Genomic DNA, 72089 nt, shown 5'->3' with positions numbered 1-72089 from the left:
ACTTTGCTTTATAAAACCACACCACACACACACACACACACACACACACACACACACACACACACACACACGCAGCAAATCATTGAGAACTTTCAGACACTGTTCTAGAGTCCTCACATACATTTCGTCATCTTATTTTCATAACCCCATGAGTAAATACTGTTAGTATTTTCATTTTACAGACACAGAAAGTGTAAGGAGATGTACTTTTTAGTACACAGAGAACAGTGAGATAAAATTAAAATTTTAAGTCAAAAATATTAAGTGGTATGAACCATATACGTTTGAACTTAATCCTTAAATCTTGGATCTACCCTCAGGAGCTCTTGGTTTAGTAGATCTGAGCTTAGAGGATGATGCTTCCTTTTCTAACTGGTTCTGAGAGAAGCTGGTGCAGCTCCTCTGGGGACCATGCTTGAAACGCTGCTGGACTGATGCAGGTAACGGCTCAGTGATTTTGAGACTTCGCGTATTAGGATCACTTCAGAACACTTGCTACAGAGTAGACCTGAAGTGGGGATGTAGTTTAGCCTCTTCCAGATGGTTCTAAGATGTTTCCAAGAGTAGCACTACAGCCCTTTTCCTATTTACTGTGAACACCACTGGTAAGATTGCTCCCCAGTGGGGATCCAAAACTGAAACCAGAAAACGGGTTTAAGTTCCTGCTCTATGATGGTGAATGTTAAGGACCTGAAGCCTTGTAGTTTCACTGGATCTTGAATACTTTATTTGTAAACCTGTGAAGCTATTTACAGCATTGGATTTTTATAAAGAGTGTATAATATAGATGAAAGCACTTTGCAACCCAAATGGTACATTGCTACCATCCCATGGGAACCGGACTTTAGCCTCAGGTCCAGACTGAAGAATTATAAGGAAGGACAACAACAGAGGCTGTAGGGAAGAAATTATGTAAGACTCACTGCTGGCTTCTTGCCACACAGGATTGGAATATATGATGGAAGCGGCCATTCTTCCTGTGACACGGGTGCTATTCCCTCTGCCCTTCCCTGCTTTTCTATTAACAGGGCTCTATTTTTAACAGGTGTTGCTCATCTGAATTAACTGCTCTAGGTGAAATTCTTGGCATGCAGCACATAGACTGCCTGCAAAGAAGCATGTGTCAGAGAACATCTGTCCCAGCTGTTAGGATCATCATACTATCATCAATAACCATAGCCCAAAATCTCATGACACTGAAATGATTCCCAGGTGACTGTCTTATGTCCAGGTGTTTGGCTGTGGATGTCAGGGGCTGGGTACTGGCGTGTGCTTGGAGGTCAGAGGAAAACTCACAGGGTTCAGTCCTCTCTTTCTACTCTGTGGGTTTTGGGAATAGAGTTCAGATCATCAGGCCTGGAGACAGACACCTTTACTGGCTGAAGCATCTCTTTGCCCCCTCAACTTAAAAAAAAAAAAAACAGAAAGAGAGAGAGGGAGGGAAGGAGGAAGGGAAAAATGTAGGGAGGGAGGGAGGGAGGGAGGAAGGAAGGAAGGAAGGAAGGAAGGAAAAAAGAAAGGAAGAAAGAAAGGAATTTCATTTAGTCTTTCACAATTTTTAGATCCTTTTGGTAACTTTCAATAAGATTAATATAGGCGAGCTTCAAGGGGAGAAGATTAGGAAGACAATTAATAAGTACAAAGACAGAGCCATATGCTAACTTAAAAAAGAAAAGATAAAAATATCAATGGACACTGTCACATCCTTCACTACTATGTGGTACCCTATAATGAAAGCAAGCCTCAGGCAGAATGCTATTACTCAATTTTCATCAGCAAGGAGACATGTAGCAGCGCTCAAACAGAATCTGTGGAAGTACGAAACATCTATTTAGATGTATGGAATCGTCCTGGAAGGTGTCACGCTGCTAGCAGAATATCTTTAAAAAAGTAAATCAATTCACTTTATATGTAAGTATTTAGTTCTGGGTTTTTTAATTAATTTTTTCATTCAATATATTTTGATCATGCTTTTCCCCTCCCCCAAATCATCCCAGATTCTCCCCACCCACCCAACTCCATGTTGGTTCTTTCTTTCCTCTCTCAACAAAATAACAAAATATCCAAGAAACCCCACCCTCCAAAAAATAAAAAGAGACCCACAAAATGAAAATCAAAACAAACAGGCCCAAACCCAGTAAGACAAAAAATGCCAAAACAAAAGGAAAGGAAGTACCCCTGAGTTTTTTGTGTTGTACAACTTCTGAGCACGGGGCCTACCCTGGAGTGTGGTTGTTACATCCAGTGACACTCCGCTGGAGAACACTGATCTTCCTTTTGCCAGCAGGTATCCAACGCAAATAGTGTTTTCATTAGGGGTAGGACTTGGTGTCCACTTCCCCATCTCAGTGCTGGGACCCCGTCTGGCTTGTACCTGTGCAGGTCTTCTGTGTGCCGCCAGTCTCTGTGAGTGCATCAGTAATGCTGGGTCTGGAAGACACTGTTTCTTTGGTGTCATCCATCATCACCTCTGGCTCAGTCTTTCTACCTTCTCTTCCTCGTAGGTCCCCAACCCTTAAAGGAAGGGGTTTCATTCTCGGGAAGGAAGAGTTGCCTATGTGATATTAAAGTCAGGCACTTACCTTGAATACTTCCCATTTCCACAGTGAAAAATCCCTTCTAACACTTCATCATAATTAATGTAGTGTAGTCAGTTTTTACATAGTGACATGGAAAGAGTACCTGTGCATCCAACTATGCGCTTTAATCACTCTGGACTGTACAGATAAAAGATTTATGGTTCTTCTTCTTCTTCTTCTTCTTCTTCTTCTTCTTCTTCTTCTTCTTCTTCCTCTTCTTCTTTTTTTTTTTTTTTCCGAGACAGGGGTTTCTCTGTGTAGTTTTGGTGCCTTTTCTGGATCTCACTCTGTAGACCAGGCTGGCCTTGAACTCACAGAGATCTACCTGGCTCTGCCTCCTGAGTGCTGGGATTAAAGGCATGTGCCACCGCTGCCTGGCTAGATTTATGTACTTTCAAACACAAAATATTCTGAAGTATACAGAAATGATAATGACATCAAGAATGGGTTCAAGGTCACAAGGCAGAGGGTCATTTTTTGAGGAAGAAGAGAGTTTTAAAAAGAGTCTTAATACTGAGCATCACAAAGTAGCTAGTGCTATTTAAGTAGAAATAGCTGATTTAAGTAGAAAATAAATTTGCTAGAGGATATTTGGTAGCTCAAAGGACTCCTGAGGATTTAGGTCTGGAAATCCATGGACAGAAACCACAAATGGATAATTAGTTCCCAAGGTCTATAATTGGCCATGAAGCTATTCACAGATGATTTAATAGCCCATAAAACTGATTAAAAGTGGGTACCAGGGTTATACTTATCAAACATGGGCATCTTGCATCGTAACCTAACTAATAATGAGTGCCAGATGCCATAACACCCATACTCCTCACTACTGTCCTAAGAACTTACCTCGGTCCACTCCATTCCTGAAGTTGAAGCTTTTCTAAGTCATCATCCTCCCCCTGTGATTAGATGAACAAATTTGTGGGGAGCAAATAAAGTTCCGAGTGAATGTGTTTTTGTTAAAATGGGCACGACCATGTCAGGGATCCCAGTGCTTCAGACCCATGGAAATGGCTAGGCAGGCATTCAACAAGTCAGGCTCACACGAATGACAAAGCCTTCCTCTGCTTCAAGTATAGATGGTTAAGAACTATTGACCTTTAAGTAAAACTAGTGTGTACAGAAATTATCAACCACAGCTTCCTCTTCTTGGATGACTATAACCTGAAACTGATCACCTGTAGAGACCACCTACCTAGATAAGCTAACTGAACTCCTCCAGCATACAGTAAGTCTACCCACTTGTTCAAAGGTGTATAATAAATCCCCTGAGTTTCCAGGCTGCTGTGTGTTTCCACCAGAGTGCATGCCCTACCTGATCCTAGCTTTTCTATAACTGTATCTGTCTTTTCTCCATTCCCATATCACCCCTATTGGGTCAAGTCTGAAAGCCAGGCAGGTTGAAGCACAAGGTTTTGTCATTTCAGCTTCAGCCACTGGACACCTTTGGTGGGAGTTTCTCTAAAGTGATTTCAGATGGTGTGCATAAAGCAAATAACTGAAAAACATTTAAAGTATCCACAAAAGGCATGCTGACTCAGAAGTAAAGACAGTGTCTTTGAGGTGGAAGGCCAAAAATTACAGATTTGGTAGTCTGGTTAGGAGGTAGAATGAGAGTCTCAAGGGAATCTCAGCCAATCTTTTTATTTCCATATGTGAAATCTGAATTAGAATGCGGTTCAACCCTACAGATGTAGTGGCTGTCATGGCCTCCTAGATTTATTAAATGAGAATGATGAAATTTACATTTTAGTAGTGTTACTAGAAATTTTGGAGAATTCCATGTAGAGTGTCATTTGTTACCAGGGAAATTGGCGTTCCATCTTTGGATTTTTAGTCTTGTCAATAAAAGGATTTAAAAGTGGATTCAGGAGCTCAAGGGCAATTTTATTAGAGTTTGAGAGAAAAACAGGTAGGCAGGCTGTATACCTTGGTAGCCACGAGGAGGAAGAATATGGAGAAGATGAAGAGAGAAAGCCATGACATTTAAGTTAGGGGGCATGTTCAGGAATGGAGGTCAGCAAGCAGTTCCATGACAAGAGGAAGACAGCTTTAGAGAAAGAGTAAAAATCCCCATATATCAGAGAAAATATGCTCAGGCTTTTGACAGTATCCAAAGAAAAAAGACAGAAGAGAGAGAAAAACTCCTAACTCAGAAGTGTTGTAGAATATTATTTTAAGGTGTGTTTCTTTTGTTTTTGTTGCATTTGTTTAACTCTGTGAAGCTGTGTTACTGTGCCTGTCTAAAACACCTGATGCTCTAATGAAGAGATGAAGGGCCAATAGTGATGCAGGAGAGAGAAATCAGAGGGGGTGACAGGCAGAGAGGATAAATAGAAGGGATCTAGGAGTGAGAGAAAAAGTAGCCAGAGAAGGAGAAAGACTCCAGGGGCCAGCCACCCAGCTACACAGCAAGCCATGGAGTAAGAATAAGATTTACAAAAGTAAGAGAACAGGAAAAGCCCAGAGGCAAAAGATGGACTGGATAATTTAAGGTAAGGAAAGCTGGCAAGAAATAAGCCAAGCTAAGGTCGGGCATTTATTAAGAATAAGCCTCTGTGTGTGATTTATTTGGGAGCTGGGTGGTGGACTCCCAAAAGAGTGAAAAACAAACAGCAACATTTTGGCATTCCATTGTGGGCCTGTATTTTCTATGTAGGACCTGAGAAAGCTTTTTATAAAAAGGAATCATGGCTCCTTTAAGAGTTTCAGCTGGACAGTTTCTGCCAGTCAATGAGCCCTTGAGCAGCATTACATTAAGTAGGAACAAAAAAAAAAAGCTATGTAAAAGTGCCTGCCACAGTGCAAGCATCAGCATTCTAGAGCTCTAGGAAGGCTGAATGAAGTTCTTGGTCAGACAAACCTCCAACTGGCCTCGAGTTTCACACTTGGTTTTCACAACCTGAGAAGCAGGCAGAGCCAGCTGAGAGCCGAGTGCACAGGATCCACGTGTAGGTTAGCAGTTTAAAGGTTTGCTCATATGGTCAAAAAAGGCTGAAGATCGGCAACAAAAGAGATCCAGATTGAAAAACCTCTAAACAGGTTACAGTGTTTAACAATGTGGGTAAGCTTAAGAAAGAAGGTATAGTCATAGGAAAAAATAGTTTATAAAATAAAGCCTTTAAAGAGAGAGTAAAAGAAAAAAGTCACATAAAATGGGAAATATATAGGGAGTCTGGATCCTGTATAGTATTGTGTTGACTTGAATTTTTTTAATGTTGTTGAGCAAACAAAAGCTGCTGACAGACATGGAATTGTGAACAGGACTGCAAAACTGACCCAACCTAGATACTTTAGGAGTGCCTTAACTTTAAAAAAGAAGTAAAAAAACATGTTTGTCAAATGGAAATCAAAAATGCTTTGAAGTTTTGTTCCCACAGGAGATGAGAGGCTGTGGATTCCTTCAGAGTTAATATGGATCAGGTTTGATCAGGTGAGACCTACTGAAACTTCACAGGTGATATCTATCAAAAAAGATTATTACTGGTCTTCCCAGGACTTGTTCATTATCTCAAAATATTCTCTATGGAACCCTAAAGATACTTCATCCACAGACAGCAGGGAGCAGTTTGGAGAACATGATGTTCACATTCCCAAGAGTGGCGGGTGGGTGGGTAGTCTTTGATTATTTGGTGGGCTTTGGATGTTTGTTATATTTAGGGGAATATAGGAATATAGGATAAAAAGACAACTGTTAGTCTCAGATATTTTGCATTGGCATGAATTTTGGTATATTGATACAAATTTGAGGTAATTTTTTTTTTACAATGTACTATGTACATTGTTGTGTTACTCTTGTTTAAAGGGTTTTGGTATACTGATACAAATTTAAAATTAATTTTGTTACACTGTATATATGTTTCTACTCTTGTTTAAGGTATTGTACCTATGCACTTCATTTAAAAATGTAAGATAAATTTATAGTTTTCAAAAGCTATTATTATAAACTATATAGGATAATCAAGAAACATAGTTTAGTAATTAGTCATTTATAATAATCAAATTTGTAGATACATTAGGTGTGTTTTCAAGGTCATATAGAGATATATTTTAGATACCTAAATGATTTTCAAACTCTTCTAAGACCTATATAATATGGCATTTAAAATGTTTTGTTAACTTAAGGTTTTTCATGGCAATGAGACCAATTTACTTCAGAGATGATGGACATTGAAGAAACTCCTTATGGAGTTTGCTTTCATTTTGGCAAGATTAACCACTGGGCAAAGAAACTGTTCTTGCCTTTGACTGCTGACAATGTGCTGTGCAGACTGGACATGGAGGACACACAGGAAAGTGACTACTGAACTTTGCCAAAACAAGGCAGGGCAGTCTTTCAAAATTCTGGCTTAAGATTCTGCCAGATATTCTGCAGGACACAGAGGAAAGTGACTGATGAACTTTGCCAATACAAGGAAGGACAGTCCTTCAAATTTCCTGCTTCACTGAAAAGTCTGTGAGATACTCTAGGCCTGTAGGCTGAAGATGGATGCCCCAATGTTGCAAAGGAACTTTGGGTGACTGTCCAGGCAGCCAAATGTTTCTGTTGTTAGATAATATTAATTCCTTCTGGGTCTTTGATGGAGTTGAAGACTAGATAGTTATAGTTTTAGTTTTCCTTAGTTATGATAGAAAGTAAATTATGTGTAAAACTTTGGAGTCACTAAGATGGATGGATGATGGAGTGCTTTCTCTGAATTTACTAAATGTAAATGGACTGAATATTGTAAATTAATTCTTGATAATTGTTTTTTTGTATGTAGTTATACTTTAAAGTTAAAATCTTTATTTTCATTTAGAAAAAACAGGGAAATGTTGTAGAATATTATTTTAAGGTGTGTTATTTTTGTTTATGTTGCATTTGTTTAACTATGTGAAGCTGTGTTACTTTGCCTGTCTAAAACACCTGACAGTCTAATAAAGAACTGAATGGCCAATAGTAAGGCAGGAGAGAGAAATAGGTAGGGCTGACAGGCAGAGAGGATAAATAAAAGAAGAGATCTAGGAGTGAGAGAAGAAATAGCCAGAGAAGGAAAAGGACTCCAGGGCCCAGCCACCCAGCTACACAGAAAGCCATGGAGTAAGAGTAAGATTTACAAAAGTAAGAGAACAGGGAAAAGCCCAGAGGCAAAAGGTAGATGGGATAATTTAAGTTAAGGAAAGCTGGCAAGCGACCAAGCCAAGCTAAGGTTGGGCATTTATAATTAAGGATAAGCCTCTGTGTGTGATTTATTTGGGACCTGGGTGGCAGGCTCCCCCAAAAGAGCAAAAACAAACAATAACACAGAAGAGCAGGTGTTGTGTGATATTTTATTTGTGTTCTGACAAATAAAGCTTGCCCAGAGATCAGAGGGCAGAGCTAACCACTAGTTAACAAGAGAAGTCGGGCAATGGGAGGTTCACTAGCACTTGGGAGGCTCATGCCTTTAATCCTAGCACTTGTGGTGTGGAGACAGGATCTTGCCCCCTTTCAGTCGGAGGATCCAAAGAAGTAAGAAGTCATTAGTGGCTGCTCCTTTGCTTCTCTGATCTTTCAAGTTATTACCCCAATATTTGACTCCTGGTTCTTATTGATAAGATTATTATGATCATGCTTCAAGCAGGCAAGTATCACTGCCTGGGGGACCAGCCTCCAGCCGCACAGGGCTCAAAGAGAAATTCACAGAGTCAGTATGTACTAGATTTTTCTATCTGAGGGGGTTAAGGGAAAAAGACACTCACACAATCTCTTGATGGTTTCCTTCAGACCTTTTCTTTTTTCTTTTGCATTCTCTATTCTTTATTTTCCTCTGGTGATTTCCTTCTCTCATACCTGATGTTTTCCTTCTAACCCATTTTAATTCTCTCTAATTCTATCTCTATTCTTTCCCTTACAGGTTATATACCCCAGCAAAATCTTTCAGGCAATATAAAAATGACAATGTGGTTACATTATATTTTTCAAGTGAATGAATACAAGTAAAAAACATCATGTTTTCTATATCCCTTACAAGATTAAACATTTTATGTATTACAAGTGAAAACCAAATTATCCCCAAAACTCACATACATTCACACCCAAGCAACTTGTTATAGATTAACCATGTAGGCCAGCAAGATATTATTCTCAGCCAGGTCTTTTACTGGCAGGCTGTGTTTTGCAGTTACAAAGAAAGGGCCAATTATTTTATTATCTTGAAAGGTAATCTTATAAGGAACCTTAAAGGAATCACAAATCTAAACTTTTGTATATAAAAAAGAATCAGTCAGCTCTACTTTAAATCTTTAGGGTACTCATCAATAGTTTCTTATATCTGGAGATGGAGGGCAGAAATGGGTATAAGGAATTAATCATCACTTTTGGTCATCAACCAATCCTAGCAAGAAAGGCAGGTCAGCTAATGATAATTGGGTTGCTTTGTTCTTGCTCCCTAACCTTAAAGAGTTCCCCATTCAACTATGTGCCTTTCTAAAACTTTAGATTGTCTTCTTGGGTTTTTCACCTCAAAGCTTTTTGACAAAAACATCTTAGTCTAACTTTAAGTTATTTTCAAAGCTTTGTTTCAGCTATGTTGCCCCCTCCAAAACCTGTGACCACATTGCCCAACAAGTTAAAAGAAGTTAAGCCAGCTGGGCTATTGGGACTCAATTGTTTTGTTTTTTGATCATTAACCTAAGCCACAGTCTATATGGGTTCTCAATAGAAACGCCTGTGTTCTAGGTGTGTGACACTTCCTTGTTTTTATTTTTTTATCATCAAAACTCTATTTAAACTAGCATTATTATTATCAGTTAGATAGTGCAGCTTAAGAAGAAATTGTCTTCATAATAATCCACTGTAGCTCAAATTGTAATTGGTCTTAGTAAAAACCTGGAGTCAGATATTGGGGTAAATACTGAAAGATCAGAGAAACAAAGGAGCCTGAACTAGAGAGAATTTTTATCTCTGCCCAATCCTCAAACCGAAAGGGGCAGAGCTCTTGTCTCTACCCTGCCTTATCACTTCCTCTCTCTGCCTAGACATATAATTTCCTGTTTCCTCCTCTCAAGTACTGGGATCAAAGGCATGAGATCCCATGTGCTGGTATAAGAGGTGTGTGCCACTACTGCCTGGCCCCTAGTGGCTAGCTCCACACTCTGATCTCCAGGCAAGCTTTATTTGTCAGAGCACAAACAAAATATCACCACAATCCACAGGTAAAAGTGCTCAGTAGGACAGGATGTTTCCATGAGATAAAGATACTACATTACAGGCAGTGGGGATCTCCCACACCCATTCACACCATGCCAGATACCAGAGAAAGATAGCAGCAGCAAACACGTAAATGCACAGCAGAAGGAAAAGACATTCTGAGGCCTGTGGTCTAGGGGCCTTGCCTATCTGAGATTCATCCTTCAGGGAGTTTCCTCCTGGTGGGCTGACACCTTGAACTTCAATTGCCATCTGCTGCTCCTCTGACATGGCCATCAGCAGGCAAGTCACACAACAGAGGCTCTGCAAGCAGCTGAGAATTCTGGGATGGAAAAGGTACATTATCTCATTAAGAGGAAAATTATTCTGCCCATCTCCTTATCATGACAGCTTTCCTGAGGGATGGTCTTTTGGCAAGATAATAGTCAGGCCTAGCTCTGCTGACTCCTAAGGGAGGAGAAAATGGTATGGAATGTTTCAACCTTTGAAGCAGATCAGAATGGCAGGTCTTCAACCAGGGCCAGATGTAGATTCCATTCTTTTAACCAGGAGGAAATAGCTTTCCCTTAATGTGTCTCAGCAAAGCCCTGATGTCCTCAATGGTCTCCAGGCGACTGTAACATTAAGAGACACAGAAAAAATACACAGAAAAAATACACAGATAACACTAATGTAAATTAAGTGGTGAGAGCTAGCAAGGGCCAATAATATTTGATCCTTTTATTTAAAAAAAAAACATTAACATGCTAACTCTCTATCAGGAACTAAGCTGATGGAATAGTGAGCAACACTGGACATGGCCCTACATTTGAGGAAATGAAAGCAGGCTGGAGTGCAGAGCAGGGGAGTGTGTGGGAGTTTAAACTGAAGGTGAAAAGTACACAATTTGTCTGTATTTATTTAAAGATTTTTTTCCCCCTGGCAGTGCTTCCTCCAAGGCAAGCACTCTACCACTCAGATAACACCCACATGCCCTATTTAAGGATTTTGAGCTTTATCTGAAAGGATAAGCCATCTAAAGGTTGTAAGGTATTTTTAAAACATACATTCTCTCTAAATCCATAGAAGAACCATGTAGGATAGATGTTATCAGTATTTGTTTACATATGAGAAGACCAGGGCTTTGAAATGGTTTGACCTCACAGCGAGCTGCAATGGGCAGGAAATGGAAACAGAAGGCAGGCAGGATGAGGGGCTTTTGGAAAGGAAAGGGGACTTCATGCTTTTTTGTCTAGCCAAACTTTATTCGGGCTTCATTCAGAAACTGTTTTTCAGGCCCAACTGTGCATTCCCTTGTAAAATCTAGGGTTTTTTAAAATATATATATATATATATATATATATATATATATATATATATATATATATATATATATTACCAAGAATGCTATGAAGTCAGTTTAGTTAGAATGTTTTCCTTATTTCCCCATTTTCTAGGTAACAAGTACTCACCCTTGCTCTTTTCTTAAGAATGCTGTTATACTTCTTAGTCATTGAATCATTGCCCCCTTAACGCTTGTTTTCTCTTTGTGATTCTCCATCCACTCATGCATCACTGCATCCTGCTTCTTATCTTTAAATTCCCACGTCTACAATCTTGATTTTGATTAGAAACCTCCACCTCCACTTCAAGGTGGAATTACATTGGTCCCTGTACTTAATGACGACTGACTGTCTTAAATAAAGCCCTCCTTAACAACGTGTTCTTACAGGTATTGAATATTTTAAAAAACTCATTGTGGGCATGGAGAACACATTGTTTCCTTGTCTCTTCACAATCTTGTGAGGAAGGTTTTGTTACCATTTTATACATGGAGAAACCAAAACTGCAACCAGATTTCAACCCCTAAGTTTACCCTGGCATCACAGCAGCTCTGAAATATGGCTCCCAACAGTATGGCCATGTGAATTCAGGGACAGCAGAGTGCAAATTAATATTGTCAGTTGAGTTTGAAAGTAGCTCAGAGCCAGGGAGAGATAGGGCTGTAGAATAAAGATATTCAGGATGTGGATTAATGGCGGACTTAATTAAAAAAGCAAGTTGAGGTAAAGACAGAAGGGCTTTGAAGGCTTGGTTATCATATGCAAAGCCATATATTATATCATCTATATGAAAGAGCAGCAACGCCTTTTGTATATATTTGCAGTCTACTTGCAACTATCCCACCCAAGGTGGCCCAGTCTCGGTTCTCTCCTAAGCGATGACCTAGAGGCTTTAGGGGCCTGGTCTTCCTCGGCAGTCTTCCGGTCCCCTGCTCTTGCTGCTAATCTCAGGTGGAAGTTAAAGCAGGACCCAGGGTGGGGCCGCCGGCCTTCGTGCAGCGCGCCGGGCGCACCTGCCTCGCTGCGGCTCGCAGCTGGGCGTGGAGAGCCACGGGGAGGCCGGGCCAGGGAAGGAAGCGCGCGGCGCGGCTTGACCCTGGCGGCGATCCGTACCGCCCGGAGTCGTCGGCGGAAACATGGCGGCCGTGTTGGTACTCGAGAAAGTTTCCACCGAGGCCGTGCAGTGCTAGCGAGGGCGGTCTCCGGCTCCCGTCCCCACGGCTCACCACCAGCTGGTTCCGAGTCGCAGGACGGAGCGAGGGTCGGTGGCGATCGGAGCCAGGTAAGTGGCTCGGGGAGAGCCGCGGGGCGGCGGAGGGCGTGGGCGCCGCCCAGGGCCGCGCTGACCCGGCCAGGCCCCGCCCCGCCGACCTCCGGGCGGGAGCCGAGCGAGCCAGGGACCGGCGACCGCGAAGGGAGGGTGTCCCTAGTCACCCCGACCCCGGCGTCTCGTTGTGTCGTCTTCTCTAAGGGCTGGCGAAGAGCCAGGGCCCCGGCCCCATCTCTCCACCCCTCGCTAGGATAAGGCCTAATGGGAGACGAGTTACCATTGCGGCTCCAAAGGGAGGAATTTATAGAGTTTTGAGTTGCCATTCTTCTGGTTCAGAGGTGGGTCTGAAGAGTTATTGGCGGGGCACTCAGAAAAGCAAGATTGTAATTCTCCAACCCTGACTTCTCGGTGTGGTCCTTTCAGGGTTTGATACTTCCTCTAAATGGGACAGAAATAGATTTACACTGAAAGGTCATGAAAGCGATACATTGTGTCTTGCAGCCCATTGCCTTAGGACATGGGGAGGGTACTTTCTGTTTCGAAAGAAATTTGGTGAATTAAGAGAAGGCTGGAGTTAAGCCGAAAGCAAAGAAGCCAGACATTCCTGGAATCTCCCCTAACTACTAGTATTAGTTGTGGCATATTAGAAAAGCTGTTTATTTTATCCACATTAGTTCTGTGTTAGTCTTTTTTTTTTTTTTTTTTTTTTTAAAAAAAAAAAACCAGATTGAATGCTAACTTGATTACAGACTTGGCTAGATACTGAGCATGCATTGTGGAAGTCAAATCTCACCAGAGACCTTGTGACTTAGTGAGGAATGCAGACATTAAACGTGTGGTAAAGAGAAGAGTATTTTTATTTTTATTTTTTTTTATTTCAGAGGACGTGCAGGGATATCTGACTAGTGAGAGGCGATTCTTCCAAGAAATGATTTTTAAGCCCAGACCTGAAGAGATTGACAGACAAAGGATAGTTAGGACTAGGAGGAGGAAAAAGAGTGTATCCAGAGAGGGCATGGTAATTATGTAGTTCATAATCGAAATGTCATTTGTTTGGAATCCAAAGTGAGAGGAAGAAGAGTAACAGATGGGTAGGAAAATTATTCCTATCTAATGTAGATTACTTTATCAGGCACTGAAAGAGCGTAGACTTATAGTACTATGAGGGATGGAAAGCCATTCGAGAATTTTGCATGGCGGAGTAACATGGTAAAATTTGGTCTTAAAAGCCAACTTTGTGGCTAGGTTGTGGTGGTGGTGCATGCCTTTAATCCCAGCCCACGGGAGGCAGAGGCAGGCGAGGCAGCTCTGTGAAGAGTTCGAGGCCAGCCTGGTATAGAAATTGAGTTCCAGGACAGCCTAGGCTGTTACACAGAGAAACCCTTTCTCGAAACACCAAACCAACCAAACAAAAAAACACAATTTGTATAAGAAGTACAGGAGTAGATTGAAAAAAAAAGAGGAAAACATTCAAGCATGAGATCATGGTGGTCAAAATGGAGATGGTGACTTTGGGGATAAGAAGTAGAAATGTGAAAGAGATGCTAAGAAGAAAGAAAAATCAAGAGCTGGTGAAGATTAAATTGTGGTTGAAGAAGTGAGAAAGAAGGTTAATGTAGTATATAGGATTGAAGGTTGGAGGTGTACTACTGGGTTCAAACCCAGGGCCTCCCAAATACCAAGCATGCTTTCTGAGTTGTATATACAGCTTGGGATTTTTTTTTTTAAAATGGACTTTAGCAGTGACTTGCTGATTGATTCCATTGTGTTCTGCTTTTATTTGCCTCTGGAATTTTCCATGAAATCATTAGGAAAGGCAGCTCAAGTGAAAAGAATTAAAATGCTTTTTTGATTTGTTTTAATTTCTAGTTCAGGCTATCTTTTAAAGATAAAATGGGCAAAGACTTTTAAAACTAAGTCCTATAAGAATGTGGTAGCATAATATTACATGTTACAGCTGTATTGCCTTTTATTAAATTGTGTAATTAAGATATGGAAATAATTGAGATTGCTTAAAGCCTAGGTTGGGGTTGAGTGACCAAAAGATGGTTTGAAAATGAAGAACTTTGAAGACAAGCAAGGAGAAACCACTGAGTTAGGAAGAAAATATGGATCCTTGGACTTTAGAAGCCAAGGGAAGGGAAGATTTCAGAAGGTGATAGTACTCAACACTGTGAAGGATTTTAAACGCAATGTGCAGGGATCCTGCAAAGGTTCCATCATATTTAGGAACTTGCTGATCATTCTAGAAGTTGGTAGAGCAGTTACACTAAGGGAATGGTACTGCTCTGTGTTTTGGAATGAGTGTATGAGAACTTAAACAACCAAACATTAGCTGTCAAGAAAGAAGAAAATTGAATATGGTAGAAGAGATGGGGAGAACAAAGATTGTTTTTTTGTTTCTCTTTACCCTTTTGTTTAGTAGTTTTTTTAAAAGCTGACCTACAAATGCTTAAGACTAATGAATAAAACATAAGTGAAAGTTTGGAGAGAATGACATTCTGTAACAGCAAAAATTCACAAAGGAATGGGTACTCTTTCTGACTGGCATTCAGAGATACAGATAGAGGTGGATTTATTTATTGGAAACTTACAGGTTCCCTTTTGATGACACTGTTAGGAAGCAGTCATGTGGTAAAAATTCAGTGAGATGTAGGTGTCAAGAGATTTGAAAAGAAAGAGGTTTGAATAGTCACAGAGTGGGAAAGAATATTGACCAGGAAACAAAGGAGTCTCGTGAATGTAGAGTGTGGTATCTTTCAGCATAGTGTGTGAATTTTTCTCTGTCTAGTAGTGCTCATTATGAGCCTATATTATACCATCAATACTTTGAGTCTCTCTTCTCTTTCTCCTCTCCCCCTGTGTGTATTATAGTATATAGGAGTAATATTTTATAAAACGTTTTTACAGTCTAGATTTTATCAGTTTCTTATACTAATATAGAAATTGACAATATACAAAAAGCAGACATTTTCATTAATCTCACATGGTAAGAAGTGCTTATATGAAACATAATAGAGGAAAATTGGCTTGAATACCTAATGAATAGATTTTGAAATAAAAATATGCTTTACCTAAAAAAAGTAGAACTAGTAATGGCACTTGAAATGTGCTAGGGATCCTAAGATTGTTCCAGAAACAGTCTTCTCCAGCCAAATGCTACTTAGGGGTTAATTCTAAGTTATCTCATGATTCTGTTTGAGTATGTCTTTTAGTATACTCTATTAGGAAAGTTTAAATAAGCTAATCACATCCTCCTCTTCACTCTTGTGCATTTGTTGCTTGGGTTCAAGCTTAATAATGCCTTGTAAGTATATTTTAGAGAAACACTCTAGCACTGATACCCACCTCAGACCATGAACTATTTGTTTTTTGAGTATTTTGGGTTTTTAAGTATTTATAACCATGAGCTATTACAATATATCAGTTCTTACAGTATACTGGAAAACACCTAGTGAATAGTTCAGTAATTCTTTTTATATATTTGTGTTACATTATACTGGAAAACATTGAAGAGCTACCTAGTAGATAGTTCAGTAATCCTTTTTATATATTTGTGTGTGTGTGTGTGTGTGTGTGTGTGTGTGTGTGTGTGTTGTGTGGTTAGTATGTATGCATATGTCAGGACTACTTGTAGGAGTTGGTTCTCTCTTTCCACCATTATAAGTCTCAGAGATTGGACTCATGTAGTAGTAAGACTTCACAGTTGAGCTTATCTCATTGACTCCACTGTACGTATATATTATATAAAATTTTTTTTAACCATTATTGTGTTTTGGGTGAAACCTATGAAAGCATGTAAAGTTGAAATAGTTATTTGAGTCCTAGCAAATAATTTCTGTAGTGTAGTGACCTTTTGAAAAGGTAGACTTGAAGAAGTTCTTCATTTACTTTACCATGACCTGGTAAGCATTTCAGTATATGAGTTTTGAGTAAGAAGTTCAGCGATTGATTTACTACATAGATAGTATTTAGATTTGAAAAGTAAGTGATAATCCAAGTAATCTATTTTGGTAGGAGTGAAAGTACAAGAATTATGCCTCAGCTTTAGGGACTGAGTAACCTTAATAGAGTAAAATTCTATTTCTAGCTAAGTTTATTAGCTAAACCATATAAAGACTGAAATTTTATAGAGTTTTTAGGACTGTCTTGTAATAAGATTTAGGGGATTAAGACAGCAATAATAGTTAACATCTCTGTATACTAGTGTTTTCAAATTAGAAGTACTAATGAAGTCCTTCATTCCATTTAAAAGTTGAGTGGCATTTTGTTGTATCAAATCCAAGTGCTTATGATATAAGTGAAACTGAGTATTCAAGTAGGAATAGATTAGGCAGGCTCAGCATCGACATTGACAAGAAGACTCCACTGATAATTAGTGGTGCAGTCTAATCAATATGAATAGAAATCATGGGCATTTTCCTTTGTGTAACTTGCAGAATTTATAAGCCATAAAACATTGCTATTAAGATATATGTAATTAGTCAGGCAGTGGTGGTGGTGGTGGTGGTGCACGCCTTTAATCCCAGCACTCGGGAGGCAGAGCCAGGTGGATCTCTGTGAGATTGAGGCCAGCCTGGGCTACAGAGTGAGTTCCAGGAAAGGCACAAAGCTATACAGAGAAACCCTGTCTTGAAAAAACCAAGAAAAAAAAAAAAAAGATATGTGCAATTAGACTTTGAACTGGATTTCAGAAGAACCTCTATTTTTCTCTTATTCATTTATGTAATGTAGACGGGCAGTGGTGGCACATGCCTTTAATGCCCTCCAGCACTTGGGAGGCAGAGGCAGGCAGATCTCTGTGAGTTCTAGGCCAACTTGGTCTACAGAGCAATTTCCAGGACAGCCAGGGCTACACACAGAGAAACCCTGTCTCACAAAAACAAAAGGGGTGGTGGTGGTGGTGGTCATTTATCTAGTATAAAGAAAATGGCACAAATCAAAATAGTATATAAAATGAACTGTGCAATAATGTTTCTTCTCTTTAGGTCACTATAAAGAAAACTTCAGAGAACATGTTGGAATAGAAGTTAGCACCACCTTGGATTTGTTGAATGAAATACAGGAAGTTTATTTTCGCACGTGTGGGAAGCACCTCCATTGCCAGATTACATGTGTAAATCACTGCGGTACTGCTTCAGTCACTGTCTCTATCTAGCAATGACACGGCTGGAAGAAGTCAATAGAGAAGTGAACATGCACTCCTCCGTGCGGTATCTCGGCTACTTAGCCAGAATCAACTTACTAGTGGCTATATGCTTAGGTCTTTATGTACGATGGGAAAAAACAGCAAATTCTTTAATTTTGGTGATTTTTATTCTCGGCCTCTTTGTTCTGGGGATTGCCAGCATACTCTATTATTACTTTTCAATGGAAGCAGCAAGTTTAAGTCTCTCCAATCTCTGGTTTGGATTTTTGCTTGGCCTTCTATGTTTTCTTGATAATTCATCCTTTAAAAATGACGTGAAAGAAGAGTCAACCAAATACCTTCTTCTGACATCTATAGTATTAAGGATATTGTGTGCTTTGGTGGAGAGAATTTCTGGTTACATCCGCCATCGGCCCACTTTACTAACCACAGTAGAGTTTCTGGAACTTGTTGGGTTTGCCATCGCCAGCACAACTATGCTGGTGGAGAAATCTCTGAGTGTTATTTTGCTTGTCATGGCTTTGGCCATGCTCATTATAGACCTGAGAATGAAGTCCTTTCTAGCTATACCAAACTTAATAATTTTTTCAGTATTGTTATTTTTCTCTTCATTGGAAACTCCCCAGAATCCAATTGCTTTTGCATGCTTTTTTATTTGTTTGATAACTGATCCTTTCCTTGACATTTATTTTAGTGGACTTTCAGTAACCGAAAGGTGGAAACCTTTTCTGTACCGTGGAAGAATTTGCAGGAGACTTTCAGTGGTTTTCATTGGAATGATTGAACTTACATTCTTTATTCTTTCAGCATTTAAACTCAGAGACACTCACCTCTGGTATTTTGTAATACCAGGCTTTTCCATTTTTGGAATTTTTTGGATGATTTGCCATATTATTTTTCTTTTAACTCTTTGGGGATTTCATACCAAATTAAACGACTGCCATAAAGTATATATCAACCACAGAGCAGATAACAATAGCCTTGATAGAATCATGGCATCCAAAGGGATGCGTCATTTTTGCTTAATTTCAGAGCAGTTAGTTTTTTTTAGTCTTCTTGCAACAGCAATTTTGGGAGCAGTCTCCTGGCAGGTAAGCTCCTGTGTTTCGTTGTGTAAGCTCATGTGTTTCATTGTTGGTCTTAGGTTATTTTCTTATGTCAATGCCAATTGGAGATTATACTTAAAGACATTCTTAGATTATACTTAAAGACATACTTAAGATTATGCTTTAAAGACATAACTAGAGTTACTGGTATGCCTAAACCCATACCTGTCTTCTGTGGCTTATGTATAGCATATTTACGGTATAGCCTTTTTCTTAAGATTTTATTTGAAAAGAAATTATATGTGTAGTACCATATCAGCTTCTGAAATAAAGATTAGAGAATCTGAATTTTAGATAAGAGAAAAATAGATTTTATGATATAGTTCCTGCCCAAAAATGTTTTTTTAAATATGCTTATGGACATTCAAACTATGCAGTTAAGAGTTTGTGTTTATAGTATTTTTTAAGTTATATGTGTGTGATTTATGTATGTGTATGTATTGTGTCTATGTACATGCATGTATGTGTTTGTCTGCATGCATATGGAGGTCAGATGTTTGCATCTAGTACCTATCTTGCTCAATCTTTCACCTTTTTTTCTTTTTCTCTTTCTTTCTTTCTTTTTCTTTTTCTTTTTTTTTGAGAAAGGGTCTCTCACTGACATGACTATACTAGCTGGCCATCAAACTCTAGGGATTCTCCTGTCAATATCTCTCCAGCACTAGGGTTATAGACATGTGCCGCCACACCTGGCTTTTTCCATGGGTTCTGGAGATCCAGACCCAGATCCTCCTGTTTCTTGTCAGGCACTTGACTGACTAAGCCATCTCTTCAGCCCTTGTGTCTATATTATTCATGAATTTGTCTTTTTTTCTGAGTAGTTATTGACATTTAGCTAGAGATGGTGCTGAATGCTGAGGAGCTCAGGACATCTTTGCCCTTAGAAATGGATAACTCTGTAATGAGAAGAAGAGGCTAACATGAAAAGAGTTTGATTATAAATTGTTCATAATGTGACAAACAGTATAATTTGAGTACCTCAGGCTGGAATGTGGACATACAAGAGCAACTCCTCTTAGTTCAGTTGCTTTGTACCAATTTGGTGCTGCTGTTTGATTTCTAGATGTGAGTGTTAAAGGGCGTTAGATATAAACACTTGCCTGGGCATGATGCTTCTGTTTAGTGTGGGCTGACTCAAGGAGCCGGTATGGGAGTCGAGCAAGTGGTGAAAACATCTTGGGTATTGTCTCAGGGTAGCTTCCTCATTTTGCTTACTTGCCAGAGCTAGGGACTTTCAGAATTATGATGATGTCAGAACTCTAGCAAGAATTTTCCTTCCTCATCCACTTTTCTCTGTGTTGGCTACTTTCCCAGTCTTAACTACTTTTTCTTTGCCAAGTCAGCCTCATTCATGTATGACTTCTTTCCAGGTCATAAAATTCTGTTAACCAGATACTATCTTGGTCACTAGATTTTTCTGTTTTGCGTATACCAGTGCATATATGTTTTATATATACTTCAAGTAAAGTATACACACTTGTAGATGGAAGTTTTCCTGTTCCACAGCCACTCTTAAACACACAAAGGCTTATATTAATTATAAATGCTCAGCCGAAAGCTCAGGCTTGTTACTAGCTAACTCTTATACTTAAATTAACCTATATTTCTATATATACTTTGCCATGTAGCTCATATCTTGTTACCTCATTTTTTACATGTACTGCTTGCTTGCTCGGCGGCTGGCTGGCTGGCTGGTGTTTCTCTAGACTCTCCTGACTCTGACCTTCCTCCTCCCATCATTCTCTTTGTGTCAGACTGTCTCACCCAATCTCTTCTTGCCCTGCTATCGGCCAAATAGTTTTTTATTAACAATGAACATAATCCACAGCACACACCAATGGGACTACACAAAAGCTTTCCAAGGAATCTTTCAGCAAAGATAATGTTAGGAGAATCAATCTCCATGGTATTAACTTTTGATGGTAGTGTAGATGGAGTTTTCCTGCCTGGCCCACAGTCAGGACAAATCTCTATCACCTGCTAGTCCCACAGCCTCAGACCCGACCAAGTAAACACAGAGACTTAAATTGGTTACAAACTGTATGGCCATGGCAGGCTTCTTGCTAACTGTTCTTACAGCTTAAATTAATCCATTTCTATAAATCTATACCTTGCCACGTGGCTTGTGGCTTACCAGCATCTTCACATGCTGTCTGTCATCGTGGTGGCTGGCAGTGTCTCTCTCTGACTCAGCCTTCCACTTCCCAGCTTTATTCTCCTCCTTGTCCCGCCTACACTTCCTGCCTAGCCAATGGCCAATCAGTGTTTTATTGATTGACTAATCAGCAACACATTTGCCATACAGAATATCCCACAGCATGGTAGTATTTTTCTAAAGTTGACCTACTTGAAAAAGTCACTTAAGTTAGCTCTCAAGTGGTATCTCATTTACGTGAGTGAAAGTATTTCATTTAATGAGTATATTTAAATAACTCATATTTTTCACCTATTTTTCAGTTAGGCTATTTGTCTTGAGTTTTAAGAGATCATTGTATATTTGGGTACAAGTCTCTTAACAGATTAAGGATGTAGAAATGTTCTTTTCACTCTGGCTTATATTTTAACTTTCTTATTGATACTTTTGAAGAATAAACACTTAACTTTATAAAATTCAGTTTATCAGTTCTTTCTCTTATGAACTGTGTATTTAGTATTTTATACAAGAATCTACTCAACTGTAGGTTCTCTTGTATTTTATTCCAGAAGCTTTATCATTTTAGCCTTCACATTTTGGGCTATGCTCTATTTTAGTTTCTTGTTTATAGTATAGGGACCTTAATTTTATTTAGTTTGTGAATATCTAGTTGCTTCAGCACCTTTACTGAAAAGACTAGAGACTGACATTTACCTAACTGAATGGCCTTTGCATATATGTCTACCATAATTAAATGTAAATGTGAGATCTTAAACTCGAGCTATTTTTTTATTTTGGTCTATGTCTATCTTTCAGATAGTGTTATACTGCTTTTCAAGGTATTTTCTAATTTCCCTTGTAATTTCTTCTTTGACCCATGGGTTATGTATATTTTTATTGTTTAAAAGCCTAATATTTGTGGATTTCCCAACATTAGTCTATTTTTTTTTAAATTTCTGATTTATCATTGTGGTTGGAGGACACAATTTGTATTTTAGTATTTTGATGAAGACCTGTTTATGGCCTGGCATATGTTTTAGTTCATCTTCACTTGAAAATAATCTGAAAAAGAATACACTGCTGTTGGGCAGAGTATACTATAAATAAGAGCTAAGATGAGCTGGGTAGTGATGTTGTTCATGTATCAATATCCTTGATAATTTTCTGTCTAATTCTATCAATATTCAGAGATATTAGAATGTGTATTTCCTCATTTAAGAAAGTGTGTGTGTGTGTGTCTGTGTGTGTGTGTGTGTCTGTGTGTGTGTGTGTCTGTGTGTGTGTGTGTGTGTGTCTGTGTGTGTGTGTGTGTCTGTGTGTGTGTGTGTGTGTCTGTGTGTGTGTGTGTGTGTGTGTGTGTGTGTGTGTGTGTGTGTAGGTGCTGTTGCAGGGGTGTCAAATTCCTTGGAGCTGGGTTTGCAGGCTGTCCTGAACTACCTGATATGGGTGCTAGGAACTGAACTTTGATTTTCTGCAAAAGCAGTAAGCACTCTTCACTGCATTGCTGAAACATCTCTAGCCCCTCAGTGTTTTTTGTTATTGTTTGTTTGTTTGTTTTGTCTTTATGTATTTAAGGCCTGTTCCTAAATGTAGGAATAGATTTTAGAACTCCTTGGCCCTTGATTTTTATCATCATAGATGGTATTGTTTAGTAGTTTCAATAAAAACCCTATTACTTGCTTCCAAAGCTTAAAATATTAATTATAGAAAAAGCTTGCTGAGCTTTGTTCTTAACATCTGTGCCTTGAGTCATGTGGAATTTGTTGAAGTTCTGAAGAATGGAATTCAGTAATTTGAGGAAGAGCCTAGCATTATGCTTTGCTATAGTCTTGAGTTAATCCTGGTCAGCAATACACATGTTGAGTGGTTTATTGGTTTAGTGGTTCAAAACTAATGTAAATCCACCTGAATGTATTTATATTCCCCAATTGGCTGCTACTTGATAACTGTTGTGTATGATGTTGGGATTGTTCCTTGTAGGAAATTAGACTTTTCACCTTAATTTTCATTTAATTGATTATAGAAAGCTTTCAAAATCTTTCTTCTACCCAGTGTTCTGTGAAATGTAAATGAGTATACTCAGAGGGAAAAACAAACAAACAAACAAAAACACTAAAAGAAAATACTGAAAGAGCAGCATTTCTATACTCCTCTGTCTATGGAATCTTTGTCTCTAACCCTCACTAACCCCATTACCTTCCGCCCCAGCTCACATACCCTTTAACTTCTATGTGTGATCTCTCCTTGGACGTTAGATGAAAAGCAAATGTAACACTCATATGAAACATAATTTGGGAAGCATCTACCAGGTCTACACAAGTTCCAGTGACTTCAAATGATTTAGAGTCAGAAAATTATATAGTGAAAGGGAAACAGTTGAAGCCTGTTGGGTAAGACTATTTTGGAGAGAATGACATTGCCAATCCAAGTCCATTCTCAGCTATCTCAAATTCTTTAACTTGAATTTTTTTTTTTAATTTTTATTTTGCAATACAATTCAGTTCTACATATCAGCCACAGATTCCCTTGTTCTCCCCCCTCCCGCCTCCCTCACCTTCCCCCCAACCCGCCCCCCATTCCATTCTCCTCCAGGGCAAAGCCTTCCCCACAGACTGAGATCAACCTGGTGGACTCAGTCCAGGTAGGTCCAGTCCCCTCCTCCCAGGCCGAGCCAAGGGACCCTGCATAGGCCCCAGGTTTCAAACAGCCGACTCATGCAATGAGCACAGGACCCGGTGCCACTGCCTGGATGCCTCCCAAACAGATCAGGCCAATCAACTGTCTCACCCACTCAGAGGGCCTGATCCAGTTGGTGACCCCTCAGCCATTGGTTCATATTTCATGTGTTTCCGTTCGTTTGGCTATTTGTCCCTGTGCTTTATCCAACCTTGGTCTCAACAATTCTCGCTCATATAAACCCTCCTCATTCTCGCTAATTGGACTCCCAGAGATCCACCTGGGGCCTAGTCATGGATCTCTGCATCCAGATCCCTCAGTAGTTGGATGAGGTTTCTACCACGACAGTTAGGGTGTTTGGCCATCCCATCACCAGAGTAGGTCAGTTCGGACTGTCTCTCGACCACTGCCAGCAGTCTGTTGTGGGGGTATCTTTGTGGATTTCTGTGGGCCTCTCTAGCACTTTGTTTCTTCCTATTCTCATGTGGTCTTCATTTACCATGGTCTCCTATTCCTTGTTCTCCCTCTCTGTTGTTGATCTAGCTGGGATCTCCCACTCCCCCAAGCTCTCTTTCCCTCGACCCTCACCCTTCACTACCCCCACTCATGTCCAGGCTGTTCATGTAGATCTCATTCCATTTCTCTGTCATTGGGCGATCCCTGTGTCTTTCTTGGAGTCCTGTTTTCCAGGTAGCCTCCCTGGTTATGTGAGTAGCAGTCCAGTCATCCTTGTTCCACATCTAGTATCCTGTTATGAGTGAGTACATACCATGTTTGTCTTTCTGAGTCTGGGATACCTCACTCAGGATGATTTTTTCTAGATCTATCCATTTGCGTGCAAACCTCATGATGTCATTGTTTTTCTCTGCTGAGTAGTAGTCCATTGTGTATATGTACCACATTTTGTTTATCCATTCTTCAGTTGAAGGGCATCTAGGTTGTTTCCATGTTCTGGCTATTACAAACAATGCTGATATGAACATAGCTGAACAAGTGCTCTTGTGGTGTGGTTGAGCATTCCTTGGGTATATGCCCAAGAGTGGTGTAGCTGGATCTTGGGGGAGATGGATTCCCAATTTTCTAAGAAAGCGCCATATTGATTTCCAAAGTGGTTGTACAAGCTTGCATTCCCACCAGCAGTGGAGGAGAGTTCCCCTAGCTCCACATCCTCTCCAGCATAAGGTGTCTTCAATGTTTTTGATCTTAGCCATTCTGACAGGCGTAAGGTGGTATCTCAGAGTTGTTTTGATTTGCATTTCCCTGATGATTAGGGATGTTGAGCAATTCCTTAAATGTCTTTCAGCCATTTGAGTTTCCTCTGTTGAGAATTCTCTGTTTAGCTCTATAGCCCATTTCTTAATTGGACTGTTGGGCATTTTGATGTCTAATTTCTTGAGTTCCTTATATATTCTGGATATCAGTCCTCTGTCAGATGTGGGGTTAGTGAAGATCTTTTCCCATTCTGTAGGCTGTCGCTTTGCTTTGTTGACCGTATCCTTTGCCCTACAAAAGCTTCTCAGTTTCAAGAGGTCCCATTGATTGGTTGTTTCTCTCAGTGTCTGTGCTACTGGTGTTCTATTTAGAAAGTGGTCTCCTATGCCAATGCATTCAAGACTACTTCCTACTTTCTCTTCTACCAGGTTCAGAGTAGCTGGATTTATGTTGAGGTCTTTGATCCACTTGGACTTAAGTTTTGTGCATGGTGATAGATATGGATCTATTTGCAGCCTTCTACATGTTGATATCCAGTTTTGCCAGCACCATTTGTTGAAGATGCTTTCTTTTTTCCATTGTGCACTTTTGGCTTCTTTGTCAAAAATTATTTGTTCATAGGTGTGCAGATTAATGTCAGGGTCTTCAATTCGATTCCATTGGTCCACATGTCGGTTTTTATGCCAGTACCAAGCTGTTTTTATTACTGTAGCTCTATAGTACAGCTTGAAGTCAGGGATCGTGATGCCTCCAGAGGTTGTGTTATTGTACAGGATTCTTTTGGCTATCCTGGGTTTTTTGTTTTTCCATATGAAGTTGAGTATTATTCTTTCCAGGTCTGTGAAGAATTGTGTTGGTATTTTGATGGGGATTGCATTGAATCTGTAGATTGCTTTTGGTAAGATTGCCATTTTTACTATGTTAGTTCTGCCTATCCATGAGCATGGGAGATCTTTCCATTTTCTGACATCTTCTTCAATTTCTTTTTTCAGGGACTTAAAGTTCTTGTCATATAGGTCCTTCACTTGCTTGGTTAGTGTTACCCCAAGGTATTTTATGTCATTTGTGGCTATAGTAAAGGGTGATGTATCTCTGATTTCCTTCTCCGCTTTTTTGTCCATTGTATATAGGAGGGCTACTGATTTTTTTTGAGTTGATCTTGTATCCTGCTATGTTGCTGAAGGTGTTTATAAGTTGTATCAGTTCCTTGGTGGAATCTTTGGGGTTGCTCAAGTATACTATCGTGTCATCTGCAAATAGGGAAAGCTTGACTTCTTCCTTTCCAATTTGTATCCCCTTAATCTCCTTATGTTGTCTTATTGCTCTGGCTAGAACTTCAAGTACTATATTGAATAAGTATGGGGAGAGCGGACAGCCTTGCCTCGTTCCTGATTTTAGTGGAATTGCTTTGAGTTTCTCTCCATTTAATTTGATGTTGGCTGTTGGCTTGCTGTAAATTGCCTTTATTATGTTTAGGTATGTTCCCTGTATTCCTGATCGCTCCAAGACCTTTATCATGAAGGGGTGTTGGATTTTGTCAAATGCCTTTTCAGCATCTAGTGAGATGATCATGTGGTTTTTTTCTTTGAGTTTGTTTATATGGTGTATCACATTGACAGACTTTCGTATGTTGAACCATCCTTGCATCCTGGAATGAATCCTACTTGATCATGGTGGATAATTGTTTTGATGTGTTCTTGGAGTCTGTTTGCCAGTATTTTATTGAGTATTTTTGCATCAATGTTCATGAGGGAGATCGGTCTGTAGTTCTCTTTCTTTGTTGTATCCTTATTTGGTTTGGGAATCAGGGTAATTGTAGCCTCATAGAAGGAGTTTGGTAATGTTCCTTCTGTTTCTATTGTGTGGAACAATTTAGAGAGTATTGGTATTAACTCTTCTTTGAAGATCTGGTAGAATTCTGCACTGAAACCATCTGGTCCTGGGCTTTTTTTGGTTGGGAGACTTTTAATGACTGTTTCTATTTCGTTAGGGGTTATTGGACTATTTAAATAGTTTATCTGGTCTTGATTTAATTTAGGTATGTGGTACCTATCCAGAAAATTATCCATTTCTTTTAGGTTTTCCAGTTTTGTGGAATAGAGGTTTTTGAAGTATGACCTGATGATTCTCTGGATTTCCTCAATGTCTGTTGTTATGTCCCCCTTTTCATTTCTGATTTTGTTGATTTGGCTGCTCTCTCTCTGTCTTTTGGTTAGTTTGGATAAGGGCTTGTCTATCTTGTTGATTTTCTCAAAGAACCAACTCTTTGTTTCATTAATTTTTTGTATTGTTCTCTTTGTTTCTATTTTATTGATTTCAGCTCTCACTTTGATAATTTCCTGGCATCTATTTTTCCTGGGAGACTTTGCTTCTTCCTGTTCTAGAACTTTCAGGTGTGCTGTTAAGTCACTAGTGTGAGATTTCTCCAGCTTATTTATGTGGGCGTTTAGTGCTATGAATTTCCCTCTTAGTACTGCTTTCATAGTGTCCCATAGGTTTGGATATGTGGTGTCTTCATTTTTGTTGATCTCTAGGAAGTCTTTAATTTCTTTCTTTATTTCTTCCTTAACCCATTGGTGATTCAGGTGGGTATTGTTCAGTTTCCATGAGATTGTAGGTTTTCTGTAGTTTTTGTTGTTGTTGAAATCCAACTTTAGACCATGGTGGTCTGATAGAACACAGGAGGTTATTCCAATTGTTTTGTATCTGTTTAGATTTGTTTTGTGACCAAGTATGTGGTCGATTTTAGAGAAGGTTCCATGGGGTGCTGAGAAGAAGGTATATTCTTTTTTGTTAGGATGGAATGTTCTGTAGATGTCGATTAAGTCCATTTGAGTCATGACATCAGTTAAGTCCTTTATTTCTCTGTTAAGTTTCGATTTGGGAGATCTGTCCAGTGGTGAAAGTGGGGTGTTGAGGTCTCCCACTATTAATGTGTGGGGTTTTATATGTGATTTAAGCTTTAATAATGTTTCTTTTACATATGTGGGTGCCCTTGTGTTTGGGGCATAAATGTTCAGAATTGAGACTTCATCTTGGTGGATCTTTCCTGTGGTAAGTATGTAATGCCCTTCTTGATCTCTTTTGATTGATTTTAGTTTGAAGTCTATTTTGCTGGATATCAGGATGGCTACACCCGCTTGTTTCTTAAGACCGTTTGATTGGAAAGTCTTTTCCCAGCCTTTTATTTTTAGGTAGTGTCTATCTTTGAATTTGAGATGTGTTTCTTGTATGCAGCAGAAAGATGGGTCCTGCTTTCGTATCCATTCTGTAAGCCTATGTCTTTTTATAGGTGAATTAACTCCATTGATATTGAGGGATATTAATGTCCAGTGATTGTTCATTCCTGTTATTTTTTGGTGGTGATGTGTGTGTACTTTTCTTCATTGGGGTTTACTGCTGTGGCTTTATCTATTGCCTGTGTTTTCGAGGGTGTATCTGACTTCCTTAGGTTGGAATTTTCCTTCTAGTGCTTTCTGTAGGGCTGGGTTTGTGGATAAATATTGTTTAAATCTGGCTTTGTCATGGAATGTCTTGTTCACGCCATCTATGATGATTGAAAGTTTTGCTGGGTATATTAGTTTAGGCTGACATCCATGGTCTCTTAGTGTCTGCATTACATCTGTCCAGGTCCTTCTGGCTTTCAAAGTCTCCATTGAGAAATCGGGTGTTATTCTAATAGGTTTACCTTTATATGTCACTTGGCCTTTTTCCTTTGCTGCTCTTAATATTCTTTCTTTATTCTGTACATTTAATTGTTTAATTATTATGTGGCGAGGGGACTTTTTTTGGGCGTCTAGTCTGTTTGGTGTTCTATAGGCTTCCTGTATCTTCATAGGCATTTCCTTCTTTAAGTTGGGAAAGTTTTCTTCTATGATCTTGTTGAATATATTTTCTGTGCCCTTGAGTTGGTATTCTTCTCCTTCTTCTACCCCTATTATTCGTAGGTTTGGTCTTTTCATGGTGTCCCAAATTTCTTGGACATTTTGGTTCATGACTTTGTTGGCTTTAGTGTTTTCTTTGACTGATGAATCTATTTCTTCTATTGTATCTTCAACACTAGAGATTCTCTCTTCCATCTCTTGCATTCTGTTGATTATACTTGCATCTGAAGTTCCCAATCGTTTTCTCAGATTTTCTATTTCCAGCATTCCCTCTGTTTGTGTCTTCTTCATTTTTTCTATTTCCCTTTTCAGGTCTTGGACTGTTTCCTTCATTTGTTTCATTGATTTTTCTTGATTTTCTTTCAGTATTTTATTGTTCTCTTCCAGGACTTTATTGATTTCTTCTAATTTGTTTGCCCTTTCCTCTAGTTGTTTACAGTGTTCTTCACATTTTTTTGTCTTTTCCTCTACATGAGCCTCTAGCTTCTTCATGATGACATTCATAAGGCTATTTTCTTCTGCTTCTTCCAATTTCTGATGTTCAGGTCTAGGTGTTGGAGGAGGGCTAGGGCCTGGTGATGGTGTATTGCTATTCATTTTGTTGTATGTGTTTCTGCCTTGACGTCTGCCCATCTCCTTGTGGTTCGTTCTTGGCCTTATCCGCACACTTGGTTCAGACAGAGCTGACAGATTCAGGAAGTCTCTCTCTCTTGTCCAGATGGGAGCTCTCTTGTCCAAATTGGAAGTCCGGGGCAGGATGGGAGCTCTTGCTCAGAAGGGCAGTCCGGGGGAGGATGGGAGCTCTCCTCTCTCTCTCTCTCTCTCTCTCTCTCTCTCTCTCTCTCTCTCTCTCTCTCTCTCCTCCAGACGGGAAGTCTGTGCTGTGCTTCAGAAGGGAAGTCCGGGGCAAGATGGGAGCTGGGGGCCGGCCTCTTTAACTTGAATTTTAATAGATTTCTAAATTGAACTATGTTTACCTTACATTTCTAAATAGTGTTCCTAATTCTCTCTCTCTCTCTCTCTCTCTCTCTCTCTCTCTCTCTCTCTCTCTCCATGTTTCTATAAAAATAATACTGAAGTGTTAAATGTTTTGCTTGTGTCTCTTTAACTGATCCTTCGGTTGATGGTTGATTTCTACTGGAAAGCTCTCCCACTAACGGTTGGGTGAGTGCAAACCTAATACGACAAGGAAAATCAAGAAATTAAAGAAACTTAAGTAGACCAGTTTGTCAGCCAAGGTCAGGATAGATGAAAATAGATATGGCTTAACTCATCACTTATTTTTCTTTTGTGAATTTTTTTATGTCATGGCTAAGAAATTTCACACAAGTGAAGCTTTTAAGTAGCTTTGTTTTTTGTTAGTTCTTCCACTCTAATATTGTCAGAGTGGATCAATAGTTTCATTCCCAGTTACTTTCATTGAAGAGTTGGGATTTCACATTAACCTCCATGGGGTTTGCTTATATGCTCATTCTGACTTTAAGATGCACTGTTTTAGCCGTTGTTTCCCACAGTGTGTGTTATGTTCCCTGCTTGCCATTTGCTTCCATCTCTTAAACTTTTCCCTTCAATAAGTCAATTAGAAAGGCACAGTGTCGTAGCACAGCTAGTGTGGCCTTGATGGGAATTGGAAATTCAACAGAAGGCTGAAGGGAGACTGCATCCCACTTAGAAGCATCCCCCATGACATTTTCTTATGTTTAGACATCCCCTCTGAAATCTTGAGCTTTACATGTCTTTATTTGCTAACCATTGTAATTTGAAGATTTCATAGAAACTTGGGGCAGAATTTTTTCTTTTTTCTTTTGGTTTTTCGAGAAAGGGTTTCTCTGTGTAGTTTTGGTGCTTGCCCTAGATCTCGCTCTGTAGACCAGGCTGGCCTCAAACTTGCAGAGATCTGCCTGGCTCTGCTTCTCTAGTGCTGGGATTAAAGGCGTGCACCACCACCGCCGCCGCCCAGCCATTGGTGCAACTTTATGTAGAAGTCCTTTTTTTTTTTTTTTGGTTTTTCAAGACAGGGTTTCTCTGTGTAGCTTTGCGCCTTTCCTGGAAATCGCTTTGGAGACCAGGCTGGCCTCGAACTCACAGAGTTTCGCCTGCCTCTGCCTCCCGAGTGCTGGGATTAAAGGCGTGCGCCACCACCGCCCGGCAGAAGCCCTTTTCATTCAACCCAGAGAAGCCATTATACCGTTAATTTCACTGTAGGTGAAAGAGGGCCAGTCCCTGGGTATGGTAGGAGTTTAGTATCAGCCTCGCATCCAAAGAAGGGATGAAATCTATTAATGTAGCATGATTTCACTTCCAGCAAGATGGAAGGAACAGTCTTTCCTTCATTTGGCATGGAGAACAGGGAGCTTTCCAGTCTGCTGCTGAATTAGAAGTGCACGGCATTCACATTTTTGTTTTGTTTTATTTCATTTGTTTGCTCCAGTTTAGAGCCATTTAGTCTAGGTTGCAAAGGGGGACATTATTTTAGCTTGAAGCTAAAATTTTATCACTTTTCCCAGAACACTATGAAATAGGATGTCCTAGTACATTGTGTTGCTGTGACAGTATCACAGAGTAGGTAATTTATAAAGAAATGACTTTTTTCCCCACAGTATGAAGATTAGAAAGCTCAATTTCAGTAGTGAAAGTTGAGCTAGATGGATCGATGGATCAATGGATAGATAGATGGATGGATGGATAGATGGAGGGAGGTAGATAAAGGGCTAAGAAGTATGTTTCACAGTTTGGAACTCCTATATAATAATCAGTATTTCATTTGTGAAGGTCATTTAAAAGTTCCCTATCCTTATGACCAATGAATGTCCCATTAAACTCCATTTCCTAAGATTGCTGTATCGAGAGTTAAGTTTCCAGAGCATGCTTTGGTGGAAAATATTGAAACCCTTCAGAGGAGTAGATGCTTCTTTCCCACTAAAACACCAAAAACAGTGGTCTGAAGAATATTTTCTTCATGAAGGATGGGTGGTATAGTTTCTAACAGATAAGTTCTGAGCAGTGCATCCTGAACATTATAGCGTATACTTTGAAAATTTAGATTATTTTCTAATAATGGATGCAGTCAGCAGGCACACAGTGTGGGGCTGTTGCTGGGTAAACATGGCAGACCACTTTGCAGTAAGCATTTAATATGGAGGAAGTACAGTTAGGAAATATGTGAACCACTAACAGTCATTTATTGTTGGCTGTGTGCTGTACATAATTATATGACTGGCAATGCAGGCTTGTTCCCATGTAGCACAACCGTGCATCAGTGCATCACACTGTGTTACTAGACAGTTGGACATTTTCCGTTCCTTTGTGATTTTATGTGACCCTGAATGGATAACTTGTTCACAGGTACACAAATGGTGCATATGGTCCACAGTTGATTGAAATATTGTTAAATTGTGCATAGCTATCTTTTCTTCTTTACCTGGTTTTCCAGCCTTTAAATGAGGGCCATGTGGTGGTGCATGCTGTTAATCCTCAAACTCGGGAGGCAGAGCCTGGTGGATCTCTGTGAGTTCAAGGCCAGCCTACCTAAATGGCAAGTTATAGTCAAGCTAAAACTACATCCTGAGACCCTGTTTCAAAAAACAAAAACAAAAATTAAAAAAAAAAAAAGCAAAAGAAAACAACTCACCAGCCAACAAGAAATAACTACTAGATTATCCTCTACATTGATAAGATGTGCCAGTTATAAACTGTTCTCTGTGTGCTAACCTCCATTCTCTGTGCTGTGTATGTATAAATATATGGAGTCTTCACGATTATTTGAAATAGCTATCATTGCTGTTCTCCTTTGCAGGTCAGAATGCTCTTGAGAGTTCAGGAAGCTTGGCCTCTAGGAAGCCTCCACTCATAGTCTTTATTCTGTAACTGGCCATTGTACAGTTTCATATGTTTTTAGACTTGGCAAGACCACAGAATTTCATTACTCAAGGCTCTTTTGTTGGTTATAGGGAAGCGTAAGTAGATTTGCCTGAGTTCACTTTTGCAGCTGTGTTTTCCCTTGTATAAGGGTATGGCTTTAATTTTTTTGTGGTTTTGTCTCTTTTGAGAGTACTCAGTGACAGGATAGATTTCTAATACTTCTATTAGAACTTTGATGACTTTACATCAAGATCTCCTAAGTAATATTTAGACATTTAGATTTTAAAAAAATGTTCTCTAGATTTCTATTCTTTTGCTTCTGATGACTTCATGAGTTTTGTTGGGGGCTGGAGAGATATGACTTAGCTATTAAAAATGGTTACTATGGTTATGAAAACCAGAGTTGTGATCTCAACATCCACATAATAAATACAGTGTCTCACAAACTATAACTCTCCTATAACTCTAGCTTCAAAGGATCTAATTCACTCTTCTGGTCTTTGAACACATCAGTACATGTAATTGCACACACATGTGCATATACACTCACACAGACACAGGTACACATAAACTAAAAAATTAAAAAGATAAATCTCCCATTTAGTTATTTTTAATTCAACAAGCATAAGCATTTTAATCCAATAAACACAAAGTCTTTTGAAATTATGTGACATACATTACATAAAAAACATGTATAAGTTATATAGCAGTTATGTAACGTGTAGCATATTTACACTTGATAGGGTTTTGGATACCATAAGCTGGCATATGGGACTGTAAATATATACAAATTAATGGCCTTACAGAAATGGTATTCGATCAGACCAGGAAGCAGGCATCAGGGAGAAGGAGCTCATGACCCTTCTCCCTTACCTTTTAAGAGGTCACATACAACAACGGCAGGACGTACTGCCTCCTTCAGGCCTATAGCCCAAAGTCATGGGTGGAGCAAATACCACTACATTTATGTGTGTGTGTATGTATATTGTATATATAGTATGAAATGTGGAAATACTAAAAAAGACTCTACTTGAAGTAGTTTTGATCATTTATAAATTTTCATATTTTTCAATGTTCATAAATTAATTCTTTATACAAAATAATCATAACTTACTATAATTTATATTATATAATTGATAAACTAGAGTGTACCAAATTGGACAGTGTATCTGCTTTTTTATTATGGGTAAGTTTTCTACTTTTGATCAGATGAACCACTCCTTAGTGCTGACATTTGTTCCTGCATATAGGCCTATTATTTCTGCAGCAGCAAAGCAAGAATCTGGAATAGTACCAATATTAAAAAGCTACAGTACAGCTGGGTGGCAGTGGTGCACACCTTTAATCCCAGCACTCAAGAGGCAGAGCCAGGCGGATCTCTGTGAGTTCGAGGCCATTCTGGTCTACAGAGTAAGATCCAGGACAGGCACCAAAACTGCACAAAGAAACCCTGTTTCAAAAAACCAAAAAAAAAAAAGCTTCAGTACGGGATTAATGATCATCTTTCTGTTTTATTTCAACCTAAATGGGCACTTTTTTTTCCTGCTTTTTAGTTTCAGTTAATATTTAAACTTGGCTTTTAAAACTGTTTTTCTGTCTTCCTTGTTTTATATGCTGCTTTAGAGGTATTTAAATGTCCTTAATATTTTTTTGTTAGAATCTGCAATTTAGACAAATTGAGTTTGTAGTTTTTAAAAGGTAAACTATTATATAAAAATGAAATTAACTTTTTAGCTTTAAGGTCTTGATTTTCCTTTATGTTTTATTCTCATAGTTTCTGGACTCGCTGGGCTCCACATGGGATGGGGACAGCCGAGTCTTTCCTCAAGCATCCTCTTTGATAAAGCAGTAGTCATGGTATTTGGAAAAATGATGCGTATGTGGGTTGAACACGGAGAGATGGTTTTTGTTTCTCTTTCACATCAGAGTTGTTATATTTTTGGTTTTGGTTTGGATGGAAGGTTAACAAATTTTTAAAAATATGTGCTGTGTTTTGCTACAACTTCCAAAAGACTTAGGGATTCATTTTTGGTTCATTGCTCCTATAATTTATGCCTGTCTACAAATGTGTGCTTTTCCTTATTATTGTTTTTAGATTATGAGTTGTTATTTGTATCCTTGAACGTAGTGGTAAAAACTGTGAGTCAAAACACATGCGTGTAAATATCCACAAAGTATATAAATGTTGTTTTTTTACTTTTTTAGCCCACAAATGGAATCTTCTTGAGCATGTTTCTCATTGTTCTGCCACTGGAGTCCCTGGCTCATGGGCTCTTTCATGAACTAGGGAACTGTTTGGGAGGAACCTCTGTTGGCTACGCTATTGTGATCCCTACCAACTTCTGCAGGTACTGTGGTCTGTTGGGCTTGAGAGTAACCACTGAACTGTTGAAGTTCTCTTAATGATTATGATAGATTCTTTTTTCACGACTTTACTTCCAAAATGTAGTGCTCTTGCTCTTCATCCTGTGTGTAAAACCTGACTTTAAGTGATAGTGTCATTCTCAGGATTAACTGTACATATTTCGACAGATACGTTTAGCTTATATTTTAGATAGGGCTCAGGGAATCTGCATGAACTTGTGAAGGAAAGGCCCTTCCTTAAGGAGGTGTCATGAAGTTCCTGGGAAAGGATGTGAGAATGGGATGTCTGCCCGGCCGAGAACCTGCAGTTCCGGTTCTCGGTTCCTTGAACAAATTGTGAAAGCGCTGAACCTCAGTGTCTTACTTACAGTAGTAACGATACTGTCGCCCCTCTTGGAGGGACATTCTGGAGAGCTGGTAAGGTTTAGGATGTGGAAATACTCTGTACCATGAAAAATTCTGCACACGCATGAAACGTTAGCAATGAAGCTTATTAAAAACTTACTTTATTATAGTTTCATTCCATATAATTTTTGTCCCCCAAATGGAGGGGGAATTTGAAACTACGAACACCAGTATTTTAAATCTTTTAAAAGCTAATTTTATGTACAATAGAGAAAATAGTTTCTGTCATAAATTATTTCTGAAGACTAAATGTTGTTTATAGTTTCTTTGGTCAGGGTGATATTTTGAGATACAATTTTTAAAATCTGGTTTCAGTATTTGATAGGAACCCCTAAATAAATTTGTAACAGTGCTTCTGTGTTGAAGGCTCGCTGGAAGTAGAAGGGTCCCATAAGATGTGAATGTGCTTCAGAAAGGTCTCATAAAGTAAGACATGGCAGTTTTGCAGAAAGAATTTGTGGAAATACTAATATATACAGTTAATTTTTGCCCTGGTTACCATTAAATGTCAGAAATATGTAAAAGATTTTATTTTAGTAAATACTGAAGCATTTTGGACTAGGATTGATAGGATTGAAGTAAACTTGAGAGTTTTTAAATTTCTAATAGAAATTTCTTTTTGGAGAGGAGACCAGTGATGATTTTTGTTCCTTAACACTAAAAGCTTTTTATTCCTGTCAGTTATAAAACATAGTTTAGTGTGTTTCCCAGGGTACCATTTGTTCCAGGATCAGGTCAAAGTCTTCAGTTAGTGAAAAGTCTTAATAACTAAGTCTTTGTTAATAGATAATTTCTTTTATTTTTAGACCACACCTTAAGTTAGTACATTTTGAACACATTACAAAGATTGTGTTTTTCACTACAGAATTAAATATATAATTCCATTCTTGCTGCCCATGTTTTCTGTGGGAATTTAGTTTTCTCAACAATAAAATGTTCTTTCCTTTCAGTTCCTACTCAGGTTTGTTCTTGAAACAGTTAGTACAATCCGGCTTTTAAAAGTTCTTATTCAGTATCTGTCCTTCAGTAAGAGCATAAGAATAGGGACAAAGAATTGTGCTGTGTATTTCACGAGATACTGTTCCAGCCTTTACTGTTTTACTGATAAGAAATACAAGTTTTAGAAACCAGGTTTTGAGTTTTCTAAACTTAATTTTCAGCATGAAAGGAGAAGAGAAACTTGCCATTTCGTTAGCATGACTGATTATGGTTCTTTGATAATCAATTCTAGATGATAGATAAGAATGTAACATAGAATAATTACTACTCTCCAGAAACCAGAATAATTGTTTTCACTTTTTTTCTCCTTTTGCAGTCCTGATGGTCAGCCAACACTGCTTCCACCAGAACATGTACAGGAGTTAAATCTGAGGTCTACTGGCATGCTTAATGCTATCCAAAGATTTTTTGCATATCATATGATTGAGACCTATGGATGTGACTATTCCACAAGTGGACTGTCTTTTGATACTCTGCATTCCAAACTGAAAGCTTTCCTTGAACTTCGGACAGTGGATGGACCTAGACATGACACATATGTTTTGTATTACAGTGGGCACACCCATGGCTCGGGAGAGTGGGCTCTAGCAGGTAAGTTCTCCTTTGTCAGTTTCATGTTGTGAAATCACAGACAGTAAAGTTCTCAGCTCACTGCTTCGCAGGTGACCAAGGTTATCTGATGACTCTTAATTTCTTTGAGATTGCCTATTTTAGAAAGCTGTAACAAGGATTTGAGAATTACGTCTTATAGCATTTAGAGAGGAAAGTATGTGTTTGATTTGAGACTTAGTCAGTCTCCCTTTAATATGTTTTCAGAATCATTCCACACAGTAATATCATCTAGAAGCTGGTGAACTGTTGACTAGCACTTCTTAGTCTTTAAGGGCTGCAAACACACATTTCAGAGTGTGTCACATGTGCTGTATTAAAATCTCACCCAGACTCTAAGTGGCAGGCCGTGCGGTAGGAGCGGTGCTGGGTCAGAAGCCCTGGCTCTGTCCCTCTGCCACAGCAGTGCTGGGTCAGTAGGCGCCCACCGCACTGCCTTCGTTTTCACATCCATAAAACAAGGTTCCGTTGTAAGCTATGACATTCTTTAGTGCTTTTGAAGATTTTTGATGCATTTATACCTTTTAGAGACCTGAGGGGGAAGAAACCTTAAGTTTACCTGCATATAGAAAAAGAAAACTTTTTCCAAGAGAAGTTCCAGAGAAGTGAGATCTTACAGTATTAAGTGAATTTGTAAGTCTTCCTAACTATAATAAAGATTTCATTAGTTTTAGGCTTTGTTTTGTGGATTAGTATGTGCCCAGGACATAAGAGAACTTGGAACATGGTAGGGTCAGCCTTAAGTAATGCCTAGGTAAGAAAAATCATGGAATATACCATGAAAAAGTAAGGTGATTTTCTTATTTTAGATTGAAAATAGTTCACTTAGATTTAATTATATCTGGCCTAGTTTGAAATTTAGCTCAGAACAGTAATATAATAGTCATAAGATGTAAGCATAAATATGTGATGTTTGGCATTCATTGCCAGTTGTTATGATTTAGTGGAGTAACCAGGAGACTAGTAAAGCCTACTTCTGGGTGTGCTTGATGGCATTTCCAGAGAGGATTATCCCTGGGACTGGGGAGAGCTTCCCTGAATATGTGTGCAGTCCGATGGTCTGCTGCAGGGCTGAATAAAGTAAAAAGAGAGAGAAAGCCAGCTAGCCCAGGTGCCCTCCTCTGCTTCTCTGCTGCCGTATATGAGCCGCTCTGCACTGCAGCACCTGTGTGTGATCACTGACCCCTCTGAACCCTGCAGCCCAGTAAACCCTGACGTCTTCGGGTTGTTTCTGTCAGAAGCCTTGTTACATACATGAGAAGTCAGTCATACCTACACTCCGGTCACTCCAGAAGGGAACAAGCTCAAACAGCAGATGCTTTGAAGTCGCCTTAGCCCACCAATGTCATGCCTGACTTGTGACTAAGGCTTTATCAGAAATAAAAGCAGCTTTTTAAAAACTTAATTTTTTTGCAGTTTAATATTAAATAATGCAATGACTATTTTGGGAATAAAGGCAAACCTTGGGCACTTTTTAAGTATTAGCTACTATGCTTAGTATTTAGTAAACAATATCAAATTTGATATTCATAAAGTCCTCTGTTACCTGCCGGTTTTCAGAGGATACAGTGGAAGCTGGAGTATGTAACTTCCTGTGATCCACCCCAGGTCTGCCTTTGTCCCTTACTTTGACACATACTACTTAGAATATGTAGTCTTTTTTAGATTTATGCAGTTTTAATATTGAACCTCATAATTTTTCCTCCTTGCTTTAGGGAAATAGTTCTCAACCTTCCTAATGTTGTCACCCTTTAATATAGTTCCTCATGTTGTGGTGACCATAAAATTATTTTTGTTGCTACTTCATAACTATAATTTTGCTACTGTTATGAGTTGTAATATAAATATCTGTGTTTTCGGAGGGTTTTAGGTGATCTCTGTGAAAGGGTCATTCAAGCCCCAAAGGGGTTGCAACCCTCAGGTCAAGAACTGCTGCTTTAGGGTAAAAACAATTAAAGATAATTATCAGTGAGACAGAAAGAAATAAAAGAAAATGTAGATACTTTATAAAGCAGTTTATCACAGATACACAGAACCTTTAAAAAGCAGTCTTGGTTACTTGAAACTTATCAAATGGCTGTTATTGGAGATAAATGTTAAGTGCTTTGTATTTGGGCCAAAAGCCAAGAGTAGCACAGAACCTACAGGAAAGCAGAACAAAATAAAGCAGGAGAGAAATAACTCACAAGGCTTTATTGCTGCTGTAAGTGCCTTGTTGATGTTAAAAGAGGATTAGGGTAGAATATGCTGAAGAATATTGAAATAGTTGTGAGTGCAACGTTAAGCAGTGATATTCTGTGGAGGGTGGAATTTGTGTCATTGCTTGTAGTCTGTGTAGTCTGATCTCTGGAGACATTTAATATATCTGGAAATCATGAAAAATTAACTTCTGAACATTATTTGAAAAAGTGGAAGAAAATTAGTTGTACATGGAGACTATGTATTGAAGTAGTTCCTCTAAAATAGTGTGTATGAGTGTTAGAGAAATGCATAAAATAGTTTTCATTCTTAGTCTTTCTCATAACAAGCTGATGAATAAGTTAGTTATACAGAGATAATGTGACATAGCCTGGCTTTGAGGTCCTATTACAAGCAGAGTTGCAAATTACAAAACATACTCTTATTAGTTTGATAGTTTAGCAAAGAGGATGTTTTCTCTTAGTAGAAATACATATTGTGAAATTAGTTGGTTAGATTTTTGCTAGTAAATTCCAACATATTAAAGCTCTTTCTAATTGTGAAAGTAACAGTTGCTCTGCGAAGGGTTTCTTTAGGCTCTACAGCCAGCAGGGAAATGATCCTCGAAAAGACAAGAATGAAACTGGGTCTAGCCAGTTTCTGACATTGAATCTGACATTAGCTCATGTATTTTTGCCATATTTGCAAAATTTTGGAAAAAGTTTTCAGGTAACAATAAACTCAGCCCTATGAGTATAACAAAACTCAAGACATGTTTACATTGAAGCTTCTTACAAAGTAAATATGGCTTTATCAATAACATGGGTTCTTGATCAAGATAAGGTGTAGTGGGAGTTTTCTGTTCTGCCTGCCAGCTCCCAAATAACTACACGGAGACTTCTTATTAATTAAGAAACCTCAGCTGATAGCTTAGGCTTGTTTTCAGCTACCTCTTATAGCTTAAATAAACCCATTTCTATTCATTTATGTGCTGTCCTGAGGCTTGTTTACCTCATCTACATACTTCCCATCCTGCTCGAGTCTCCCCATAACTCTGCCCTTCTTCTTCCCAGAGTTCTCTCTGCCCCAAAAATCCTGCCCAGCCATCAGCAGTCAGCTCTTTATTAACCGATGAGAATAATACATATTTACAGTGTACAAAAAGATTATTCCACGGCTAGAAAAGTCTAGGGAGAATGACCAAAGTAAATATAATCCCTGAGGGAGTCAGGATTTGTTTGGCCTGGCCCTAACATAACTTGGAAGTCAATTAGGCTGTTGGAAAGTACAAATGACATCACTCATAGGGATGAATTTTACGGCCTAGAAATAATGCTCAAAATTTTAGGGGGAAAGGGTCTTAAGTAAGTAAAACATAAATACTAGAAGATCTGGGCAGAGCCTAGGTCGTTAGACAGCAAAGGATCACCACATTGTAAACTGCATCCATTCCCAGCATTCCAGGAGGACATGTTAAACATCTCTTTTCTTTGAAGGATGCCCGTAGGTTAAACTTTCCTGGCCTATCCAGTGCTTATCTGTATGCACAACCACTTTTTGCCCTCTCCTGTTGCTCCATTTAAGAAATTTAGAAAATAGGAAAAAATATTTTTCTGTTAGGAAAGGCAACAGATTTCCAAATACCCAGTAATTTCTACTGCTGTTGTTTCTGTAGGGAAGCTTTTGTGTTGTGTTTGTCCTCGTGATATAAACATCCCTCATAAAATTCTTTTAAGTTTTACTTTATTATAGAATAATCTGATTATTCTATAGTTTATTTCTGTCCCCCTTGTTTCAGATTTGGTAGTACCCTAGACATCAGTGGTAAGAAGTATTTGTAAGTTTGCCTCTACTTCCGTTCTTTTCTTGGGATAGATCCTAGAATTGACATGATTGTGTCCTTTGGTCATTGAGACAGAGCCGGGGCAGATCGAGGTTAGGAGAGTTGCCTCGGGCACACAACTGCAGGCAAAGTGTCCAGTGTCCAGTGCCTTCATTCTCTGTACTAGAAAGACTGAAGACACTGGCAAGACTCATAGACCCGACGGAAATCTAGCCTGATGGCAGGATACAAACATACGAAAAGTTTCCTTTTGTATATCAGTAGTGAACTCAATCAGGAGAGCATTCCCACCCACAATAGATTCAGAGAAAAAGGGGAAAAAAAGAACAAAACAAAAATCTAGGAATAATCCTACCCAAGGACGACAAAGACCACTATGGTGAAAATTATAAAACAACTAAGAGAACAATTGAAAAAAGCGAAAATTCTCCCATGTTCGTAGATTGGGAGAATTAATATTATTAAACTGCCATATTGTAAAACAATCTACTGATTTAATGCAATCCCCATTAAAATACTAATGAAGTTCATTACAAATAAGAAAAAAAAATCCTGAAGTTTGTGAGTGAGGGCTCCGTGGGTGAAACCACTGAACTAGATGATTTTGTGGGTAGAAATAAAGGGTGATTGAGGAACTCAGACTGCCAGGCTGTTGTGGGGTGGCCAGAGAGAACAGCAAGTGGCAGAAAGAACCCTGTGGATTTGTGGGGGGCAGGTAGCAATGGGGTGGTGCTTGTGAGTCAGCACATCTGGGAGGTGAGTAGATGAAGTGGGGTGGGAGCCAGGACAGCCTGGGGGCTAACTGGGGACTTTGATCTGTTATAGTCTGTTTGAGTTCATCAGGAACTAGGGGTGTGTGTGTGTGTAAGGGATAAGGGAAGTAATGACTTTTCCTGACAAACAGAAACCCACTTTACAAGGTTTCTGATGAATGCTGAGTTTAGGTTTTGTTTGTCTGCTAGCCATTTTTCTATTTACCTGGTCAAAGTCCAGCCTGAGATGAGCCCAGACTATCATTTATTTTGGGCCTGCTTTAGACCTGACAAAATTCATATGAAAAAAAAAAAGACTGAATAACCAAGCACGCTAAAAAAAAAGTGCAGTGCCTCTAGTACATAGTATAGGTGCTGGGATGTAAACTAGCTTTGTATATATAGTAGTGTGGAGCCGGAAGGTTTCTCCAGTTTTGCCTGGCCCCAAGGTCGCACAGCCGCTTATAAAATAATCATTCAGAGGCTTAATATTATTTACCAATTGTATAGCCTATGGCAGGCTTCTTGCTAGCTAGCTCTTGTAACTTGACTCATTTCTATTAATCTATAAGTTTACCGTGGCCGTGGCTTACCAATATTTTCACATCTGGCTTCTCCTGGTGGTGCTGGCGTCTCCCTCCTCTGCCTCCCTCTCTTCTTCTGTTTGTCTCTGTTGTCTCTATTCAATTTCCTGCCTAGCTATAACCTGACTTGCCATAGGCCAAACGGCTTTATTTATCAACCAATCACAGCAACATATATTCACAGCGTACAGGAAGACCTCCCACAGCAGTAGTGACTCTACTCTATCCATGTTTTCTGGAGTGTTACCTTTCCATGGCACTTTCCTTCTAGTGATTGAGAAGCCTGGTGCACAGCAGTTAACAGAACTTACTGTTTTTTGTCTTTAACAGCCTCCATGTGTCTCTCCCTCTTACCTGTCTCTCTTTTTCCCTCCCCATCCCTCCTTCCTTTTTTTTTTTCTTTCATTTCTACACACCTTTCTCTTCATGGAATATTCTGGATGGCTCTCTACTTTTTGTTCAGAATCTGGGAGAGCTATTATGTTACTATTTGAGTTGTAGGACCACTGTAACTACAGTAGCTGTGAAAGCAACCAGAGAGAAAACAGAAAAAGGGTGCTTTTGTTCTAATAAAGTGCTATTTGTGTAAGTGATTATTGAGTAATATTAATTAATAATTCAATAAAATTAATTTTTCTGTAAATTTAAAGTTTCACAAAGTCTTCTTTTGATTTTCTACTATGGAAGAATATAATATCAACCGTCAGGTCATAAAAACCAGTTGGCACCTTTCATTAGGGATTATGAACTGTCATTTGCTACCCAACTTTAGAATGTTTGCTTTTCTGTCTAATTTTACTTTTCTTTTACTAAATTTCTCTACAGTCTCTAACTTACAGTAGTTTAGTTTAATTATTTTACATGGTGCAAAAGCTAGATGCAGTCAATGCAAAGCATATTTTATGTTTAGATATTTTACCACATGAACACTGTGGTAATCTTGGGATGCTGGGCAGTGTCAGCCAGTTGCAGATCCTAGCCAGACACAGTCACAATGGTAGACAGCTAATGCTTGAATGTACTGTGTTGGGAGGCTTTGGTGTTTGTGTTTAGTAGGTGTGGTATATTGAATACAATTTGAACTTACATCGTTTTTATTTTAGAATGATCTTTATCTGTATGCAACTTTATTGTAAATCAAGGAACATATATATAGAAATCAGTTTTCTTCAGTTATCATAGCATATTTTATGTAAGTTATAGGTCTAAAAATATATTTTTAAAAGTATCTTGTGAAAAGACACTTTGAAAGTATCTTTCATTTTTCTGATTATTGTTACTTAATATTCTAAAAGTATTAACAGAAACAAGAGACTTCAGAAATCACCACTGAACTGAATTTTTTCTTGTTCACAGGTGGAGACATACTTCGCCTTGATACGCTTTTAGAATGGTGGAGAGAAAAAAATGGTTCCTTCTGCTCCAGGCTTATTATCATATTAGACAGCGAGAATTCAACCCCATGGGTGAAAGAAGTGAGAAAGATTAATGACCAGTATATTGCAGTTCAGGGAGCTGAGCTGGCGAAGACAGTGGATATTGAAGAAGCTGACCCCCCACAGCTGGGCGACTTTACAAAAGACTGGGTGGAGTACAACTGTAACTCCAGTAATAACATCTGCTGGACTGAGAAGGGCCGCACAGTGAAAGCCGTGTACGGTGTGTCCAAGCGCTGGAGTGACTACACGCTGCACTTGCCCACAGGAAGTGATGTGGCCAAGCACTGGATGTTACACTTCCCTCGGATTACATATCCATTAGTGCATTTGGCAAACTGGTTATGTGGTCTAAACCTTTTTTGGATCTGCAAAACTTGTTTTAGGTGCTTGAAAAGATTAAAAATGAGTTGGTTTCTTCCTACGGTGCTGGACACAGGACAAGGATTTAAACTGGTCAAATCTTAATTTGGACACCAAGGAAAGATATTGAGAGTTCATGTTACCATGTATCACTAACTTGCCATTTTTTTGTATACTGTATTTTTATTTGTGGGAAGTATCTTGCTACTTCTGTAGCTGCTCTCACTTTGTCTCTTCTTAAGTAATTATGGGATATGTAAGATACTGGGAGGAAGCATGACTTTATACTAAAAGTATGCAGAGGGTCATAAAATGCTGAATGTAAATGTGTAAGAGATGTTAAAAATAGCAGTGCACTTTCAAGCATGTTTTCATTTCTCTCCAATGAAAAGAAAAACAGTTGTCTATGCTCTGCAGTGGCCAATGAAGAATTCTTAATGCCTTATTTTCTAGGCATACATTAGAGAATATAGACCAGACAAATGTGTTTACTATTTTAAGAAAACTACCAATTTACTTAGTAGAAGATTCCTTCGTGTGTGTGACTCATAGGTTTGACTCCAAGACTATTTGCAGAAGAATAAGCTCTTGGAGCAGAAACAGACCTGCTCAGGACGACAGCGACATGCCCTTCCTCCATCACACCCAAATGTCTTGGCTATGACCTTTACCAGTACAGCAGAGAAGCCCAAAATGCCTTTGAGATGAAAACATTGTTGACGTAGTTAACAATAAGAGTTTAGAGCCTACAAACTCTTTCTTCCTGCGTTAGTAAGGGACTCTGAAAATACTGGTAATTATAAGAGTCTTTCTCAGGGTAACTGTTTTCTTAATGAGTAGTATTTCCAGCTATAACTCCTTTCAAATAAATTGCCATTCTTTTCACAAAGTACTCGTATAAAGTAAATGTAGCAATTTCTCATTGACCAGTTCATTCTATTTTAAGTATCTCTGTGGAGTAAGTGCTCTGCCATGAAAATTATTTTTCAGACCCTCTTGTGAACTTTTTTCTGCTGAGGTCAAAAGATGGGAACAGATCATTTTTGTTGTTGTTGCATACTTGTATTGTATTATGTAAAAAAGTATTCATGTTGGCAGTTTTAGGTAAGCATAATGGTGTGGTTGTAATTTTTAAACTTTAATTCAGTGTTTTGTTGGAGTAAAGTAGGCACTGATCAGGATATCACCTTAAGAGGTAATTCACTTCTTGTTCCCTTCCAATAATACCTACATTCTAAATTTTCATCTTGAAAGAGGGAAATATAATTAAATTGGGAGATTATTTTTTGTTAGTGATGTGACTTCTCACCATTGAAGCCATTTTTCCATCTCCAGAGAGAGGAGGTAATGCACCTACCATTTCCTACCGACTTCGAAACTGAAGTTTTATTGAGGAAGAAGTCACAGCATCAGGGAACGCGTATACCACTATCTATGCAGCATTGCTACAGCCTGACTATTTCTATGTTTGGAATATTGTATTCCTAATACTTTGAATAAAATTTTGTTAAAAATGAAATTTTTATTTAATGTGAAATTAAGAGTTCCTGAATATTTTACTATATTAAAAATGGAAGTTATGCAAAATGCCTGTTTCATGTTTGGTAGCAGGTTGATTTGAGAGCATACAGTACTGTATTGTTTATATTTGTGTAATCTAAATGCACTAGTGCGATGTGTCATGATTATTCTGTTGAATAATGATGTAGAAAAGCTATGAGCTGAAATTATTTAGTCCATGGCTTCTTCAAACAATTATTGCTAAGTAAAATCTCCTTCTCACATTTCTCAACCAATAGCAAGCAAATTAGTTTTCAGTAAAGCATATTTTTTTCCTCTAGAAAGCCAAATGTAAAAAGAATATTCTTCATTTTTTATAAAGTAGAAGTATTTAAATGGTACTAGAGTTACATTCAAAAGATGGCAGCCATTTAAAACTACAAGCTGTGTGTGTGTGTGTGTGTGTGTGTGTGTGTGTGTGTAGTAGTAGTAGTAGTAGTAGTAGTAGTAGTAGTAGTAGTAGTAGCAGTAGTATAAGAACAACCAAAAGAAGTCTTTGGAATGTAAGTGTAACTTGAGCTAACTTAATAAAAAATTATAGTCTGTCCACTTGGGTTAATATTCCTGCCCCCCAAATAAAAAGCTTAATAACTTTGGGATGGAATCCTAAGTGAAAGCTGCTGAATCTAAATCAGTAATCCATAATGTAAAGAAGGAACTTTGTAAGAAGGATAAAATATTTGCTTACTATGACCTAAAATTTCGAAAGACTAGATCAGCAATGTGATAGATATTCACAAGACTGCCATTTTATACGTCGTGATGTGAAGTTGTTACTTGGAGTGAAAGGAATCAGTTTAGGCCTAAACCTTACAATTACACAAAGCAGAGATAACATGGAGATAGTTTTCAACAGAATTTGTGTCCCTGCTAAAATCACAAAAGTGCTTGCCCTTGAAAACATTTTGAAGCTGGACCAGTCATGGTTGGTCACTCCCACACTTTCTGCGCCACCTTTGCCCCAGCACATCTTGTAGGCAGGACAAATAGTAGATGGAAGGTTTTGTGGCTGGGTTGATGTCCTAATCCCTCTACTGGAAGTCTTGCCTGGTTACAGGAGATGACCGGTTCAGGCTACATATCCCCCATTGCTAGGGGTCTTAGCTAGGGTCATCTTCGTAGATTCCTGGGAGTTTGCATTGCACTAGGTTTCTAGCTCTTCCCAAAAATGCCTCCCCACCCCAGATTCCAGTTGTCTCTTCCAGTACTCTCTCCTTCCATCCTCACCCCCCCACCTGATCCCTCTTGTTCCCATTCTTGTCTATTCCCCAGATTCATGTGTCCCCCTCCTTGAGCCCTCCTTGTTACTTAGCTTGTCTACAACATAGGTTGTACCATGGTTATCCTTTACTTTATGGCTAATGTCCACTTAGAAGTGAGTACATACCATGTTTGTCTATACCATGAGAGGGTGCTCACCCCTGACACTGCCTGGAGGGCCAGGACGCAGAGGCAGGATAAACTAGAGACCTAGGATAGAACTCTTGAAAAAAAAAATCAATGAAATAATTCCTAATGATATTCTGCTATACTCGTAGATTGGTGCCCAGCTGACAAAGAGATATCATCCAGCAACTGATGGAAACATGCAGAGACCCATACATAGCCAAACATTAGGCAGAACTCTGGGAAACCTGTGAAAGGGGGAGGAAGGATTGTAGGAGCCAGAGGGATCGAGGACACAAGAAAACCCACAAAACCAACTAACCTGGCCTCAGAGGGGCTCTCAGAGACTGAATCAACCAGGGAGCCTGTGTGGGACTGACCTAGACCGACTGCGTATATGTTACAGTTGTGTAGCTTGGTCTTCTTGTGGGACTCCCAACAGTGGGAGCAGGGCTGTTCCTGCCACTGTTGCCTGCTTTGGGGACCCTTTCCTCCTGCTGGGTTGCCTTGTCCAGACTTAATAGGAGAGGAGGTGCTTATTCTCACTGCAACTTGTTATACCATGGCTGGTTGATATCCATCAGAGGCCTGCCCTTTTCTGAAGGGAAGTGGAGGAGGAGGAGTGGGTGTAGGGAGGGGGAGAAGCTTTGGGGAAGCGACTGGGAGGATAGGAGGGAGGGAAAATTGTGGTTAAAATGTAAAAACAAGTTTAAAAAAATCAGTTTTTAAAAAGATATGCACAATAATGTAGGCATTCTCCCCATGACTTTTCAATTGTGTTGTTACCCTAAATATTTTGTCTTAGCCAAGTAGGTAACCATAGCACTCCTGAGGTAGAGGCAGGAGAATCATGAATTCAGGATCAGCCTGGGCTATCTAATGAGAGCCTTCCCCCAAAATTAAGTAAGCAAGTAAGTAAATAAATAATGTATTTCTGACTTTAGTTTTCTCTGGTCGACATGCTCTCTTTCTAGGCTAGGAAGGTTGGATTTTCTCCATTTCTACATCTAGTCAGATTGAAGATTTCTCAAAAGTGGAACTTACAGAGTATGACTGATGGACAAAAGAGTTTGGCTACATCATCAGTGACAATTCAGTTGTAGAACCAGAACTAGACCTAGTAACAAAATTTAATGAAAATTCAGGGGAAAGTCTCATTTTTAGTGTGTCTTCCTTACTACCTACAATGCATAGAAATGAAACATGAAATGATTAAATCTAATAATTTTGAGCACTATCGTATATAAAGTGCATGTCTCTTTTCTTTTTCTTTTTTCCTTTAATAACATTTTTATACATTTTACATATCAACCACAGATCCCCCTCTCATCCCTCCTCCTATTCCCAACCCTTTGTCTGCCCCCCCATTCCCTCCTCCAAAAGGGTAAGTCGTCCCATGGTGGTGGGGGGAACAACAAAGCCTGGTACATTCAGTTGAGACATGACCAAGTTTCCCCCCACCCCATCCCTGTGCGTGTGTGTTTATTCATTACTTGGACCAAGCTGACTCAAAACTTAAAATTTTGGTAACCTAAACAGCCAAAATTTTGTTTTTTTTTTTTTTTGCATTTTTACATATCTTAATACATAAATGCTGGCTTGGTTGATTAAGAAAAGCAAATTTAGCAGTCAATTTGAACTAAAAATAATTAGAAGAGGTAGACAATTTTAGTAAACTTTTGTTGTTTATTTGGTCTAGACCTAAAAATGCCAGTTTGTCACCACCCATAAAATTATAGAAGTGTCCTGGGAATAAGGGAGGAGCCCAGCATATCTTCTAAAGCAGGAATGCTTATGTCTATGTAAATAAGAGGATTTTCATATTAAAATGCATACTGACATTTCACTTAGAAAATAATGCATTAAATTTAAATATAATCCATATTACTTCAAAAATTCCTATTAAGTAGGTTATTTATTTTATCTTCCTTATCCCAGAATACTGAAGAAATGTTTGATACAATACTGGAATTTAGTGACATCCTGTATAGAAGGCTTTTAAAAAAAAGAGGTCCAAAGACTTGGAATACAAATAGTAAATTTCACTGAACAAAGCGTTCATTTGTATACATCTGTGGAATTTTAGATGGGCACCATTTCAAATCAGTTTTGTACAATTTCTAGGCTCCTCAGGGTAGTGATTTTCCAATCTATACAACTAAATATTAGTAATGAAAATAGTGTTGAGATATTAATTTGCAGTGCACATTTATGGACGTCGATATCTGTTCTTCCCTACCTAAGTGTTCTTTCCAACTCTACTCCCTGAATTCTTTTCTTCTTTTCCATAGGAAACAACTTTATAAGTGACCATGGGTATAGTTTATGATGTTCTCAGTGTTTTCCTACAATTAATTTCATTATGTCTTCCCAAACACTTAATAACTTAATATAAACATTTTTTTTGTTCCATAAATGACGAAACTAGGATAGTGGAGTTGTATAAAATGACAGAAATTGGGTCTAATAAACTTCTTTGAAGCCAATTTGAGACGCAAATTGGGTCCAAGACTCAGCTCTGGTTCAAAACACTTAGCTACTACTTTCTAATCAAATGTACATCTTTAGTGTCTCTACTGTCCTTTTATATTCAGACTGTGGTACAAGCATTCTTGAGACTTTGATAGTGAACTCCTTCAGTCCTACATTATATGCATTACATATGTAACTGCAATGTATATATACACACATATTGCTTGTATATAGAATGTCACATTTTTCTTCAAGTTTCCAACTTTCACTATATATTATACCCATGGCAGCCTGAGTCCCACAGTACTCTGCTGACAATCCTCCTAGTAACTCACCAATTATCTCCCTATTGTCAGGTGAGTAGACATCATTTCTGTTGATCTCCATAACGTTTATTAACTACTTTTCCCCCTTATGTTTGGTTTCTATAATACTATTGTTTTCTGTAATAAGTCTTTTTCTGCCCTGTCAGCCAACTCCCTAATCATGACACAGTGTCTTATTATTAATCATGAAAGCTTCGCCTTAGCTCAGGCTTGTTTATAACTAGCTCTTATAACTTAAATTAACCCATTTCTACTAAACTACTTCTGTCATGTACCATCCATCCTGTGTCTCCTGACATCTCTAGCACACCTGGATTCATTTCCTACTTCCTCTCTCATAGATAGAGAGAAAGTAGGAACTAGCTATTGACTGTTCATCTGTTTATTAAACGAATCACAGCAATATATCTTCACACAGAGTACAAATACCCCACAACAATTTTCTTACTACCTCTCAGGATACCCCTGGGCATATTGGTATATTTTCTAAGCCTTCTCTTTGTAGTTAGTATGTTAAATTGAAGATTTCACTGCCTGTTCTATCAACTGTGTTCTGTAACCTTATCCACATGTAAGAGTTCAGTTGCAACCCATTGATTATTCTCAAGTGTCTTCATTAGCCAATTGTCTCCGCAAAGCTATCTGCACATGTATTTAACATTTGTATACTGAGCACTGCCTTTCACAGACTACTCAAATTCAGTAAGTGCCAGTCAGAATCCACCTTAGCCTCCACATTGCTTTATCCTCTTGACTCATACATATGGATGGTACTACTCCACTTATCTCTCAAAGTTTTACCCTTGATTTTTCCACTTCCTTATTCTCATAACATATTAGACTCTTAAAACTTATCAATTCTTTCTAGTATTTGTAAAGCCATGTCCATGCCTTCATTCCTACAGCCTTTGCCTTATAAAGATCCTTCATTTTCTTAATTCAAGACCTGATTTTGGTTTTGGTTTTGTTTGTTTCTCATTTAATCTTCATATATTTGTCAAAACTACTCTATCCCTTTCACTCTAAGACACTGGTTCTCAACATGTGAGTAGTGACCTCTTTGTGGGGCCGGGGGGATGTCAAATGACCCTTTCACAGGGATTGTCTAAGGCTATCAGAAAACACAGATATTTATAGTACAATTCATAACAGTAGCAAAATTACAGTTATGCAGTAGCAACAAAAATTTTATGTTTGATGATCACCACAACTAAGGAACCATAGTAAAGGGTTGCAACATTAGGAAGATTGAGAACCTCAAGATAATTAGGCCTGGTTTATCAGTTGGCAGTTTCCAGCCTCTAGCCATTCCTTATTTTAATCAAGAACTATTTGCAAATCTTCAGGAAAGCCATACAATTAAAAACATTTCCATGCTATGACATTAGTCACAGTTCCCACATTAGCCACCTTGGCAGAGTAGACAGATATTTCTTATGGCTTAAATCTGGTACAAGATGGATTTTCCCATACTCTGTATGAATCACAGTTACGAATCCACCAGAAGTTGTCAGAGTAGATGACAGGCATAAACAGAAGTTGGTATAACAGCCTGAATGATGAATGTAGTGGCATTAGTACTCATAACATGTTGGAGATGGAAGGATGATTGGAGAGGGGAAGGCCTTAGATCTGGTGAAAAGCTAGCTCTAGAGGATTAAACTTGGTCTACAGAGCTATTGCACATCATGGGTCCCATTTTACTACAGAGGCAGGAACCCATTCTACCTGAACTTTATTGAGACGTGGTAATATCTATTATCCAGATTGTGGAAAACAGGATAGGAACCACCGAGACCACGGATAAAATAGCTCACTTGCAAAACCATGCTTGGAGATTTTTCTTCAGCATCTGTACACAGCTACATGTCAGCAAAGTATGAAGTGGAAAGTACTAAGTACTTCTCACATGGCCTCATACACTCAAGGTGAGACTTGTCCACTCATAAAATCAGAGATTCAGGGTATGTGCAAGTGGGATTCTTCCCACTCTGTGTTTCTAGTAACTAGATTTCAAATTCCAGAGTGGAAGAGCTAGTCCTTACTCTCACTCTAATTCCTTTAAGAAATGTATCTCAGGCCCGAGTCATCCAATGTAGTCAGAGAATAACCCAACTCCACAAAGAGAATCCTGTCCTACCATGTCCTTCAAATGGTACTAGAAGTTCCTTTCTAGAAACAGTAGCAGATTTGAAGTTCAGGCTGGGAGCCTCAAGAATTCAGAGATGCTTCCATGTCTCTCTAGAAGATTCCAGATTGGAACCATAATTATGTTCTTCTGCCTTGTGGATTTGATGCCTAATGTATCTACAGCTTTGAATTCCCATTGTCTTCTTAAATTTATTTGATAGGCCTAATTCATCCTTCGGGGCAGAATGAAAATTTAAGTAATCACATGTTTTCTTGTTCTTTTTTTTTCTAGGCATAATTTGAAAATACAGTTTCAGTATATAGTCATGAAATAACTATCAAAGATCCCAGCTTCACCAAAATTCTAGTTATGCCTACCTTCTTTAGTTAGGTAAGTGAACAAGATGGATGCTTTCTGTAATCTTCATTCTTCAGCTTAAATGTTGGACCCTTTGAAAGATGTGGGAGGGGCTGGGGTGAGGTAGAAGTAAGGAAGTCGGAAAAGATTTGGGACTCTTTAACATGATGACCTGGCTCCAGCTCTAGCTCTCTGCATCTGTGTGTTTATAACACACCTTGTGTTGATCCTCCTTTGCTGGGGGAATCTCCCACCTGTGTTCACTTGCCTGTTCTTTCACTCTTCCCTTGGAAACTCATCAGACACCATAGCATCTATCTGTTCCGGTCTGTCTGCTCTCGTGGTATATACACTTATAGGAATGACCTATATGACCACATCTTAATTCTGTGTTCAGGGCCTTCCTTTAGTCACAGGAAAACCCTTTGTACCTTGCCCTGACAAGTCTAAGCATGCATACAAATCAGAAGCTACCTGTCAGCACATTCTCCAGTACCTACCCACTTCTACTCGGTTTTAGATTTCTCAGATATGAATCAACACAAGTCAATGTGCTACAACTAGCCATGAACCTAGTCCTTGGAGAAGGCCAGTTCAAGCCACTTTTGTTCTGTCACTTTCCATCACTGCAACAAAATAGCCAACAAACAATTTAAAAGGAGGAGTGAATTCTTTTGTCTCCTGGTTCCAAAGCTGTCAGTCCCCGCTTGGCTGATTTTATTGTCTTTTTTGGACCTTTATTAAGACAGTCGTCTTAGTGTAAAGATAGTCTAGTCATTCTTTCTGTGGGTATTTATTTATTTATTTATTTATTTATTTATTTATTTATTTAGACAGGGTCTCACTATGTAACTCTAACCAAAACTTTTGCAACTTGCTATGCTGAACATTCAAATTCCTAGAGATCCACAGATCCACTGACCTCTGCCTCCTGGGTGCTAGGAATTAAAAGCTGGAGCCACCACACCCAACCTAATTTGGACGTTTTTATGAGCATTCCATTGCGAGCCTTTTTCACTTGAAGACTTGTATCTTCATAGAGCTGAAAATTGTAATGTTTTCTCTCCTATATTTTCTGCCTACTCACTTTGTTAATGCCCTGCTACTGGGGCATTATGTATTCACTTTTTTTTGATCTTGTTCTTTGGCTTGGAAGACTTCTTGGGCTTTATCTCCCAGTACTTCTCATGATCCTTTCTCCTCAGCAATCACATTTTTAACTTCCAAGAACTCTGTTTACAATTTCTCTTTTACAATATAAATGAAGTGTCTTAGACTTTTCTAAACAGTAATTAAGACTTTAAAAACATGTTTGGATTTCTATAATGCTTCTTCTGGGATTTGATGTCATTCTTTTAGTTTCTATTAGTCTCCCTTTGCAACCCAGGCTTCCTAAAACATCTGAACTCCATTGGCTGCCTGTTGGTATTTAAGAAGGATATAATACAATGTAATATATAATATAAAGTGGCTGCCTTCCATTTCTTGGTCCATGGTAAGATCTGATGATAGCCACAGAGATTCATATTGAAGTGAAATGATTGAAATTCACCATTTATATATTTTGGTGACTACTCACATGGTAGAAAAAAGGATGATTTAGCTCATAGGTGAATTTAGATACTCTTCATAGAACTGTTGGGGTTATTTTCCCTAAAAACCTGTCTGTGAGCACAGAGGAGATGGGTGGTTGGTCAATATGAATAAAGACCTTTAACTACTAACTGCAGAATGAGTTAATGAGCCACACTTCTTAATCCCTCCTCAGTTTATCAATAGTCTATGATGCTAGGCAGTGGTTCTCAACCTGTGGGGTACAACCCTCTTTGGGATTTGAACAACCCTTTCATAGGGGTCACCTAAGACCATTGGAAAATACAGATATTTACATTATGACTCATAACAGTAGCAAAATTACAGCTATGAAGTAGCAACAAAAATAATTTTGTGGTTGGGGGTCACCACAACATGAGGAACTGTATTAAAAGGTCATAGCATTAGGAAGATTGAGAACCACTGTTTAAAGCCCTTCTAGAGTTATACTGAATGTTGGTGATTCAAAGAATCTTCTCTGAGGCTGCTCAGCTACAGCTTGCTCCTCTCTGAAATATCCTTTTATGCTCTTCTGTTTTTATTGTCCAGACATTTAGTGAAATCTCAGGTCTGATGATAGATCCTCCCACTCTTTACAGCTACTCCCTACAGTCATTTTTTAGTTCCCTGTTAATCTAATGTGAACTTGAGGCGAAAACTTAGTCATTGGGTGCACTATCTTGAAATATAAGTTGATGTCGTTTTCATTTTTCACCAACCGTGGTAAAATAGACTTCTTCTCCTAGTCAGAACACAAACTGCGGAAGTGCTTTACTCCAGCAGAAATGTCAGAGAGATTCCAGATGAAATGAATGTGCTCTTTAGTGGAGCGATTACAGGGTAGTTTGTACTAGCAAGTCTGGGTGAGGTGAATGAAGGAGGGCTGACGTCCTCATCAGTAAGCGGGGGCTTTAGCAACAAACAGGACCAAAAGCCTGGCTGAACGCTCAGGGTGACGAGTGGAGCTGCCAATTCTTCCGGGAACTGAAGCGGTGAAATGGGTTTCTAAATGTCTGCCTGAAGCACCAGCTCTGCTTTTTCTCTGGAACACTGGCAAGATCACCGTAGTGGAGGAGGGCCTAGCAGGCAGGCATTCCAGGCAGCTTTTATGCACTCACATGTTGCTTAGATTCTCATGTTTGCATTGCTGGGGGAAGCCAAATATGAATCAAAAGGACCTAAAGTTGGGCCCTCACTCTTCCAGTTCAAACACTGAAAAGAAGAAACTGCTCGGTATCTTGGCAGTGAAAGCATGGAGGGTTAGAGTCGGAGCTTGCTGAAGGACTCAATCTGTTCCAAGCTGCAGTCTGCCTCTGGCTCATTGCAACTTGCAGGGCATTCTAAAGAGTAAATCTCTCATTCTAAACCCCCAGAATGAAAAACATGTGGTTCTGCACAGACACATGCACACACATGAACATACTGTATGCTCCTCTGCAATCTTCTTGTACAGCCTTTTTAGATCCAAAGTGAGGGGGGCAAAAGATCTCCCCCTCTCAGGGACACCATGGTTCAAGGAACAAACAAGCATAAAAACCTTCTTCATACTCAAGACATCTGGCAATCACACCTTTGACCATACATCTTGTTATCCAGCCTTAAGAAGCAAAGACAAGCTTGAACTTTCTGACCTTGAGGCAAGATGGAATCAAGCCACAAAATGAGTCACTGTGGACTCCCATAGTACAGTCAAGAAGAATGCACTTAATAAGGAGAGAAATTGAACCCATCATAGGTATAGAGTCAATGGTAGTAGTACTTTGAGCATCTTTCCCAATATGGTACTCTACAAGATATCTTATTTCAGTTTAAACCAACAACCCTGTAGTGGGTAGTCATTCCAGCTTTGATCTGGAAGTTCCAACCCCCATTGAGGCTTCAGTAACTGTCACGCCTACAAGGCGGGGCCAAGAGAGGGCCCTGAAGACCTGAGATCCGGATGCACCGGCTCTCTTGGTTCCTGGACCCTGGATGCTGGAGATAGACCGCGCAGAGTTCTCCAGAGAACACGGCCGGACTGTGCTATGCCTTTCCCAGACTCTGTAAACTATCCATTCACTTGTAAGTTACCCCACAAAATAAACCACCCTTTTAACTATGTGGAGTGGCCTTAATAATTTCACCAATACAACCCCATAATTAAATCAGAATACATGCTAACCAATGCTTCACTACTGAGCTAATACCAACCCTTGCCCATTTATTATTATTATTATTATTATTATTATTATTATTATTATTATTTTGGTTTTTTGAGACAGGGTTTCTCTGTGTAGCTTTGCACCTTTCCTGGAACTCATTTGGTAGCCCAAGCTGGCCTCGAACTCACAGAGATCCACCTGGCTCTGCCTCCCAAGTGCTGGGATTAAAGGCGTGTGCCACCACCGCCCGGCTATTATTTTTTACAATGAAATGTTTTCCAATATTAAGAGTTTTTTATTAGAACTATATCATTTGCCATGTGGCATATGTGTATTTCTCACCTGGTTATTGGCATTTTAGTTTTTTTTCCTTTTTTGTTAGATATTCAATGTCAACTGTCTCATATCTTTTTAATTGTAGTTTTAACTTGTGTAAGTCCATTAAAGTACTTACTTGTAAAATTAAATGTTAAAGAGATAATAAACTTGTAAATAGTACCAGCAGGTAAAATGGATTAAGATTTATTTTGATAAATTTATAGGAGAGAAAAGATATAATAGACAAAGAGATAGAAAATGTCAGAATGAAATGAAAATTTAAGACTAATAATTAAATATAAATATTTAATAGTCATATAAAAGTGAACAGTGGCATTCACAAGAGATTTTGAAGAGGTGAGGTGTCTGGCATGGGGTGTTAGGGCAGGAAGCAATATTTCACAAAGAGGAGTGATTTGCAACAGGCTGAGGAGGACATAAACACCAAACGCAGGGTGGGATGATGGGAGACTGGAAACACGATGGGAAGGTTGGCTAAGGAAAAAATGAAGATAATAAGAGTAAATTTTATTGAAAAAAGATTTGAAAATATAGGAATAGAGATAGAGTGACACCTAGCGTGTTAGACTGGGAGAAATGCAAATATAGTTGTCCCTCCACATCCCTGGGTAGCTGGTTCTGGAACTTTCTTGGATACCCAGTATTTGCCTGTGCTTTATGTGTATTCTTTTTTATCCCTACGCCATTTTCAGATTACTTGTGACAAAAGTGAGTTTTGTAAATAACTGCAAATTTGTATTATTTAGGAAATAATGGCATGTTCAGGGCAGACTCAGTTCTTAACAAATACTTTCAACCTACAGCTGCTTGAATACTTAATGTAGAACCTAGGATACAGAAGACCACTGTTTATTTATAAGGACCATAACTAGGTCTCAGATCCTGCCTCCTCAACATTATTTTTCAGTAACAGGGCTCTTTGGAGATGTGATTACTTCTGCCTACTTTTGCTGAGTGTCGAAAGTACAAATGACTTTGGACTATGTTAATTCCATAAGGCAAAGTAATGCTCAGAGAATGACATGACATAGTCAAAAAGATACAGAAATCAGTTTGGAACAACTACCAATGGGCATAGCTGAGACAATCTGAGCAACAAATAGCAACAGAGATGGATTATAAAATTGGAAACTCTGTGTTTATATTGATATAAATAAATAAATGGGAAATTTATTGAAAACAGGATATTTATACTAAAACAAAGAGGCATTAAAATCAATGAGAGAAAAACAAAAAACTTTAACATGAATGAGTAGTGTCAACAGGCATATTGAAAGCAAATAGGAAGATGCTAGATTTAAAATCAACTGTATTAAATAATTCATGGATTAATGATTTTGATTAAAAAAATTAAAGATTGTCAAACTAGATCAGAAAGCTTTTCTTAAGATTATTAACTTTTTTCATACAATGTATTCTGATTATATTCTCTCTCCTTCTTAGCTCCTCCCAGATCCTCTCTGCCTCTCCATCCACCCAACTTTATGTTCTTTCTGTTTCTCATTCAAATTAAAAAACAAAAACAAACAAACAAAAACCAACAAGAAAAAAATCAAAAAGCATACCAAAAATATGGAGTCAATTTTGTGTTCACTAAGTACTCCTGGGCATGGGGACTGCCCTGGAGTGCTGTTGATATACATAGTGGCACTCCATTAGAGAAAATGTTCCCTTTTCCCAGCAAGTATCAATTGTAAATTCCTCTTGGTTAGGGATGACACTTTGTGTCCATTCCCCCTTCTCAGTGCTGGGATTCTGTCTGCTTTGAACTTGTACAGGTCTTTTTCAGGCTGTCAAAGTCTTTGTGAGTTCCTATGTACATCAGCCCAGTTGTGTCTGGAATAAGCAGTCCACCTTTGGCTCTTAGACTCTTTCTGCCTCCTGTTCCATATAGATACCTGAGCCTTGAGGGGAGGGGTTTGAAGAAGACATTCCATTTTAGGGCTGAGTGCTCCAAATTATCTCACTCTCTCTCTCTAGTCCAGTTGTAGGTCTCTGTAAATCACCAGCTACCATGAGAAGAAGCTTCTCTGATGAGGGTTGAATGATACACTAATTTATGGGTATGGCAATGTGTCAATTAGGAGTCATTTTACTGTTATATTCATTTAGCTGAATAATAATAGTAGATTTTCTCCCAAGAACTTATTGAGTCTCGGGCTCTTGGCTTCTCTAACAGTCAAGTATGGGCTGCATCTCATGAACTGGGCATTAACACTAATAAAAAATTGTTGGTTATTCCCATAATATTTGTGCTGCTGTTGCACCAATATATATTACAGGTAGGTCATTGTTGTAAGTCACTGGGTTTGTAGCTGTTTGATGTTGATGATTACTTTTCTCCTCTGGTAGGTAGCATATATAGTAGCCTCTAGCACCATGAATGCTAGTCAGTAGTGTAGCCAGAAGTTTTGCTGTGTCCTGCCCAGTGCACAGCAGCTTATAAAATAATCACTCAGTGGCTTAATATTAATTACAAACTGTTTGGTCTATGGCTTAGGCTTCTTGCTATCTAGCTATTTCATCTTAAATTAGCCCATTTCTATGTTTCACCACGTGGCTGTGGCATTACTGGTCTGCTGGCATGTTGCTCCTTGGGTGGTGGGTGGGCTGGTGTCTCCCTCACGCTGCCTTTCTTCTGCCTATATCTCTGCTTGGATTTCCTACTTGGCTTTCATCCTGCCTTACCATAGGCCAAAACAGCTTTATTTATTAATCCATGAGAGCAACAATTCACAGCATATAGAAAGATATCCCACAGTACTTCCCCTTTTCTGTCTCATCAAAAAGGAAGGTTTTCATTTTAACATAGTAAAATTACATATAACAAAATAGTTATTAAGCAAGAACTACAGTTACAATATCTAGTCTATTTGTATTTGGAAAAATTAAAGAAAATATTCTATCATCTATCTTATTTTTGTGAGTCTTATAGTTTTATAGCTAATTTATCTTTTATCATGACTAAGGAAGACTGTAATTATAGCTATCTAGTCTTCATCAAAGACTCCAGAAGGATATAATATTATCTGAGTAAATAGAAAGTGCATTGCAAGCAACTTCCATAATTCTAGAAATGACAGAGAAATCTGGCTGTCTGGACAGTTATCCAAAGTTCTTTAGTAATGTCTTCAGTCTACAGGCCTAAAATATCTGGCAGACTTTTCAGTGAAGCAGGAAATTTAAAGGACTGTTCTGCCTATTGGAAAGATTTATTAGTCACTTTTCTTTGTGTCCTGCAGAATGTCTGGCAGTTTCTTCTGTGAAGCAGAAATCTGAAGGACTATTCTACCTTGTTTTGGCAAAATTCAGTGGCCATTTTCTTGTGGAGCTTTCATGTTCAGTTTATACAACATAGTGTTAAGCAGTCCAGGCAAGAACAGTTTCTGACTCAAATGGCTAGCTTTTTCCATATTGTAAGCAAACTCATAATGAGTTTCTTCAATGTCCATCATCCTCTTTGAAGTAATTGGTGCTGCCAGGAGCAGATGTGTCTCACTGTACAGAAAAGTCTAAGTTCTTAAAACATTTTAAATGCCGTATTTTATAGGTCTTTGAAGTATTTGAAGATAATCTATCTAATTGAAATATATCTTTGTATATCTAGAAAACTTAACATGACTATGGGTTTGATTATCATAGATGACTAATTATTAATCTGTACTTCTTAATTATACATTACAATTTTAAATGAGTTGCATAAACATAATGCCTTAAACAAGAGTAGAAATATACATACAGTATAACAAAATTGACCTTAAATTTGTATCAATAAACTAAATCCACATCATTGTAAAGTATTTTGAGATTAGCAGTTGGTTTTTTGATCAAAGTAGATTCAATAGTCTATCTTTTTTTTTATCATTTCGATATCATATTCCCCTTTTTTCTTTAAAAGAGATTGCATTTATAATCAACCCCCTTTAAATAAAAACAAACATTTATAACCAGTAATTTTGGAATTTGGGCATAGCTTTTCATACTACTTCCTGCTGTTGGGGGCACTGACAATCTTATGAAGATCCTGAGAAAATTTTGAATGATGGTCAAGTATTGACTGTAGTAGTCTGTGAGGCTGCATTGTCTCAGCCAGTTGCCTTGAAGCTATTCTGGTTGTTGGATCATCTAGGCCATAGATCCCATTGGAGACCTCTTAGGGGGTCTTCCTTGATGGAACCATATTAACCTGGAAGGAATCCACAGCCTCTCATCTTCTGTGGAAACAAAAGCAGAACCTCTTTTCCAAAGCAAGATATCTTCTGACTTAAACGTCGGAATCAAGATATTTCTAAATGTGTAGGTTGGTTTAATTTAGCAGCCTTTATAATCAAATGTCTCATAGCAGTTAAAAAACATCCCAAAGGCAACACAATAAATACAGTATCCAGACTCTCTGTGTATTTTCCATCTTTATGTGGATTATTATATTTTTTATTTATATTTTTTTTTACTCTATTTCTTTTTAAGGACTTTTTCTGCCTTTTTTCTTTTCTCTCTCAAGATGACATACATTTTTAAAGATCTTGTAATTTGTTTAGAGTTTTTTTTCTATCTTAATCTGTCTTTATTGTGTATCTTTAAACTTTTTCTGGCCAGGAGAGGTCTTTTTTTTTTTTTTTTTTGAGACAGGGTTTCTTTCGCTGTGTAGCTTTTGCCTTTCCTGGAACTCACTCTGCGTGGCTAGGATCAAAGTGTGACTTTGGCTGTAGGCGTTTCAACATGGTGCAAGTACCAATGAGTCATGCTTACCTCCCCAGTTCTGGGAAGCAGTATTAAGTAGTGTGGAACTGTGTTCATAAGTCCGCAGGCAGCAGCTGGGAAAATCTTCTCTGTATCTTGGCTTATGGGAAAGACTGTAGAATTCCACCACGCTGATTAGCTCATGGCAGCTGGTGGCCAGCTCCATCTTGCAGGTAGCTGTTGGGAGATGTGTCTCTGTGCTGCTGATGGCATGACACTGTGAGACTAGGAAACCTCGTGTGGCTCCATTTTTGTGTATTAAGAGTCTTCTTTTTTTTGTTTGTTTGTTTTTTTTTTTTTTTTTGTTTTTCGAGACAAGGTTTCTCCGTGTAGTTTTGGTGCCTGTCTTGGATCTCACTCTGTAGACTCTGTAGGCTGGCCTTGAACTCATAGAGATCCACCTGGCTCTGCCTCCTGAGCGCTGAGATTAAAGGCGTGCGCCACCTCCTCCCAGCCTCAAGATTTCTTAAAGAATTAACAGATAAGAAATCTAATGTCATTTTTCAAATCCAGGGGCTCTGGAGTCCCCCTGAAATATAAATATAAAATCTCTGCTTCTAGGAAGAATACAGATGTTACTCACATGGAGCCATTCTTCTAGTTACAGATAAAGGGTGATGTTTCAAAAGAATGCTTAAATTGATATCAGGATGCTATTCTTCAGCTGATAACAGTCACTGACATCCCTTGACCTAACAGGACTGTTGCCCACAGAGTTGCAGCATAGCTTGTCCTGATATTTCAACCTTAGATATGAATTACAGCTTTGCATTGGCTAGGACAAATGGCTTCCCTACAAAACTTCACCCAAATCCAGGGTTGCCTTGGAGTGCAATGAAGTACTTGTAGTCTTCATTCAGTTCTTTGCATCTGGTTCGTGCAAACTGGATTCTTAAACAGGAAGCCTTCTGAATATAACAGACATTCAATTATCTAACCTTAGGATCATAGTTGCTTACTCTTTTGTTGGTCATATCTGCTGTAGAAGACTAAAAACAATCTTTTCTCAGCTACAGCAGGTGTTGGATAGTGAAAGAACAGGTTTGCTACATCATCTAGCTGATGTCCTTTTTCGTTCTTCCTTACACCTGTAGGAATGGAAAATCAAAGCAAGTAATAAGTATATTCCATTATTTGGGAGATATAAAATAAAGAATTTGGTGCTTGTATATTTCATAAGTCCAGAAATTGTGGGGTTTTTTTGTGTGTATATGCATAGCCAGTGTTGAAGTTATAATGTAGCCATGACTGATGCTTTTGTTTTTTGTTTTTGTTGTTTTGTTTGTATAAATACAATGTACATAACTAGAAATGATCTTACAAATTCACTTATGTGTCAAAAGAGATAACAGTGATAAGGATGATGTTTTAAACACACACACACACACACACACACACACACACACACACACACACACACACACACACTTACTGTAGGAAACCAGAAAAGACAAAAACCTAAAGTAACCAACCATTTTTTTAACTCAGAAAAGATTGTTTTCAAAGAGGTAAAATATACCTTCACAGGTCTGTTTTATAAATAGCAACAAAAAGAAACACAGGCAACAAAATAACAGAATTAAAACCAATGTGTTGTAAGCAAATAATTACCAAAAGAAAATCCTTTACCATGAAAAATGCCCCTCAGAGATGATGATAAATTAAAGACAGTCTCTCAAAGTTGAAAAAATTGCTGCTGACAAACATTCTGGAAGGAAATCAGCACGGTCTTTGGGCAAAAAGAAAATAATATCAGATTGAAGGATAGCTATACAGTTAGCAAAGACTCATAAGTAAGTGGGTACATCTAAATGAATATTCATTACCTAAAATAATATTAAAAACTTTTATAGAGTATCAAATATGTAGAAAGTTACATAGCATGTTAAACAATAGTATGCTAGTTATCTCTTCCTGGGGTAACATTAAAGTACTAACTTGTCATTTCTAGGATTAAAAAATGTAAACCTTTCAGGCCAACAGAGGGAAAAAGAATGGAGTGGAAGATCTACTGTGCAGGAAAGCAGGAGAGGAGCACAGCAGAAAAGGCAGGGTACAGGAATGCACAGCAAGAAAGATACAACCTACTCTGTATGGATACTGTTGAGACTAATGCACGGGGCCGATAGGACAGACGCAATCCGTGCTGGTTTGTCTTAGGAGTTCTTTCCAATAAGGTTTCCTAAACAGCAGTTCAAAGGTGGCTACTTTGTGGGCATTTTTCTTACTAAGAGCCTGGAAGGACATTCTGCATCTGTCGTGTTCTTTAGTACTCACATGAGAGATTTTGAAGCCCTCATTTAGAAGTGAGGTTTGCCTAATATTGTTCTGACAGTAAGTGAAAAAAAAAAAAAAAAAAACCAGCATTCAAACCAGATCTAAGTTACCCCCCAAACACAACACATCCCACTGGAACAATTGTGCATTTAATACCATTCAGTTTAGTCATGGCCAAATATATCCTAAGTTCTTAATTATCCAGAAGAAACAGATGGACAAACCTTTTGCCACAAACCTACCTTATTTTAAATGCAAAAATTGTGAAATTTCTCAAGTTATAAAAATACATCTTCAAAATGAACATACTAAACTTAACCTATATCCTGTATATAGCCACTCATCTTTATATTAGATATTCATGGCCGGGCTGTGCTTCTATCTTATTTTCTCATCTGTGGACCACACTGTGTATGCATTTCAGGTTCTGTTAAGGTCTCCATTTAATTCTGCTAAAATCAGGCATCCGTTTCTTGATTAAAAAGTAGACTTTTCATTTCTAAAATGATTTATAATAGAAGACAATGTAATTACATTAGGAGACATTTTAATTTACAACTTCATTTCCAGCTAAAATTTGTGCAAAATAAAATCTAATTTATTCTAAAGAATATCAAACCTGCTAATCAATTCTCTTTTAATGAATTCTCAGGAAGAAACTAGTGTTGGTTATGATTTCTCCCAGAGCACAGTTATCTTCCAACTATGTTGCTTTTTAAAAGTATTCAATTTTTTTGCTCTTTCAGGAGTGAGAATTGCGTTATCTATTTACCATAAAATGAGAACTTTGGAGCTTGAACTATAAAGGGAGCATGCTGCTTGTTTTCCCTTTGGTCATTTATATTCAGGTATATTCATTTAAACTCCCTTCACTTTATTTATTTATTTATTTTAGTGCTCAGGTCTTAATAGTTTCTAGTTTCTACTAATAATAGTTTCTAGCTTATTTGTATTTTAATGTGCAATTTAATGGTCATGTGACCTTAGATTCTCTGAGGATCATTAAAAGAGAACAAGTTGAGGGAAGAAAAATTATCACAAGAAAAAATGGATGACAGAGTGGTCTGAAACCCTGTTTCTAGTGGAAAATCCCATATAAAAGATGAAGAATTACCAGAAAACATGAATCAACTCATTGACTTTAGGCATAGAATCCACCAGCGATTGATTTTTAATGCTTGTGCTCATTACTTATGAACCTCACAACTCTTTATATACCTTTTAAATAAAGTTTAATATCATGAACTAGTTACATCATGATGCTCACTGCATCCTCTATTTAAAGCATCTCAAGGAACAATCCACAGAGGAGAAACAGAAAGCTGATGAGCCAATGTTGTTTTGTGATGCAAATTACTAATTATTGAATGTCAAATGTGGCAGCTGTAATTGCCACTTTATTTGAAGTGACCTAAAAACAGCTGGCCTACTGTGAAGTATACTTTTAGAAAAGCAAGTTAACAGTGCATTCCTTGATTATATTTCCATGGTACCGTTCGGCTTGGGTTCCTAGCAATGCGCAGATATGCCATCTGAATCACAACATGTTTATTACTGATAGAAAGACACATATTTGGAAGTTGTTGCATGTCAAAGACAAGCAGATTAAAATGAACCAAATGCGTTAGTTTTCAAAGGAGATTCTAGAAATGACAATTCTGTGGCATGTTAAACAACCCATGGGGTTTTGTAGATTTGTTAAGAATAATTAATCCTTTCAGGAAGCAATTTTTAAGGACACCATATATAGAAATAAGTTAAAACATATTTGATTCATTGTGTGAGTATGTGCATGTATGTGCATGTGTGTAGGTGCACGTGTGCCACGACACACATGTGATAGTCAGATGACAATTTGCAGGAATTGGTTCTCTCTTGCCACCATGTAGGTCTTGGGGATTGAATGTGGGTCTCCAGTGTTGGCAGTAGGCACCTTTAACTGCTGAACCATCCATGTCATCCACAAAAAGTAAGGTTTTTAAACAAGATTTTATAAGTCTGCTCCTCATCAGTGGAGTAAACTCTTAGAGCTGGCTTTGGTGTTTCTGGAGCTCAGTTAACAACATAGGTTGACCTGGCTAACTTTCATAATATTGTAGCTTTTGTAGGTTTTTGAGTCTTCCTATGTAATACAGGTTGGCCTGGAACTCATTATAAAGAACAGGTTGGCTTTTAAAAAATTTCTACTTTTTTTCTTTTATTTTTGAGATTAATATAATGATCCTTCTTATGATCACAGTCCTTAGTGATGGGATTACCAGCATGCACCCACCAGCAGTACTTATCCTATCACTAAACACCCGGCATAGGTTAACTCAATCTTTTAAACAAGTCTATGAAAAGAGGTATTATTATTGTCTCTACTTTGTGAAAGAGAAATGTGGCAGAGAGGTAAAATGAGGTAATAAATCAGCTAAGACCACTTGGTAGGGAAGGCTGGAGGGAAGGGAAGGATTCAACCCATGTGGCCTAGCAATGAGTCAAGATCCCAACCCCATGCTAAGATGTCTCTCTTCAATTGAGTTTCCATTGAGAGTATGTGCTCTCATTGAGTAATGTGTTTTCTTACATTCAAGGCTCAGAAGAATATCTGGAAGAATTCTAGTGTGTGCAGGAGGCCTTAGCAGCTTTAAAATAGACCTGATCATTAGTTGGTGTCCTGTACAGTTTTCTGTCAACTTGGCACAAGGCTAGAGTTATTCTTGAAAGAAGAACCACAACTGAGAAAATGCTTCCATTGCTGTGGGATAGGAATCCTTTGGGAAAGACCAATGACAGACTCAATTCAAATTTAGATTAAATGAGTTTATTCTTATGCTAATAGAAGGATGCAGCCTTAATGTTAAATAGCATGCCATGCTGAAGGGGACTAAGGAAGGGTTTATAAAGGTGGACATCAAAGGTGGACATACAATAGTCTATAAAATCCATAGATGGGCAAGAAAATTGTTTTACTCTCCCTAGTTACTTCTCTTTCCTGTTGTATAGTAATAAAAAGACCACTTCATTACAGTCCCACAGCGATAAGTGTGTTTACAAAAGCAGAAAGCAGGAACACCATTATCTTAGTTTTCATTTTTACTCTTTTCTCATATATTACATCCCAACCACGGTTTCCTCGCCCTACATTCTTCCCAATCCTCCCTGACACCCCTCCTCTTCCCTAGATCCATTCCTCCTCTATTTCCCTTCAAAGAAAGAGCGGGCCTTCCAGGAATATCAACCAAACATGGCATAACACGTTACAATAAAACTTCAAATCACAAATCCTCACATCAAGCCTGAATATGGCAGTGCAGTAGGGGGACAGATTGTAGTCCATTAATACAGAGAAATATCAAAGCCCAGTGGTTGCTAATTCCTTTATATTGTTGGGACTGCGTGTGTGTGTTTCTCTTTCTGTGTGAGTGTGTGTGCTTCCCTTCTTTTGGTTTTTCTGGTGTGAGATTATTTCCTGTTGTTTTCATGGGTGTAGTTAACCTCCTTGTGTTGGAGTTTTCCTTCTAGTACCTTTGGTAGGCCTATATTCATAGATAAATGTTGCTTAAATCTGACTTTATCATGGAATATCTTGTTTTCTCCATCTATCATAATCGAAAGTTTTGCTGGGTTTATTGGTCTGGGTTGGCTTCTGTGGTCTTTTAGAGTCCACAGGATCTGTCTAGAACCTTCAGGCTTTCAGAGGCTCCATTGAGAAGTCAGGTGTAAATCTAATATGTCTGCCTTTATATGTTACTTGGTCTTTTTCCCTCGCAGCTTTTAAAATTCTTTCTTCCTTCTGGATGTTTAATGTTTATTTTGTGACATAGAGATTTTCTTTTCTAATTCAATCTATTTGGTGTTGCATAAGCTTCTTTTACCTTTATAGGCATTCTTTAGGTTTGGAAAATTTTTGTCTATGATTTTGTTAATTATATTTTCTGGGTCTTTGACCTGGGAAATATTCTGTACCTGTAGACTTTCTGACCCCAATGTTTCAATTTTTGCTTTGTTTGTGTGATATTCTGTCTCATATAATCCTCACTGAAGCTCTGTAGGTTACAGTGGATTTCATTATATCTATTTAAGTTTGCACATGCATGGTGCTGTGGTTTGAATTTTAAATACCCACAAAGGTGCATGTGTTAAAGACTTGACATCCCTCCCCGCCCCCTTTTTTTTCCCATGGGAGGTTGTGAAACCTTGAGGAGGTGGAACCTACAGGTAGGTCTTTGGTCATTGGGAGTATGACTTCAAAGGGATTATGGGATCCTTGTATCTTCTTTCTATCTCTCCCTTTCCAGCTATGAGATGAATGCTTTCGCTCTACTACATGTGTACAACATGACATACAACCTCCCCCTCCCACCAGTCAAAAGCAATGGGTCCCTGTATCCTTGTATCATGGGCTGTGTCTTACTTAGGGTTACTATTGCTGTGAGGAAACAGCATGACCAAAGCAACTTGGAGAGGAAAAGGTTTATTCGACTTATGTTTCCCTATTACTGTTCATTATTGAAGGAAGTCAGAACAGGAACTCGAACAGGTCAGAGGAGCTGAGGTTTTCTTTGGGTCACCAACCAACTCCCAAATACAGACACAGAAACTTATTGTTAATTATGAATGCTCAGCCTTAGCTTTGGCTTGTCCTACTAGCTCTTTTAATTTAATTTAACCTTTTTCTATTCATCTACGTTTTGCCTGGGGCTTTTTGCCTTTCTTTCATTCTGTATGTCCTACTTTCCTGCTTCCTCTGTGTCTACGTCTGGCCCCTGGCATCTCCCCATCATCTTTTTTTTTCTTTCTTCCCTGAGGCTAAATTCCTCCTCCTACTTACTCTCCCTTCCTGGAAGTACCAACCATACCACTTCCCTCACTATTGGCTATTCAGCTTTTTATTAGACCAATCAGGTGCCTTAGGCAGGCAAGGTAAAACAGTAACACACCATTACATAGTTAACCAAATGCAACACATCTTTGTATAGTTAAACAAATATTCCAGAACAGGTGAGGATCTGGAGGCAGGAGCCGATGCAAAGGTCATGGAGGGGAGCTGCTTACAGACTGGCTCCTCATAGCTTGCTCAGCCTGCTTTCTTATAGAACCCGGGATCACAATGTCAGGGTGGTACCACTCACAATGGCTGGATCTTCCCCATCAATCATGGATTATGAACATTCCCTAAAGGCTTGCCTACATCTTATGGAGGCATTTGTCAAGAGGAGGCTCCCTCCACGCTGATGACTCTAGTTTGTGTCAAATTGACATAAAACGATCCAGCACAGGAGGGACTCTCCAAATCTGTGGGTTCAAAATAAACCACTCCTCTCCATAAGGTAACAATTTCTGTTATTTTTTGCTATTTATTATAGAAAGCTGATGGACACATAGAATTCTATAAAATGAATTCAGGATTAACCTATGTTAATTCTGAAAATATTAAGAGCATAATAAAATTTTATATCTCTTTCACAGATTTTTTTAAGTGAAAAGTTTTGCCTTAAAAAGTTAAGAACACATGTTCTAAGTAAAAGTTTTGTTGGTTGTCTGTTCTCTAATTTTTTTTTTTTTTTTTTTTTTTTGGTTTTTCGAGACAGGGTTTCTCTGTGTAGCTTTGCGCCTTTCCTGGAACTCACTTGGTAGCCCAGGCCGGCCTCGAACTCACAGAGATCCGCCTGGCTCTGCCTCCCGAGTGCTGGGATTAAAGGCGTGTGCCACCACCGCCCGGCCTCTAATATTTTTAATAGAGATAAATTAATATAAAAGATTTGCAGGCGATGATGTCCAGATAATGTGGAAACTGGGCGGGTTATAAGCTGCTTTTCCCCATCAAGGACATCAGATGGAAATAGGGTTACTAACCACAGCAGAAAAGAAAAGAAGGCCAGGGTCAACGACCTGGCAGCATTAACATTTTACAAAATCAGAAATAAGATCCTGTGCCATTTTTTTTTTTTAAATCCATAGAAAACGTGTTGCAGTTCTTTACTTAGGGCAGAGCCACTAACTGTTTGCATATCTTTAGAGAAGTCTCTGGGCCTATGATCCATATTCACGGCCTTGCCTCAGCCCCAATCAGGCCCCTTCTGACTCTGTTGTTACCATGCTATTCCTTCATGGCGTGCAATCTCCTGTTCCCACTGACAGAATTCACTCGCACCAAGCAATTAGCTTCTTCATGTTATTTAAATTCTCAGATACCAATAATTCTCTTTCTAGTTGTTATTACTAGTACTTTGCTTATCATCATTTAAAGCTAGTTTATGACATTAAAAAGTAAATAATTTTAAGTATAATTAAGCACAAAGGATCATTTTGTTTTTTAAATGTTTCTTGCTATCATATATTTTACATAGTAGAGGCTTTCATTATGGCATTTTCATAGATGTATTTCAATCATAGTCACACCCATTAAACTCGCTGTGCCCGCTGCCCTCGTGTTAGTCCCCAGCCAGACCACTTTCAACTTTAAAATATTTTCCCCCCACGGTGGCCCAGTGAGTTTCATTAGGTTTGTTTACAGGAAATGAAGTATGAGTCTGAGTACAGGACCATGAGTGCCTCCCCAGTGGCTACACCCCTGAGGAAAATCTCTCTCCCCTAAGTAGCCTCTAAATACACACCCTCAGGGGTGTGTGGTACCATAGGCCCCTCCTCAATTCCATAACATGGCTCTAATCATGTGCATATAGTTACATCTGCTGTGAGCCCAAGAGCGCAACCGTCATATCATGCCCTGATGTCAGAATTTCAATTTGCTGCTTCTTACCAAATGTTCCCTGGGCCTTGGAAGCAATACAGATGTTCTCTATGACAGGGCATCCCACAGTCATTTATTCTCACAACTTTGACAAGCTGTGAATCTCTGCTGTCTCCACTGACCACTGTAAAGTGAAACTTCTCTGACCAAACCTGATAGAACAACAATTCGACAGTTATTTCTGAGGCACAGAAATGAGGACAGGCACATCACGTCCATTTAGTGGAATAACAGCAGTAGCTTCTCCACTGAGAGCTGTGCCCTCCCTAGTCACATAAAAGAGTTTTAAAAGATAACGTTTTTTATATTGCATTTTTCTGCCTCTGTATCTCTTCCCTGCATCTCCAACTTTCTTGAAGTGAACATGTTAAATATAAAATGTCCATTGAATAAATGGAGAGTGAGAGAAAGAAATGTTTACATTCCCATTGTTTCTAAACCAGATTCAGATATTAAAGTCACCTAGTAAATAACTTACACCCTCTCCCCTTCTCTCCTATAAGGCTATTGTCTTGAAAATCACTATTTGTTTTTAAGGGAGAAGGATTTATTTTGGTCCACAAGTAGAGAGAAATAATAGGACATGATACATTATGATGGGGAAAGGTGTAGAGAACACCACCATTCCTAAAAATAAAAAGTAAAGCCTATATTTCCTCAAAAATGAGTAAGAGTTTTTAGGTCCTTAGAAATTTGAAAAATAATTCTTCTGAAGGCAGGAATAAAGATCTCTGTCTAAATGAGCTTCTAGAACTTGCTATTAGCATAGGTGAAATATCTATCCTGCCTGATGTTAAGTACCATCTCATCACAATACATATCTCTGCCTCATCCTTGCAGTGGTTTAAAAGTACATTTCATGGTCGTTTGTTTGGTCAGTTTCTGTTTTGCATGGGGGAGAAAAAACCCACGGTCTCATTGGTCTCATATATGCTACATTGGTCCAGTTTTAAAATGCCATTAAAGGAACATAGGGAATTGAGGACCCCTCCCCCTCATGAACCACAGATTATTCAATAGTGCTCTGTGCAAGTTCCAAGAGTAGATTTTTTCCTATTTTTCTCTTAATTCATGGGAACCTTAGTTACTGTTTTCAGCTTACATTGATCCTGCCTTGTCTTTTTCTCTACTTCCCCAGGAGCTTTGCATCCAAAGAGGCGCTTCCACAGGCTGGTGATCCTTGGTGAATAGCAGCACAGTTGAATTGGAGAACTCCTGTGCCTTCTGTTCTGTCCCTTTTCCACCATCTCCTGCTTCTCAGTTCAGAGCGCCCGCCATTAGAACTTCATGCTCTTTTAGGTGACCTGCATTGCAGGATTGTTTTATTGGTTGGCATAGGTGAATTGAGTTTATTTATAATTTGTATTCCATGTATCTCTGTCTTATCGAAAGTGAACAAAATAAAAATAAAATGTTCATTAGATCAATGAAGAGTAAAGAGGAAGCCCAGTCGGTGACTCACTTGCTGGGCAAGCGTGAGGACCTGAGTTCATTTCTCCGGTCCGCACCTGAAAAGCCAGGCATAGTCCATGCTTGTAATCTAAGCACTAGAGAGGCACAGACAAGCTGATCCCTGGGGCGCCCTGGCCGGCCAGCCTGACCTAATTAATGAGTCTCAGGTCTCAATGAGAGAACCTCTCTCAAAGAAACAAGGTGTTCAGCTCCTGAGGAACATCAGTTGAGGTTAACCTTTGGCCTCCACAAGAATGCAAACAGGGTGCTTGTGTACACACTTACACAAGTATACAACAACATACACACACACACACACACACACACACACATAAAACCTACATACGCTCCTACAAAAGCACACGAAACCACAAAGAAATTAAAAGTGGTCCTTTTGCTCTTTCTTCTGGTCTACATGTTCCCCTATCTTCCGCAATCATGGAAAGCAAACGTCAACTTTGATTCAGCCTTGGTTAAAATGAGAGAAAACTACAAGTCACCGTGATATTTGGTTATTTAATTCTATCATCACTTCAGAACACTCAGGTGGTAGCCTGTGGATGGAAAACAAATAGACTGGGTACATGAGGGCAGAGTTTTATTTGGAATTAAAGGAGTGTGCCGGTTACTAAGTTTTGTATCTCAGCACCAAGTGTCTCCTTCCGTCTGCTACATGATG

At 38.6% G+C, this 72089-nt stretch overlaps 1 protein-coding gene across 2 annotated transcripts; it reads left to right on the top strand.

Annotated features, from left to right (window-relative positions):
* The first annotated feature begins 12162 nt into the window (after positions 1-12162).
* Positions 12163-45416, top strand: Tmem168 (transmembrane protein 168). 2 transcript variants are annotated; one of them, XM_059257387.1, is made up of 5 exons: positions 12163-12354; positions 17331-18582; positions 34570-34712; positions 36449-36723; positions 43455-45416. In XM_059257387.1, the coding sequence occupies exons 2-5, from the start codon at positions 17455-17457 to the stop codon at positions 44000-44002; spliced, it is 2094 nt and encodes a 697-aa protein (XP_059113370.1). In that variant the 5' UTR covers positions 12163-12354; positions 17331-17454; the 3' UTR covers positions 44003-45416. The 2 variants fall into 2 exon arrangements, with proteins under 2 accessions (XP_059113370.1, XP_059113371.1); XM_059257388.1 differs by lacking the exon at positions 12163-12354 and adding an exon at positions 12466-12680.
* Positions 45417-72089: the final 26673 nt, after the last annotated feature.

Source organism: Peromyscus eremicus, chromosome 3 (genome assembly GCF_949786415.1).
Source record: "Peromyscus eremicus chromosome 3, PerEre_H2_v1, whole genome shotgun sequence".
NCBI lineage: Eukaryota > Metazoa > Chordata > Mammalia > Rodentia > Cricetidae > Peromyscus > Peromyscus eremicus.
The sequence above is the reverse complement of the archived record's forward strand: the minus strand, read 5'-3'. Positions and strand labels throughout refer to the sequence as shown.

What these genes read in the sequence shown, in the direction of transcription:
- Tmem168 (XM_059257387.1), top strand. Translation starts at nt 17,455, where the DNA reads ATGTGTAAATCACTGCGGTACTGCTTCAGTCACTGTCTCTATCTAGCA. An exon ending in TGGGAGCAGTCTCCTGGCAG is followed by an intron (nt 18,583 to 34,569) that starts GTAAGCTCCTGT and finishes TTACTTTTTTAG; the next exon opens with CCCACAAATGGAATCTTCTT. An exon ending in GGGAGAGTGGGCTCTAGCAG is followed by an intron (nt 36,724 to 43,454) that starts GTAAGTTCTCCT and finishes TCTTGTTCACAG; the next exon opens with GTGGAGACATACTTCGCCTT.